The following is a 72,089-nucleotide window of genomic DNA, read 5'->3' as shown; positions in this document are numbered from 1 at the left end:
TGGGCAGACTGTTTTTCAACCGTTCAGCTTTAAACGTTGTATCAACGTTGTTTCAGCGTTAAAACAACAACTGACCTTATTTCAAACATATTTCAACGTTGAAGGTTGGTCATTTGCCGGCTGGGGACTTGAGTTTTTGCAACTTTACAGATCTTTTTTTATTCACTAAGAGCTTGTAACACTCCAAAGAGAAAGGAAAATTTTGAAATTGCATCATATGACCCCTTTAAACGGTCCTCTCTCTTTAACAATGGAAAGTCCAACTCATTCTAGTGAATCGGTTCGTTTAGATGGTTCTTGTAAATGGAACAGATTCAAGAAAGATTCAACATCTCTACATTGCATAGTAGATCTTTTTTTATAGCAAATATTTAATTCATCATCTTTGTCTCAGTTATATGAATTATAATTGTATTTAGAATAAATTGATCAGTTTTACAATATATTTCTACTTAGGCTTCAATTGATAAAAACGGTGTTGGGGAAGCTGACACATTTCTTATATATTTAATGCACTGACAATCAGACATTTTAAGAGTCCAAATACATTTCAGGCCACTGTACATATAATGCATTGTATGTAATCCAAAGTCACGTGTTTCTATTACTACTGTTTCCTTAATGGACATGATGTGTTTAGGATAGAGGACAGCATGCAGCATGTCCTCTAATCAGACAAATAAGTCTGCTGACAGACCGATTGAGGATAGAGTTCAGAGTTGTTGGATGAGCTCTTCAGAGGAGAATGCGATGATCTTGGCAGAGCGTAAATGTTTTGATTGTTCCAGTTTCTGATTCAAACTCAAAACATTGTAAAACCTGCACATATTTGTCTCTAAGCTTTCCACGGCTGCTTACTGTTCTTCTACTGAAAATCATTGTTCACATGCTCTCTCCAGGGAGCTGAATTCTGAAGTGAGACCCAGCGAAAACCTGGCGTTCTTTCCATGACTCAGCAAAAGTGAATAATGCATGCATGCATGCAAAAAAAAAAAAAGAGTTGACTGCAGTTCATGCCTTTTCTTGTCATCTGTTTCATTTCCTCCAGCAGCAGTACAGTATTCATAGGATTAGTGTGTTTTACACTCTCTGGGTGTGAAACTGATTCGTGTGGTGTGCTCATTCCAACACTGGATTAGATACTGTACAGTAAAAGAGGATGTTTTCCTTTTTTTGCCTGATTGAAATGGTCTTATCTAAGTGTAAATTTGCAACATTAGAAACTGTAATCTGTAACTTTCTAGAAATACGCTCTAACTTGGACAACAGTAAATGGGATATTGTTGGTTCAAAATGTGTATTATGTAGAGTCAGAATAGTTGATTTTTCTCAAAAAGCCCCATATGTTGGATAAAATGTACTTGTGAGATCTGATGAATGACACTCGCTTCATGTTGTGAAAACAGTCTTGGAAGAACAGATTGTCCAAAGCCTAGAGAACGATTTGTGGTTTCTGAAATGAAGCTGGGAAAAGCAATTGTTGCCACATAACAAACAGCTGTGCACACATGGCCGCCCTCCCCAGCACTTGTTCCATTGTTTTTCAGTTCTGCCGTCTCCAGAGACCTTCCTCGTGGGATTAGTCTGCTTCATTTCCAACATTCAATAGACCATGTCACGCAGGTATTTCAGTTGAATTATTTTGACCATGTTAAAGGATTTTCTTCTTCTTTTTTACTTTCTCTCTTTTGCTAAAAAAAATAGTTGGTTACAGTCATAATAATTAATATACATTCTTAAAAATAAAAGTGCTTCCAAGGGTTCTTCAAGCGATGCCATAGAAGAACCATTTTTGGTTCCACGAAGAACCGTTCAGTCAAAGGTTCTTTAAAGAACCATCTCTTTCTTATCTTTCTGTGATCTGCAGAACAAAAACAGTCAAACAGAAAGGTTCTTCAGATGTTAAAGGCTCTTTTTGAAACCAATTAGAAAAAAAAGGTTATTTTTTTGCCATCATGAATCACCTTTATTTTTAAGAGTGTACGACTAGATTAATACATTGGAAGAATAATTTGTTGCATTTGTTTGAACAATGACATCTTAAAAAGTATCATTATCACATAGATAGATAGATAGCTCATTCATTCATGGTTTTCCCTGCTTCATTCTCTTTCCTCTTTCATCTCTATGTTCTAGCTCTCAGAGCACAAGCCAGCGTTTCCATTCGCAACCACAACTAAACAGATGCGGCGAGTGGGACGCAAACACCTGGATCTCGTTTCTGATCATCAAAGAAGGATGCGAAGGGATGCTGCTATCCCAGCATGCTGAGCCGTGACCTCAATACAGGACTGCCAATGACCAAAAGTTGTCACAGAGCAGGGACATTCTCTGTTTTCAGTCTTTTGGAACGCTGTCTGGAGGGTTTAGGATGTTTTACAGGAACATCGTGTGCACCTGGTCTCATGAAATGTTTCTTTGACCATTATACAGCCTTGAAAAGCAATTAGCAGGAGTAATGATTCCCACGAGGAGACTGCTCAGATCATCACATAAAACATTGTTTTCTCCAAACATGAATACTTCTGAATGGTTGGACATCAGACCGCATTATTATTATTATTATTATTATTATTATTATTATTATTATTGTTATTTGTATTTATGCATTGTAACACGGTCGTGATTCAAGACATTTCAAGTTCCTAAAGTGACATGCTGTACTGCATTTAAAAGAAATGAGAGCCTTTTCGTTTCATAAATATTTATGCACGCTGTTGTTATGAATATTTAAAGATTTTAAAATCTTTGTAATGTCTCTTATGCTCACTGAGGCTGCATTCATTTAAGGAACAGTACACTGCAAAATGACAATTTAAATTCCCCGTTTTTTTTTTTTTTTTTTTAATACATCTTAAAATGTAATTTAAACATTAATTTGTCATCACATGAATAAATTATATTGTAAAATATGTTAATATAGAAATCAGTCATTTTAAATGGGGGAGGGGAGGGGCCATGATTCCAAAACTGTAAATTAAATACATAAATAAAAATGAAATTAACTTTATTTGGGTATAAATGAAATGTGTTTACACACAGTATATAAAACAGATTTAATTTATATTCTGGTACACAAGTCTGTTGCTTGTAAAGAGCAGGTTTTGGATGGACAGAAAGCGGGAAACACACGTCACTTTACATTCTCCGCTCAAGGGCATGTTGATAACGGCCCACAGCAATGTTTGCACGTGTGTGTGTGTGTGTGTGTGTGTGCGCAGATGAGTATTCCCTCACTGACAGTCTTAAACGAGAGTCTCGCTAAATCACGTATTAGCCGAATGGTTTTGATTCGCTTGTAAATGAGCGTCAGGCCCGCTGTAGTGTCAAACACACAGTGACAAGGTGAGACTGACAGGCCTATTAACACTTCGCATGGCTCTTAACAGCATCTTCTCTTAACGCATGATGTGTGTTATAAGGAGGTTTGATGTTTATACGGTGTGTGAGGAAGAGAGAGAATCGCTGATGCCATTAACCTGTACCTCTTCCTCATTAGTGCTGTATCTCTGTTGCCATGGTGGTCTATTAGAGAGCTCAGATTAAAGCATCATTTGCAAGCGACTGTGTGTGTGTGTGTGTGTGTGTGTGTGTCTGGGGGTGGCTATTTTCAAGGGTAGAATAGGGGCATGATAGCTTGCAGTCTCGATGTTGTTGTGTTAATAGAAAACAAATGACAGTGACGGCTTCTTTTGAAAGCACAAACCCTATAATTATGAGGAATAGGAATGTATTGTACACAGTGACCCCAAAGAAATGTCTGAATGTCATTTCAGTCAGTGACAAAACATTCAAAACAAGTGGCATCAAATGCTGCAGAAACTTACATTTTCTTCACTTTTGCTTTTATTGTTTTGGTCATTTTTAGTATGTATGAAGTTAGTTTTCCTCAAGATACATGTATGTTATTTTACAAGATACTGTATGTTATTTTAGTATCATTAAGATTCTTTTAATGTATTTTAATTTTAGGTAATTTCTGGGAAATATTATTGTGTATTTTGTCATTTTTATTAGTGATTGTTTTTTTTGGAGGGAGGGGGGGGGTTAGGTAGGTTTTATGAAAGTTTGTATATGTTTTAGTTTTTCTAGTGTAGTTAAACTAAATAAAAATGAGGAATGTTGCCTTTGCAACTAACTTAACTTTTGTATATTTTATTTCAGTTTACGATTATTAACATGTAACTAACATGTTTGTAGTTTTACTTAACTATAAAAACCCTCGAGTTCAAGTTGTCCCACAAGAGTAAAATAGCTATTTCTCCCTGATTTAACCCATACAAATATTTTTGGTTTAAATTATTCCACATCAGTTGGCTCAGTAACGTTAAATAATATTTTGGACTTGAACAAAACCAGTTAATATAGATTTGTACCTTTTTTTTTCTCAGTGTAACGTATTTGTAGTTAACCATATTAACTGTTCCACTACAAGAAACAAAGACTTTGCCTTCATTCTGAACAGTATTGGCTTATCGTCAAAACCCCAGCAATTATCTAACACATAGTTACAAGCCTAATCGAACACACCTGAACCAGCTGATCAAGCTCTTCAGGATCACGTAAAACTCAAAGACCAGGTGAGCTGAAACTAAAATTTGCAAGATCTAATAAAATCAGACATTTTCATGTGACAAGTGCTTTTGGTGGCCTCTGTATATATTGAAAGTGTTTTTATTTTCAGCTTTTGTCCTTGGTAGAGTGATGCACCTGTGGTTTGGATCCACCTCTGTGTGGACGGAGAGTTGTGTGGTGGACAGCTGACACCCTACATGCAGCTGTTTGGCAGCTGCCTTCCTCTTGCATTTGTTTCATATTAATGTATGTTTGTGTAAGAGAGTACGTGAGTGTGCTGGACATAATAACACCCTGGGAATAATAGCACAAACAGTCATTTCTTCAGTTAAAAACACGGACACATGCACTGGCTGTGTTTACACAGTCAATGTATTTAATATCAAGCTTAGATCACAAATTGTGATCTAATATATATATATATATATATATATATATATATGTGTGTGTGTATGTGTGTGTGTGTGTGTGTGTGTGTGTGTGTGTGTTCAACCATTGAATAAATAATCAAGCAAACAAATAAATAAATAGATATTTAAAATAAAACAAACTTTAACCCAAATTATATACATAACAAAAAAGTGTGAAACAACTGAAAATATGTCATATTCTAGGTTCTTCAAAGTAGCCACCTTTTGCTTTGATTACTGCTTTGCACACTCTTGGCATTCTCTTGATGAGCTTCAAGAGGTAGTCACCTGAAATGGTCTTCCAACAGTCTTGAAGGAGTTCCCCGAGAGATGCTTAGCACTTGTTGGCCCTTTTGCCTTCTGTCTGCGGTCCAGCTCACCCCTAAACCATCTCGATTGGGTTCAGGTCCGGTGACTGTGGAGGCCAGGTCATCTGGCGCAGCACCCCATCACTCTCCTTCTTGCTCAAATAGCCCTTGATGCCTTCAGTGTGACTCTACAATTTTCATAGTCATGAAAATAAAGAAAACTCTTTGAATGAGAAGGTGTGTCCAAACTTTTGGTCTGTACTGTATATATAAATATATATAATTTATAATTTAATAATATAATATATAATGTATTTTTTTCCTTAAAAAGAGATCAAATGACTTAAGTTAATATAATTCACTTACTTTGTCCAGTTACACAGACTTATTCTGGTTTATGAAAGACGTTTAGAATTCTGGCACTGCTAATGTTGTCTCCTTTATGATAATATGCATGTGTTTTTCCTCATTTGTAAGTCGGGGGAAAAAAAGCATCTGCAAAATGAATAAATGTAAATGAGCGTTCATCATCAACATGCAGAAGAAGGGCACAATTCTGCAGGGATGCCTCAAGTACCTCTTTCAAACATGTGTCGTCCTTTTGTTTGAAGTTTGGGAGGATTGTGCTGCTGATGTGAGCAGGATTAGAGGCTTCGGTGAGTCATGAGGTTCAGGAGTGTTTGTGACTCATCTCCCGAAGGATAGATAATGAACACCCATGACACCCCCAGCCCTCGAATTCCAGAGCCCACCCTCAGCTCACACAGCCAAATCTTCATAATCACAATATCCGCCACTCGCAGCGGGAAAAACATCATCAATGAATATTAATGACTCAGAGGTGCGGCTGAGCACATCAATGCTACATCAAAACCCTTTCCGGTGTGAAATGGAGAGAAGTGGATTATACGCAGCATCTTTCAGCAGCTTCCCAAATCTCATTTGCTCTTATGCATTTTAATAAGACGAGAACACGTGGCTGCTGAGAGAAGCTGCGAGAGCCACTGATTTCATCTTCGTGTGTGTTTTTCTTTCCATTGGGTGTGTGTTCAGACTTCTTAGTCATCAGCTGCACCTTGGTGACTTTTAAATTCACAGAAATGTCCAGGCGTTTCTTGCCGAATGCAGTTGTGACATTAAAAAAGTGGTTGAAAACTAATGATTAAAAGAAAAGCACATCTTAAAAGTGCAAAAATGCATTCACTTTCAAATTATACTGTAATTTTATATTGACTGCACATGGTTGCGGTGTCAAAATGAATCAACAAGAGGCCTGTTTTGCTCTTCTTGATCAATAGCAATATTTCTCTTTATCGAATACGGAGGACATTAATTCGACTTGCTTCAACAGTGCTGCATGCTAATTATGACTGCTCTGTTTTGCTTCATTTTCTGTCTAAACTATAAATGCAGTAGAAATAACAGATTGTACAAATCTGCATGCAGCTGAAAATGTCATGTATTTTAAATCCACAATAAATAACCTGTACTATTTATGCTTTCAAAAAATAGTATGCACACAATTGGTGTATTATACAGAATAAATATTTTCAGTGTTTATTCAGATAAAAGATAGATAGATAGATAGATAGATAGATAGATAGATAGATAGATAGATAGATAGATAGATAGATAGATAGATAGATAGAAAGAAAGAAATAAATAAAGACAGATGCAAATGTGTTCATTTACGGAAGGTTTCTGTAGTGTATTCCAGCACAGGTATCCTTCCTCTCATGGGGGAGCCTCAGCTCTGCAGTCCTGATTGTTGTTGTGTGGCAGAGATTTGTGAAACCCCAGCAGAGGAGCAGGAGAGGGCTGAAGGACTCCTGTGGCTGGATGCTATGACAGGCTATAGGGGATAGAGGTCAGAACAAAGCCTTTGTTTCAGCGCTCTGCATCCTACCTGCGTCAGTGCTGATCTGTTTGTGAGCATGTGTTATACTCCCAGCTCCAAGAAGAGCAAGACAAACTCATGTGTGAGGGTTTTATAAACATTGGCTTATTCTGCTTCACTATGTGTATCTTATACAACAGCAGCGAATTCACATGCCCCAAAACAGTGCCAAGGGGTAAGAACTACTGATAATACTGTATTGCAAATATATATATATATATATATATATATATATATATATATATATATATATATATATATATAGTCTTAGCATACCTCATTAATTATAAAAACAATAGCAACCATTGTATCAAAACAAACGCACCCTCAACAAGCACCTTCTTGAAAAACATGAAATCCACCAGAATCCATATATTTTGTTTGATACACAGAGAATAAAAGAAAACTGGAGAAGCAGAAGTGCAGCTCTCTGAATCTGATGTCAAAGGCCTGCCAGCAGAAGGAATTCATTGTAAGAACAAACACAGCAAACCAAAACACCATCCATGTTATCCAGTGGCATTCATGCTGTAATTGAGCTGTGCTTGTAAACAACTTCAGTCTCATATTGATTTATGGCCGGCAGCTATTGTAATGGTCATTGCAATTTAGCAAGTAACTCGCATACAGGAAATTTGTGCTGGATAATATTACATCACAACATCACAAGGTATCTATTTTACAGAAAATAAATATCTCTCCTGTTTTTACCTTTGTTTTCTTTTATACACCACACCCTCTGGATGATTTGAATACAAGCTTATTGATTTACCATTATCTTCAATGGGAATGAAAAATCCATGGCTTTCTCTTTAAATAACCATCAGATGTGTTCAGGCAAATCTATTAAATCTGCAGAGGGAATTACAGCCAATATAACATGTGATAGTGATATTTTTGGATGCTATAGTCTAATCAAAGAAGTGTTTAATTAATATGCATGTCAAGGTGTTCAGTAGTGTAACTGTTCATTAAAATTATGAATTTGAATTGCATATAAAATTGAATTAAATATAATTTAAAAACAAACTTAACAAACTTCATACATAAATGAAGCAGGGAAGATTTATTTGCAAATTTAATTTCATGTTAAAAGTCATTTTATTTTTATGCATTTAAAAAAAAATCTGTTCATTGTGAAAACACTTCAATTGCAATTCATTTATAAGATTAAAAGAGTGGATTTATTGATGATAAATATATACATCTAGTTATTGTGTATTTGAATCATTTCTATTTCTATTATAGAAATCTTATCTGCTTTATTTATGTACGAGTGACAAATATGCATCACATTTAAAGTAAAATGAAAATCTGTTAAAAATCTGATTTGTAGATATCTAACATCCTGCATTGTATCATAACAGATTTGAAGAAGCTTAACTTTACATCACTTGTTCATCAATAGATCCTCAGCAATGAATGGGTGCCGTCAGAATGAGATTCCATACAGCTGATAAAAACATCACAATAATCCACAAGTAAAACACAACTCCAATCCACCAGTTAACATCTTGTGAAGACAAAAGCTGCATGTTTGTAAGAAACAAATCCACTAACAAGATGTTTTTAACTTCAGTCCGTTGCTTCCAGCTAAAACACTACTTTTAGTGTTTTAGTCTAGTGTTTGGTGTTGCCAAGCAGCAAGCAACTTCACAGAGCTGGAGATATCTATTCTTTGTATTTGTGTGCAATTGTACTTTTTTTTTTTGCGCACATGTGAATGCCATTTTTAAAATTTAACCGTTTGTCATTTGTTTAAAAGGAGAACATTCTATTCTTGCCTGACAATTCCACTTCATTGTAATTCCATGTGATTGTATCTTTTAAATCACAATTTGAAACAACCCCCCCCCCTCCAATCACCAGTGTGGGCCGCTCGACATTCCCTGGCAGATTCTTGCATGCCTGCATTTCCATATAGATAGAGCACCACACTAAACTGCATTGCATTGTCCATTTATCCTATCACCGTTTGTTCAAGATATTCTTTTTTAATATGCTTCATCATCTTCCATTGCACATCCACGATTGTCATTTTATTATGTATGTGATTGGTTTCATCTGCCCAAGTGAATGCGCTATGCTGTAACACCAGCTCAATGGTTATCAGGCACCAAGACCTCAAGGTGGCTGCGTGAAATAGCTGCAGTGACCCTGAGACCAAGGCTGAGATGGATGGAGGATACGTTGAGCTCCGCTGCCAGGGAAATCCAAATTAAAATGCAAGGAAAACAGTCAGATTGTCTTTCCTGAGAGGGGTGGAAAAGAAGGGCAAAGCCAACTCCACACTTAAACACATGCACCAGTATAGATTTGCATGATACTGCCCAGGGGAACATTTTATTGCTCAGAGGTTGCATAAGACTTAATGGAGATCTCAGTTATGTTTTATTTATGTGTCAACTTTGCCTTTGAGCTTTCTCCAGAAATTCCTAAGGAGAATTCAGTGTGCAATGGAGACAATCATTGACATGCCGTAAGGGTGGAGAACTGTGAAATGAATGGATGGGTCTAGTGAGATCCTGATGACAGATGTTTGAGATCATATTGAGAGATCTCGACAAACCGGAGGAGTGTTTGAGAGGTTGTTCTTCTTCTGAAACAAACTGGTAACCTGAAAATTTATGGGGGAAGTCGTGGCCTAATGGTTAGAGAGTCGGACTCCCAATCGAAAGGTTGTGAGTTCGAGTCCCGGGCCGGCAGGAATTGTGGGTGGGGGGAGTGCATGTACAGTTCTCTCTCCACCCTCAATACCACGACTTAGGTGCCCTTGAGCAAGGCATCGAACCCCCAACTGCTCCCCGGGCGCCGCAGCATAAATGGCTGCCCACTGCTCCGGGTGTGTGCTCACAGTGTGTGTGTGTGTGTGTTCACTGCTCTGTGTGTGTGCATTTCGGATGGGTTAAATGCAGAGCACAAATTCTGAGTATGGGTCACCATACTTGGCTGAATGTCATGTCATGTCACTTTCACTTTCATGTTAGCTATTTCTAATAGATGAAAAATGGTTTTGATGCATGCATTTCATTATTTTCAGGACAAACATCTAAGGCAACGTGAATCCATGAAGAACACTTAATCTAGCATTGCACAAAAGTTCTTTATAGTGGAAAAAGGTTCTTCTGATTATTAAGGTGTTTTACATACTGGGGAAAAAAAATAATTTTTTCATTCAATGTTTGTTTGGATGGTTCTTCTTTTGCATCACCCTGGAAAAAAACCCTCTTTTGTAACCTTTATTTTTAAGAGTGTAGTTCAGCCCAAAATAAAAATTCTGTCATTATTTATTTACCTTCATGTCATTACAAACCTGCATTTCTTTCTTCTGTGAAACACAAGAGAAGATATTTTGAAGAACGTTTGGGTCCAAACAGCATTTGATCCGTTTTACATTCAGTGAACTATCAGTATCTATTTTAACCATTTGCTGAACAGAAGATACTTGAAATATTAATGGAACTCAAATGTGATTTTTTAATAAATTGCCAGCATTATTTTCCCATACATGACTTTACTCAGAATCAAATTGCCACTCAACAGCTTTGATGCCCACAATACCAGCACATATTCAGCTGTCCCACCGCTTTATATATCTTTACTGACAGTGTACAGTATTTTAGACCAAAGTGTAGATGGATGGAGGAGAAAGCATGGCTCATTGCGTGATATAGTATTGACAGGTCAGCCACCACAGTCCTGCCGGATCCCTCTGCACCCTGGGGGACTCCTCTGTCTGTTTTGGACCCCCTCCCCCTTCAGCCGACAATCCCATCCCCCTTCATTTGCTCTGGGGGTAGAGGAGCGGCGTGCCGTGGTGCTTTCTGATGAGCAGACACTCCTACCAGCGACATGCATGACAATGACATAGAGAGAGCGTCTCAATAAATGAAAAAAGACAGAAAATTAACAGAGACACTCTATTTTATCTGACCAATCTTGTAATAATTGAAAAATAATGGAAGTTGAAGCTCGCAGCGATGGGCGCAAATTACAACATTCTGACTGCATGCGAAGGGCTTTGCAGCTATGACGAATAAATTGGAAATGACTTTCTGCTGTAATCACATTTCTTTCTTAAGGCATGTTTTGCGGGAAATCTTGATAATCATTGAACATAGCGCCATTTTTAAGAGCTCTTCTAAATAAAGCTCATGTAACTTCTTTAGAAATGTATTTTCTGTCATATTGCATGCTGGTTTGATATCAGATCATTAGGATACTGGGGTTTAATGAGCTCCCTGAGCTGAGATGGACTGCCTGTAGGCCCCTCTTAACATTTTCTAATACCCTTCCAGTCCTCGACCAGTCCTCATCCATGACCCTTTATAGTGGGATAAATATGACGCTTGGTTGGGCAAAGGAGGCTACACTTATAGTCTGGCACACACTGCTCTCTCTCACTCTCGCTCTCTTTTTCAATCCCTTTCTTTCTTTAGCGCTTTGGTGCCTGGCACTCAATATGTGGAACCCCTATTTTGGGTGTTCGGTGAATGAGTTTCCATACATGGAAAAGCTCTGCAACAATCACAGTTTAAGATCTCCTAGAGAGGTTTCCACCCCAGTCAACCAGTGCCCACTTGAAATGGTTAAGGTCATTGTCATTATCATGAGCTGTGTCTGGAATTCCTTTGCACTTGGAGTATGTACTGAATCTGTTTAAGAATTTACTTTTCATTGTGCAGTATAAATATATTGCCAGGAATATTGCATCCACCTCATTGGTATTGTCCCTTTGCCTTTGGGTTCTTTGACGTGTGATGTATAAAAATAATTTACTTTTGTTAAACAAGAGCAGTTTAACCATGAGGAACAACTTTCTCGGTCCCTATACCTTGAAAAGCTCCACCTACGTACAATCTTAGAAATAAAGGTTCCAAAAGGGTGTTTTTCGAACAGGTTTCCAAAAGATGTTTTCAGTGCACAGTTCTTAAAAGTCATATTTGTTTTCTGGATATAAAGATCATTTTAATAAAATAAAGAAACCTTTGTCTAGTGGAAAAGGTTCTATGGATGTTAAAGGTTCTACATGGTACAGTAGACTCCAGTAAAACTCTTTTATTGTGTCTTATTTTTCAGCTTTTCAAATGTGGAAGTTCATGAGCACCTGTGGCTATATTGCAAAGTGTCTATTTATATAAGAACCACAATGGAATCGGTCATCTGGATATTGTTGGTGTACTTTTTCATAAATACTTCTTATCCAGATATGCAAATTTGTATCGTTTTTTGAATACTACACTTTACTGCAAATAATAAGCTATAACATATTCAGATGTGAGGACCATAACAACACAAAATAATTATGCCCCATCTTGAATGAAATTGAACATCAATAGGCCTATCTGAATCGATGTTTTCAGATTGAATCTGGCCAATAAAGTAGTGCTGAGCAGCACTGAATTGTTAGACAAAAGCGTGCAGCTCCTAAAGTGTTTCGGATTCTGCTGCAGTAGGCTGCTGGAAATGTTAATACTCATTTTAACTACTGCATGCTGTTGATTAAATGAATAGGCTATTGAATGTGCCATTGCAACGGAGGTTACTGATTTATTTTCTAATAGCCTTCATCTTGTACTGGGCTAAACACATGAGGTGAGGTGATTTTATATGGTTAAATTTTAACCTATAGGCTTTATTATGAAAATGTAAACTTCAACTACATTTCATAGATATTCATGTGAAAGCAGGTGTAGACCCACCAATCTCCGTCGTTAACATATTCAACCATTTTCTAGCCTACTATCTGTTTCTACTGCAGCAGGGTGTGTTGCTCTGAGGAAAAACGCAGCGCGACGATCATTTTCTCTTCATCAAAACACACTTTTCGTCCAAATAATGTGTGACACATTGTGTTTTTTGTGTGAACATTTAAGTGTGCATGTAATGAAAGCAATAAACCACAAGAACCAGATATATTTGCGCTTTCTTTTTCATGGCCATATATGGAGATTAGCCTGACTGTTGACGCGGCAACCTCGTTTTAACCCTCTAGCTGCTGAACTGTATTCGCTGGTGATAATCATAAAGATAAAGGTGTGATAATTAATGTATTGCGTTTTAGGAAATGCGAGTTAGAACTCACAGCTGTGCGAAAGTTTGCCTAATCTTTCTGCTTCACTTACAGTTGTAGGCTATAAAAGCGAAAACATTATAGTGCGCTCAGCTATGCAGGCGGTAAACGAGTGGTTAATTTAAATTCTGGAGTTAAACTGCGGTTAATAGAACAGCTCCTTTACATGATAGCTTTAGAGATGTACACAGATGTTTAATCTCTCTATGTGGTTCCTGTCAGCGATGTTAAAGCTTTAAGATCTTAATGTACGCTATGCTGGCGGTAATCGGGTGCTTAATTTAGGTACTGGTGCCTTTAATAGAACAACTCGTTTATATGTTTAGAGCTGTATATATAAATGTTTAGTCTCTATCCTGTGAGCGTTTTGCGTGGGAAAAAAATAAAGAGAATTTTGATGACCCGTTTTTTGTTGTTGTTGTCTTATTTTATTATTATTTTTTAATAGAATAGAATTGGTTTAAGAATGCTATATAGTGCATTGCAGATGGAGAGATAATCACAACCTGTTTCTAACACATAATAAATCTGGAAAAAAAATGCATTACAGCTAGATATATAGATAAATATGATATAACATGTTTTTTTAGTTGAGATTTCAAAGGAAAGGATGTGACTTGTGACGAAGTATAGTGGGAATTGTGCTCTGCATTTCACCCATCCAAGAGCACACAGTAGTGAACACACACCCGGAGCAATGCTGCGGCCCCACGGGAGCAGCTGGGGGTTCGGTGGCTTTCTCAAGGGTCTCACCTCAGTCGTGTTATTGAGGCTGGAGAGAGTGCTGGACATTCACCCCATACCCCCCCCCCCCCCACCTACAATCCCTGTCAGATCTAAAACTCGAACCCGCGACCTTCGGGTTACAAGTCTAACTCGCTAGGCCACGACTGCTCCATACCAAGCTGTATTCATGCACATTTATTTCCCACTTGTTCTTAATTACCGCAAGCAAACACCGTTTACACACACACACACACACACACACACTAGAGCTTTATATTCTGCATTTGGCAGAGTTCTAAGCCTCCCCCTCCTTGCGCGCCGACGTCACGCGCCTGCCTTGGCTCACTATTGCATGAACTATTTTGTGTAGTAGCAGCACCAGAGAGCTTTTCCAGTGCCCGCCGCTTAACGTGGAGACAAATACGAGAGAGAGAGGGAGAGGGAGGGAAAGAGGAGGGGTGAGGGGTGAGGGACAAATTAATCTCGGGCCACAGCGGTGGCACAGCGCGTCGCGGTGAAGCAGATCTTATTGGGCTCGTTGTGTTCAAACGGGCGGCGGAGCGGCATGGATCTACCTGCCGTCGGGGAGCACGTCTTCGCGGTGGAGGGCATCGAAAAGAAGCGCCTACGGAAGGTAAAACTGGTCAAAATAGAACCAACGTTACCGTAAATGGTACGGAGGATGTATTTGTTCCTGTACCCAATGCATTTTCTTCGTTTTTCAGGGCAGAATCGAGTATCTGGTGAAGTGGCGAGGATGGTCAGCCAAGTAAGTGTTTAATTGGTTTATATGCCTTATTTTTAGACGCATAGTTAACCGGAAGCCTAACGTATCCTACATCGGTCGCGCTGGGATGTTTTTTACGGATTCCATCACAAATGTTACGCGAGCGAATTTGTATTTGTACTTTATCTAATGAAATATGCTCATATATTTATTTGTTTACATTATCTGTATGCTATAAAAAGTGTTTTGTTTGCGGAGTAATCTGTAAAAACGCTACATTTTATTGCAACACGCGTTGCATTTACCATATGGTTAATTACATTTTCATATTCTCTCGTCAATTTTACAGATATAACACATGGGAACCCGAGGAAAACATTCTCGACCCGCGCCTTCTTGTGGCTTTCCAAAACAGGTGAGATGGAGGACATACAACTGAACTTGTGGTAATGACCAAATATGGTCACGGGAGGCGGGGCCAAGTCCTGCACAGTCTAGCTGAAGATTAATGGCAGCCCTACGGGTCAGGTCTGACTGCTACAAAGACTCTCTTGATGCTTGCCTTTTATCCAGTTTTGTAAACACCGCATTGTTATTACCCAGTGCTAGTCCTACAAAATGATTGTGCCATTGTATATTGACCTAAACAAGATTTAATTTTCTTCCTATCATTTCTAGGGCAGTGGTTCTCAAACCAGGGGTCCACAACCCTCTAGGGGCCCCATTACAGTTCCAAAGGGGCTGTGTGTGTGTGTGTGTGTGTGTATATATATATATATATATATACACACACACACACACACACACACACACACACACACACACACACTTTAATACACTGGCATTCCTCATTTCAGAAGAAAAAAGCATATATATTGACATAAGATAATATTGTCTTATGTCAAAAAATTTGAGAACCACTATTTTGGGCAGCACTGAAAATAACCATGCTTTGGAACAGCTTAGATCAAAGAAATTCATACATTCATATATGAAAAATACATAAGTAGCACTGCTCTCACAACTGGACTCTTCACCCCTCTACACTCAAGTCTATGATCTAATCTGCTTTGTCCATGGTCTTGTGATGTTCACACACCCCTCTCTGAGCCCACTGTTCTGTTCTGAAGATAAAAGTCGAATGAGTATCAAAGCATTCCAGAATCTCTAGAATAAAAATATGGTTAAATTTAGATTATTGCAGTTTTCGCAAGATGTTTCTTGAGTTCCTCTCACTGGTTTAATTGCACTAGAAGTGTGAGAGTGTCATTTTACCCACTGTTCTCTTGTTTTTGTGTTGTAACCTGCTGATCAAAAGGATCCACTGTGGCTTGTGATCTGAATGTTGCACTCTTAAAAAGAACAGTTTCAAAATGCCTTAGAAGAACCATTCTGGGTTCCCAAAGAACCTTTTGTTGAAAATTCTTAACCATTTTTCTTAGTGTAAAAAATATTTTTTATAAATCCTTTTATTAAAAAGGAAGCTTTTGTGCAATGCAAAAGTTATGTGGATGTTAAAGGTTCTTCATGGAACAGTACATGCTAATAAAGAACCTTTAATTCTAAGAGCAAATGAGAACATTGGCTCTGCTGCACATGAATAGATTAATGAGCTTTTTAACACAGTTAGCAGTTTTAGTTGTTCTTAAACCCAACAGTTTTGACAATATTCAGTGTGTTGTGTTGAAAATAGACAATTTATATCTATTTTATGCATCGTTTTCAGAGAAAGGCAGGAGCAAATGGTGGGATATCGCAAAAGAGGGCCTAAATCCAAACACCCCCTTGTTCAGGTATCTTGTTATTCCAATTACACTTTTTATCTTCCATTGGTACACAAGTTGGCAATATTTTTTGCAAAAGCATTGCTTATTTATAACCTACGTTATTCCTGTGCATGGTTGGGATAAAACTTCCATTTCATTATGAATCAATAATTGTACGCCAATGGCTCCTTACTGTCTGCGTGCATCTTAATGTACTTGATGATGACCATTATGGACTGCTTTAGTTGGTTTCATTGTTTTACCTATAAAAAATTCATTAGAATGGCTTATCTTTGCTCAAAACAAAGTAAGGCCCATACTAAAGCCCATTATTACCTTTAGAGTAAAGCTAAATGTGTTAGCTTTGATGAACTTTAAGTTCTTTTGAGAAGTCAATATATTCTCTCTCTTTGTTCCAGCTTCCTGCATTTGCTCGTAGATCAAGCATCCTGGGTGGTCTTGAGGACACATCATTGGATGAGGAGAACCAGCCCAAAGTGGAGCCCCTCCAGATCCAACACTCACGGCCGCAGCACTACCAGCTCAACAGCAAAAAACACCACCAGTACCAGCCCAGCTGCAGGGAGATCTCCCTCGAACAACACGTGAGCGGGAAAAAGAAGCACTTCTACCAGCTGAACAGCAAGAAACATCATCACTACCAGCCGGACCCCAAGATGTACGACACGCCACTCACGCGACCCAAAGAGGTCAAGGTTCAAGACCCTTCCAACAAAGGGTGGAACCTCCCTCCAGCCTTCCATCAGAAGTGGATTCGGAACAAAGACTCCGGCTGCCTGAGTAAAGTGAAAGATCTGTCCATCGAGCTCAAGAGCCTGCCGGATAATACGAACAAAGCGGAGCGGGCACTCAAGACGAGCGCCAAAGAGTTTGCACTTCCTAACGGCATCAGCAGCAAGATGAAAATAATCAAGAACAAAAACAAAAACGGACGAATTGTCATTGTAATGAGCAAATACATGGACAAAGGTGTGCATTCATCTAAAGTAAAAAACAAGGATGCTTCCAAAATGGAAGCGGAGCACAATGAGAAATCTACACTGAATAAAACAGACAAACTGTCTGATGGTGAAACTACAGCAGGCTGCGAGAACGGCTCTGTCGAGAACGCCAGCACATTTTCTTCGTCTAGCGAGTGCATTCACAAGACCTCCACCAAAAAGGCAGAACTTCCAAAAGATACGCCTTCAGAGACTGAACAAATGGTGATAGATTTATGTGACCAACCAAATGCAGAGAACGCTGCCCCAGCCCACATGGACACCAAACTCAATCACCGCAAGAGGAACCTCTCAGAACCCAAAGAGGATGTGAGAAACTGTAAGCAGTTCTTCAGCTCCAGGAGCATCAGTGCACCAAACACTGTGCTTTCTTCTCCTCAGAGAGAACCTATAAACCTGCATTACAGCCGCAGTCTCGCCAGCAGAGCCTACAGTTATGACTTTAGCGACACCATTCCTGAAGAGCCTATTGATTTAAGCTGTGGTCCAACCAAAACTCTTAAGCAGTTTCCCACAGCGGAGAAGGTTTCAGGAAGCTCAGGGCAAGTGAAGAAAACAAACAGCCATGTTAAACCATTTGTGGGTAACGTTATCATCACCGATATCACTACGAACTGCTTAACCGTGACCTTTAAGGAATACATTCAAGGATAATGACTACAACACATTGGACTGTCATTTGTTCAGCTGAACCAACTCAAAGTTGACTCGTGTCAGAGGCACTGATCATAACCATTCCTGATAACATATGGAGACATTTAAGCAAAGAAAGTCTATATATGGTTTGTTTGTTTAGATGCCTGCTGAATGGTTTCTAATGCATAAAATTGAGATGGTTGAGATTTTGCTGCTGTGGAAATTGAATTTAAAACCCCATAAGTGTATAGCGTGTAATATAGCTTCTAAAGCTTTTGAATTTGAATGCTGCCTGAGGAAACACAGCGGCCTATATTGGAGAAAGCACACTGGTTGAATTGAAGATGAAGTTTAAGTTTAATGCATTTATACTCACACCTTTCACATCTTGGACCACATGTTGAATTTTTCTTCCAATATTGGGGAATTCAGAATTTTAGATGTACATATAGTTGAGATCTATACATTTGTAGTCGCTTGGAAAGGTGTCATCATACATGTATGTGATTTTACCTTTAAAAAGGTTGTTTTTTTTTTTCTTCAGATTTTGTTTTGCTGAACTATTTTACTTGACTGGATTTCCAGATGCTGTTGGCCTGTGAGGTCTTCCTGTGCAATGCTAGATAAACAACTGGACTGTGTGGTGTTCCCTCTCTGTAAGAAGTTTATTTGCACTTTATCATCTCCTGGATCTCTTGTTAATAAATTCAGTTTAAAATAACTCAATAAAGGCTGTTTAATCTTGCAGAATAATTCTGTATCAGCAGTATGACTGTGGTCAGAGATCATCAGAACATGCAAACTGTTATATATGTCCGGAAAGTAAATGTAAGATTGATGCTTACAGTGTAATGCTATAAGTCTTGTATGAATTGGAATCAATTTACAGTTAATATAATGTACTGTAGGTACGCAATGAGATGTACAGTATCTAGTGTACAAATTACACAATAATGCCATTAGGGTTAAGGGCATTTATATGCATAATGTTTTATGCATAGCTAACTTTGAATTGTCAGTTTGAAAATGCTTCTCATATCAATATTAAACTTGAATAATAAACATGAATGATTTGTTTTATAATGTGTCATTCTTTTTTTCTTTTTTCATTTTGTCTGATTTAATGCTTCCAGAGATTTCAGCAGAAAAATATTTGACCAGTTTATAGTTTGCTTATATAATAGAGGCTCTTATAAATAAGTGAAATATAGCAATGCTGCCTCCTAGGTGCAGTGCATGTTCATAAAACGCTTCCACATCTGTGCCTTATATTGACCAGAAGCTACCCCTCATCATCCTGCTGCCCTGATTAGGTTCCTGTATAAAATAAATGGAAAGTTGATGTTTTACTGTAGCATTAGGTCATTACACATACCATCGTTCTGGGTGCCAGCTTAATCTGCATCTATGTCAAGAAGATCGTGTATTTGACATACTTTCTTATGATTTAAATGTGATATTAGGTAAAGTGGTAACCTTGGATCCATTTATTATAAAGAGCTCTTCCATTGTGAGATGTGTTATTATAATTCTGCCCCAAGTTATGTTCCAACAAGATATAGCAAAGCATTAGATACATGAGAGGATCATTATATTATATTATATTATATTATATTATATTATATTATATTATATTATATTATATTATATTATATTATATTATATTAGAATAGAATAGAATAGATTAGATTAGAATAGAATAGATTAGATTAGATTAGATTAGATTAGATTAGATTAGATTATAGGCTATTTTTGACCTGTTTCCATATAAACATGATATGTGGAAAAATAAAATCTGGTAACTATTCTAAATATTAAAATTGCATTAATAAATAAATGAAAATAATTTCCCTCCTAATCTCTATCTTTATTTAATTTAAGTTGTCAGAAGATAAAAATACCTGTAACTGTACTGGTTGAAAAAAACTATCGGGACTAATAACTAAGCAGTTTTGACCTCAGTTTGACTGTTTTATGAATCTGAGTATTTTGTATCTGTTGAAAATAATGTTGGATTATTTGATGGTACAAATCAAATGTATCATTTAATTTAGCTTTTTTTTTGCCTGAATTTCGGATTTTCGGAATTTCATTGTCTTGTTTCTTGTCTAAAAATAATAATAGAATAGACCTAGTTATTGTTTTTTTTTTCGATAAAAAACGAGTTAGAGAATTTTTTTCTTAGTAGTTATAATAGCCTAGTGAAAATGTATTTTGTATCTGTCGTAATAATAATAATAATAGGCTAATAATAATTAGTAATAAGAATTAAATAATAATAATAATTAGTCTATATGTTAATAATAATAATAATAATAATAATAATAATCGCAATAATAATAATAGCCCTAATAATATGTAATGAGGATTTTATTTTCGATAGCCTAATTTAAATCCATCGAATCGAACAAATAAACCAATAATCCAAAACATTACGTAAACTGAAAACGATGATGGATGATTGTTTGTTCTTATCCGTTCCATCGAACGATTCGGACAAAAATCGAATTAATCTTCAAATCAAATAAAAGATTAATCGCTGTGAATCAGATTGCAGATAATGTCCGTTTTATAGTCGAGGACAGTCTAGTATTAAACTTCCACATGTATTTTCATATAGAATAAGCATATTGGCATTTTTTATATATATATGACTTGACTGTCATATTTGAAACGACTTAGCCTACAAGAATTATTATTAGCTATTTTTTTTTGTTTTTTGTTTTTTGTTTTACTCGGCTTACTCGAGTTTTTGTTCTAAAATAATTATCATTATTAATTACATTTATTAAAGAAAGAAGGAAAGAAAGAAAGAAAGAAAGAAAGAAAGAAAGAAAGAAAGAAAGAAAGAAAGAAAGAAAGAAAGAAAGAAAGAAAGAAAGAAAGAAAGAAAGAAAATGATATATAATATTATAGGCTATAGGCATAAAGCCAATTTCGGATGTGGCTACTGATTTATAAATCATCTTTAAAATCTTAAAATCCTTTAAGAAAGCTATGAGAGTCTTTTGTAAGTTATAGCGAAAATGACCATGCAGCAGCTCGAATATATCGACACTTGAGCTCGTCGAACCAGTTTCATGTCTAAACAGAGAGATCTCGGAGCGCGCGAGTAAAATATCGAAACGCGTCCTATATAGCCTATAGAAATGTTGATTTATCAGTCTATGTAGGCTATAATGTGGATTTATGACCAGCCCTACAATTGTTATGTATTTATGAGTTTTATTATTTGTATAACTATTTATTTCGTTATTTGCATTTAATGTAAAAGTTTTTTTTTTACTTTAATTTGTCAAGGATGACATTGACTTGGAGAGGAATATGTAGGCACTCGGGCACATATTTGCGTTTCGTGCAGGTCTCCACTGCGTTTAAAATAAAGAAAGCGCTTGGGCGTCTGGATTTCAGTCCTATTAAATATAAACAAATAAATAAAACGCTGTTTTTCACAATATCTAGCCTGCTCGCAATGCATCGCCAACAAAAGAAACATGCCGTATCTCGACGCAATGAAGAGTGCCGTTAAATTTCCGTAAATATGCGACTAATAGGGGACTTGTCAAAAAGCCCTGACCGCAGTTACTCTGGACAAGAATGCGAAATAAACACGACGTATTTGTTTCCAAAACAGCGGTGATAAATGACATTTCTGGTTTGACTCCTCCCCCTCCTCGAGCGCAGCTCCACTCCACACTACCGCCGTCCTAGACTCGCGGTGCCATGGCAACAGTTTAGAACGTGATGACGTCTCCTCGGATAGAGTATTATGGGCTATCCAGCAGCAAGCATTATTGAGGCAGAGAGCTGAGGTTGAAGTAAACATGGAGCTCTCCGCCGTCGGGGAGCGCGTCTTCGCCGCCGAATCCATCATTAAACGGCGCATCAGGAGAGTAAGTGCTCACCCGGCTGCTCGTCGGGGCCTCGGCGCTGCTACAGAGTCGCCTGGTTATTTGTTTATGCTCGCTCAATTGACATTTTATATGCGATAGGTTAGCCTAGCAGCGTTAGCTTGCTAATTTGAGTCTCCCTGTGCTCATACCCGCAGGGACGGATGGAGTATCTGGTCAAGTGGAAAGGCTGGTCTCAGAAGTGAGTGGTAATGACACGTAATCGGCAGTAGTTGCGAGGGAAGGAGCGGTGTGGAGCTCCCCGAGCTCCTGAGTGTTAGCACGGCTGAATCGGGGACTGTGTAACGGGGCTCCTGCGAGCGTTGGCGGACAAGGCCAGTGAAGGGAGACAGTCAAGATAAATAATAATAATAAAAAAAAACATTTATGTTAACTTAAAATGTATACATTTAAATGTATAAATATTAACGTGTTTACATGTATCAATCGATATTATACATGCACGTACAACATCTCTTAAAATAAGTGATGAAAAAAATGCACGCATTATTAATAAATGTGTAAATTAACTGTGCTTTGAGATGATGTTGATCGTTATGATTGGCGAATAATTGAACATGCACTTATTGGTGCAGATACAGCACCTGGGAACCAGAGGAGAATATTCTGGACGAGCGTCTTTTCGCTGCATTTGAAGAAAGGTAAACGTTTCTTCGTTATTTCTGTAATTCCGGTAGAGAAATTACTTTTTCTTTTTTTTCTTTTGACGTTTAAAAATAGCTTTTCCAAGTCTTATTTTCTTCATTTTTTTATTACAGAGAGCGTGAGAGAGAGATGTATGGTCCAAAAAAGAGGGGACCTAAACCAGAAACATTTTTAATGAAGGTGATTTTTTTGTTCTATACATACTTGCATGTTTAATTTTTCTTTGCTATGAGCTTTTTCTTTGCTTTTATTTTTAATGCATTTATTATCATTTTTAATTCTGTTGCACTATAATGCATTGGAACCATTTGTTTCATGTGTTTAAATTGTTTAATTCTATTTTACTTTTTTCATAGGCTAAAGCAAAAGGCAAAAACTATGAGTTCAGACGGGAAATGTCTCGAGACTTACACGTGTCATTCCCAGTAGCTGAACCGATTGTGACGCCCAGAGCCCGTGAGGGACTGCGGACAGTCGTGCCAACGATTTTCCCACCGAGCACCATCAACAGAGGCGAAAGTGTTCGTGTGCGTCCACTGGACCTTGAGCGAGACCCACTGACTCATGGAACACCGGGACAACGGCCGCTGGATTTTGCCAGCTCACCAAAAAAGCGAGGACCAAAGCCAAAGTTGCGTCCGGGAGGTTCATCCACTGAAGGTGTTAAAAGAAAGGCAGATGAACCGTTATCTTATCGTCCTTCCAAATCCGAGAGATCAGGAGAGTCCTCGAACTGTGATGTCTTCCATTTAACCCAAAAGTTTCCAGCAGAATCCAGCCTCGTTCAGAAGCCAAGTGATGTCAAATTCAGACATGGTGGCACCATCTTAAAACCTGGGCTTGGTGTTGTGGGACATCGACGGAAGGACAGCTCAAGTGGTGCCATTAACCAATCCAAGATGAAACATCCTCCCCAAAACAGTCTATTTCGATCCACCGCTCAAACCAGAGAGCAACTGTCTCTGAGTTTTGTAGACCAAAAAACCGATCAGTCCTGGTTGCCTTGTTTGAAGAACATGGAGAAAATTATTGTTACTGACGTAACCAGTAACTCTTTGACTGTCACCATAAAAGAGAGTTCAACGGACAAAGGTTTCTTCAAAGAAAACAGATGATGTGATTTTTAGTTTATGTATGTATGTGTGTCTATGAAACATTGTAATCAAATTAGAAACGACATATCTATATCATTTATAGTCTATAAATGTCAAGTCTTGCAATCATGTACGTAATGCAAAAAAAAAAAAATATATATAGTTTATGTTTAGCTTCCATTTCCATTCACATTTTCTATGAAAATGAAGTTTATTTTTGTATTTCTCAGATTCTATGTAACCTGTTGGTTCCTTCTTTTGGTTGCCTTCTTCAGCTTTATTATGAATGTAGGTATAGATGCTGTTAACACATTAGCTATTGACGTTTCAACTTAATGCACCTTTTTAAGGGACATATTGTTTAGTACCTCTTTTATGAGTGTATGGTATTTTTCTGGTTAGATTTTGTATATATTTGAAGGTCCAAACAGTAGTCTGTATTAAAGCACGCCCTTTAAAAAGAGTGATGGGAAATAAGCTACACATGTAATCAAACCCGGTTTAGGCTCATTTTAGGCCTAAATGGATAAGGCACAAGCATTTAGGGTTTAGATTCGTATTTCGTTTTTCTGATGAACATATGTGGATTTAAACATTTTAATATGAAGCTGCTTTACGATCCTTTTGCCCCCTTTGAAAAAACGAAAGCGTGTTTGATTGGTACAAATAGTGATAAAATTAAACGTTATAGCCAATTAAGTTGAAATGATGTTAACCTGTTTAAGAGTTAAGTATTTTTGCAGAGAGACCAATGTGTATCACATCGAAAATAAAAGTGTAATTTAGGCTAGCTATGTAGAATGTATTCAAAACCTATTTTTAACCCATCATTTTTAAAATAATTTAATTTACGCGTTCTTTAAAACCCGAGTCATATAAATCGGGTTTTTATTACAGACAGTGCTTGTAAAAAGACTAAAATAAACCGATGTATAATATTTTAAACAACATGTCGGCCTATTTTGAAAGATTTGATAATCGTCTGAAAGACTTGTAGGCCTACGCTGTTGTAATTACATTCAAAAATTGTAAAAAGTGGAAACAAGCTGGCCAAAAACAATCATTCGTCGTAACTCAAATGTTCACTCCTTTTTAATCTCGTTTCTATTATATAATATATTATACACATAAAAGTATATAATATTATTAGATTACAATTGTTTAATTTTATAAACGGTGTAATTAAGAATAAAAAGCCACCGCACTGCCAGAAGTGTCGTATAGCGAACAATTAGTCATTTCTGTATTTCGTTTTTTAAAGGATCTCTAAAGAAAGAAATTATTTCATACGGCGCTTAATGTCTTTCAACAAACCCCACTGTCAGTCATTCTCAATATCTTTCAATAATTGCAGAAATACAAAGGATAAATGTGGTGCCATGAACTTGATGCAACAGATCCGTGTTCTTTAATTAATTAATCAATCGTTTTGATCCCGTTTGTCACTGAAAAACTGTGATTTTTGCTTCAAATGAGATGTTCAGACTGCTCAGTGTGTCAAATGTCCCAGTGTTTGTACTGCATATTTCCATTGGTATAATTTTTGAACTATCTGTGTCTTGTTTTATAATTCTAATGTAAAAATAAACATCTGAAACATAAAGAATTCAATACTTTACACTAAAATAAATTGGAAATGGCTGATATTGTTTTGAGTATTTACATGAACTTTTGTGTTTTGTATCATAGCAATGAATATCTTTTAAATCCGAACTATTTTAGCGCATTATATGTCACACGGTTTGATTTTTATCCCGACAGTTTAAATGTCCAACTATTTGACACCTATATTACTGAGAACTCGCTATTAAAAGTTATCATATGTTATAGGCTAGTTGGTCAGCGCTCTTGCAGGATTCAAGCACGGACACATCAGCGCTGAAACCCACAGAAGACAGGATTTCTCAGATCATTGCCTGAAAGCAAGCATCAAAAACATGTCAAATCTATTGAATTGAATGTTTCATAACTGCATGTAGCCTATCTTACTCGCGTTGGTCATCCAGTCAGCTGGAGATCAGGTTCATTTACAACACCGTTCCTCCACACAGGCGGTGAATCCTGGATTGAAATGTGAACCACTATGTCAGAATGGGGGGAAAAATCATTGCATTATTTATCAATAAGATGCTTTTTATTCAAGGCAACTTCTAGGGCTTAGGACTGGGACAAAACCAGACCAGATCAAGCAAGCCACATCTTGTTGAAACTGCAGGGGTCAGTGGACACTGTATTTACAGGAAGAAAAAATAAGAGGTTAACAGATATATATAATAGATATATATGAATTTGTATAACATGATAACTTTATTATTCAATTAATTTATTTATTGAAAATCGAATATAATACAATAAAAAAGAAATAGAATATAATTAGCTATATTAATAAATAAATACATCTAAAATATATAATTAATATATAAAATTAAAATTATCTGAAAAATATAAAAAACATTATTCAATAAATTGTACTATATATATAATCAAATATAAAATATAAGTCATAACATTTCTTATAACTATATATATATTATAATAATAATATATATAATAATTATAGATATTTAGGATAATTATAGATAATTATATACATATGTAATTATATATGTAGTTTTAAAATGTATTGAATTTTATTATATAGCGATATATTTTAATATAATGTAACAACATAAAAAAAAATATATATATATATATATATATATATATATATATATATATATATATATATATATATATATATATATATATATATACAGTACAGACCAAAAATTTGGAAACATTACTATTTTTAATGTTTTTGAAAGAAGTTTCTTCAGCTCATCAAGCCTGCATTTATTTGATCAAAAATACAGAAAAAAATGTAATATTGTGATATATTATTACAATAATAAATTAAATTATTAAAATAATTGTTTTTAAATGTATTATACTTTAAATTATCATTTATTTCTGTTATGCAAAGCTGCATTTGAAAAGCCACTTGACACTCCAAACTGCTATTATTGTATTTTACCTCATTATAATCATATCACACTGATTTGTCGCGTAAATGTTTTGCACTGTGGTATTCCTCGTTGCTTAATGAAACGGAAATCTGGCAGATTCAAAGAAATTTGCTCACTTTGCTCAAGCGTTGCAAAATGTGTAGACTACCCTATTCTTGTCGCATTTATTCAAGTACACCGGCTGCAGCCTGCAGATCGAGGCGCACCTAACCTGATTGGTTCTATCGTCTTTCAAAGACATAAATAGGAAATGTGTGCGTAGTCGGTGTAGGATGGAGAATGCTGTTTAAAAAGCTAAAAACGTTGTACAGTTTTACAAAGCCTTTACTATAATGCAGATTTTTTTATTGTTGACTCACTATGTCTGATTTATTGAATCAAGAGATGTTAGCTGCTGCAAGTTTACTCTTCTTGACCAGATTAACGCTTAACGTGAAAGTACGTGGCTTTATGCTTTAAAACAGTGTTTTAAAAAGACCAAACTCAGTAAACAAATGATTAATAAAGCATTATATTCACAGGCAAGCAGATATGAGCAAAGAATACGAACACAAAGCGTTTAATTTCCACCTATAACCTGCTTTTCTGTAAATAAAATGTGTTATTAAAAATGTTTACTGAGTTTGGTCTTTTTTAAAACACGTTTTAATGCATTACGCCACGTTACGCGTTTTCCTTTTAGTCTAATGGTTTTCAATGGGAGGAAAACGCTTAACACGTAATTAAACACATTGTATTCTTATTCTGGACTCATCTGCCTGTCAGTGAATAGAATGCTTTATTATTAATTTGTTTACTGAGTTTGGTCTTTTAAAAACACTGTTTTAATGCATTAAACCACATTAAGGCCTATATGTCCCAAATCATTCCTGCTGATTGAAAAGAATCGGCTCAATGGTCACAAAATGGATATCGGAGAAGATACCAATGTAATACAAATAGATGATACTTTATAAAGTTTATCTCAATATTTGACAGTGGCTGTGAGACTGCACTAAAATAAGAGCACAATTATCATGAAATTGTGTTTGTTACTATAGCAACGGTTTACAGGTATGTCCTTTCAGAATCATCACTGGCCAATAGAAATAAAAGTTTATCGATTTCTTCACTTTCAAATAACGAGGAGCAGCATATTTTCCTGAAATAAAGGGGAGAAAAAGTCTGTTTTGCAATGTAGTAAAGAAAATTAAAAGTTTCATAAAAATTGAATTGGCAGACACATTAGACTATTGCAGTGTCATTTATCAACTGCATGACGGATAATTATATGTAACATTAATTGTCTTGTCATGCTACATAAATTAAAACAGTAATGATACACCCCTTTCATTTTCCTTTCTCATAGCTACTCTGATGATATGAAATAATCAAATTTTCTAAAATTATTTAATTCATAATTCATTCTTCTATCTGAAGACCTGATCGTCTTACTGTGGATAATCAACCCAATTAATTTACTATATTCGTATGTTAGCCTAAAGATCAGCTTAATTTAACAAAACAATCATTTCTTTTGTGCATTATGAAGGCTTTATAAAACTGTACAGCGTTTTTAGCTTTTTAAACAGCATTCTCCGTCCTACACCAACTACGCACACATTTCCTATCATGTAAGTCTATGAAAGACGATTGAACCAATCAGAGTAGGTGTGCACGTGCAACCCCGCCCCAGGTGCAGCCCCGCCTCGATCTGCAGGCTGCAGCCGGGTGCTTCTCCATTTATTTGTAATTAGCCTATAAATGAACATTATTCTGCAACAAGAGGTAAAAAGACAACACTGATCACAAAAACAAATATGAAAGTCTCGTCCTTTACTGAGAAGGCCAAAGCTCAATCTCGGCGCTTGGAAATGGAGGATTTTTGTCCACTAGGTGGCAGCAGACAACTTTCATCAAAGTCTAATCGGGGAAATAAAACATAGGCTACCGATATTTCAGTAGGAACGCGTATCAGTTCGATATAAATACATAAATGTGGTTTAAATGTGCAATGATTATTTTGACATGCTAGATGTCAAATTGCTTACAGTTTACAGTTTATAGTCATCTTTTAACTATAGTACTTGATTATCCATAGGCTAAAACATTTTCAGATGTGATACATCAGGCTTTCGATGGACGTTTATTTGTTAATCTCTCAGTCATCGTTGTATTGAATTGCATTATATGTGAATTAATTATAACTAGAGCTTTGTTCATACAACGGAGCTTTTAAATATCATATTCATTATATGCGTTTTTAATAAGTCTAGTTTGTTCTACTGTTATGAAGATCTCATTCATTTACAACTTACATTACAAACAATCAGAATTTCATCTTAAAATTTGCCATATAAATATAAACAACTGAAATTAATTCCAAATTTTAGCTTATTTTGGTCCTGATTAAAAAAAAAGTATTAGTTCCATGATATCCTAAATCATACTATATCTCATAGAAGCAAGAATCAAATATATACAACCATTTTTTATTATTTGTGTAAAAGCTTTTTATTCCCAAAGTCATGCTTATCAGGGTTAGTTCAAGAGCCTTTTATATGGCAGATAATTCCCTAATTTGTGTTAGTCTATTTGTCTTATGCATAAGCGTGTATTTCCATATTAGCACAAATTTTGTTACATTTTTATTTTTTTTTAGCGCTTTTGGAAGGAAGATGGCGCTATTACAGAGAAAACTAAATAGGCCTGGATCTGTAACTTTATAACACACAATGAATGGCGTTAAATGTAATGAATTGTTATTTAGAAAATGTTGCAACAAAAAAAACGTCTGTTACCATAAATCTGAGCCTAAAACAGATAGTGTTAGCCATCTGATTACATAAAGCAGAGTGTTAACCATCCAGTTTAATCAGAATCCTTCAGTCAAGGTGTCATGTGTCACAACCCACTGCGCTCCACAACAGGGAAGTGAACTGCACTTCCTATTTCCTCAGCGTTACTGCTGTTTACTGACTTAACCAGAAATCGAGAGGATGACAAAGGAAAGGACCACGTTTGACGCACGGTTTATAAATGAATATGAGCAGTAAATAAAACAGATCGCCCGGTTCGGATCCAGTTCTGCGCGCGTAATGGGAGCGTCGCGTGCGCGGGCGGCACTTTGATAAAACAAGCGACTAATGTTTCCAAGTTTTATATGTTAGTGGCTGAAGACGATTCAAGATGAAGAAACAGTTCAACCGCATGAAACAGCTCGCCAACCAGACCGTCGGCAGGTTAGTGTGTTATATACTGATTATTTTTCATTGTTTCTACCGTGGGTCGTGTAAAAACGTCCACACTAAAGTTGGGAGTGTCACGCGCAAGCACGCTGGACTGAATTGTGATAAAACTAAAGTGCACAAGCGCTTCAAAAGCAAGGTCTGAGGTGGTCAAAGTTAAAAACTACACATGCTATTATTCCACGACACGTTGTTTTATTAATGAGACCACTATGTAAAGGTATGTGTTTGATAATGCGTGTAGAAAGAGTCTCCTACTGTAAGTACATTACTGAACTGGACTGATAGAATGAGATTTGCATTCATTTTGAGTTTTTGGTATTCTCTATTTTATATTAACACCTATTTGACTGAAATAATAAATACAACATAAGAACTGTATAAAAATACCAAATTCATATTGGCTGATTGATAAGTGAATTTTGCTAAGATGATAGCGAGTATTCAGTTATGTGAACTTCGAATTTAACAATAATTAGGAAGGCACCAACAGTGAAAAATTGACTGATATATGGATCCAGTGATATTTATTTTCAAGTTGTGGACAAAAAAAAAAAACTTACTGCAAACTAGGACATCGTTAGTTTTAGTTAATCTCTGCAGATCTCAACAAACTTGCTCAGAAAAACAGTAAGAGGAAATCTGAGTTGTCTTGACTGGTTTCCCTGCAGAGATATTTCAAGGGCCTGTCAAAGAATGGTTGCCTTGCTTTGCATATTTGTTAGGGTGAAAGGGTTAAGTAAGGTCAGGATATCTTAGATGCTTTTCACATCGAGCTTGAATTTAGCATTTTGTTTTTCGCCAAGAAATTGCCTTTATTTACATTCACTGGTCTTTTGCTGTGAGTTAAGCGTCTCAGGCAGCTGCTAGATTCATCACTCTCTTCTCTCAGTCTTTTAAGAGCGTCTGATGCAGAATGCAGATCTGGGCTAATCCAGAGTCGGAGGTATAATAGTCAGGCCAGCTCTCATGGCGGCTTTCCAGGCCAGAGAGACGCCATGTTTTGATACAGTCGGTTAAGTTACGGCCCCAGTTAGTATTGCCTCTGCTGCAAAAGGAAACACTGTCAGAGATTGAACAGTGATGAACTACACAGGACATTGTTTGGTATTCATTTGAACTTGGGTCACTTTTAGTCATTGATTAAAAATTAGAAATGTTGTAGGTGGTGCAGCATACTTTAGTCAAGTATTGAACTTGGAAAATGTAAAAATCTAGCAGGAAATGGAATTGATTATGTATCAGATGCACATCAGAAATGGCATAACTGCACCAAAAATACACTGTTGAATCCAAAACATCGCTCTGCGGTTGCAATTTCTAAAACTGGGTAATTTCTTGCTTATTTTGTGTTTCTGTATGTATAAATCACACAATAATTTTGGTGCAGAAAGCAGGGCTGTCCATAGATTCAGGGTGAACATAGAATTTCCTTCTTTTCCTGAAACCAAAACCAGATGTTCAGCGAGCTGGTCAAAAGAAAATCGTAGCGAGAGGCACTCTTGTCTACATGCTTTATTATGAGTCATTGATCTTAGTAGTTGATCTAGCATCAGGGAACATTCTTAGAACTCTGGCTGATGTTCTGGAAAGGTTCTCTCAAAAGTTCTTTTAGTAACATTAATAGAATGTTTAAAGTTATCTATAATGTTCTCAAAATGTTAACACAAAAATAGTATGTAAACATCGTTCAGGGAATGTTTTTTGTGCATCGTTTTATCTCACTACTTTTGAATGTTCAGAGAGACATTACCAAAGGGTCTGCAAAATGATAAAATGGAATGTTTTTAAGATTTGATGACATTCAGAACATTCGGAAATAATGTTTTCGTTACTTAATCAGCAAAACGTTCTTTGAGTATGTTTTGTTAGCTAACAGTGTTTCCTCTGAGAGCCGGAGTTGGAATTGGAGCAAGCGGGTTTGTAGATTTGTTGCAAAAATGTAGTCATCAGAAATAAAAAGGAGGTGACAATATCTCTGTTGTTGAATGACCAAATGCCAACAAACATAATCGGGAGAGATGAATCTTTTCCAGTAAACATACCGCTTGTTTTGTAGGGTCAAATGTGTTTACTGAACTGAAAAGGCCTGCAAAGCTCTGATGCGATGCGAGTTCCAGTACTGTTGATCAGATCTTGTGTTTACATTCAAGGCTACCAGTCGGATTCTGCTTGAATTTGGCTAAAATATTATTTTATTTGTTAAAATATATTTTATTTTATTATTTGTTATATTATATTTGGCCTTCATGTTAGTGCAAACTAAAAGGAAAAAGCAAAGTTGGACACCGACACCGAAGTAGGCATTCAATAATTATGCATCCATGTCAGTAATATGCAGCAAATAGAATTCACGTTTTTGTATACCAATTAACTTCTGCTTCCATATGGTTTTGAATTATGCATTTTTATGTGTGATTTCAAATTTAAAGAAAGCTTGACTACATCAAGTTATCTTGTGCTAAATAATGCATACTCATGACGCAGTATGTTTTGTATTCAGAATCCGATTACTCTGAGGTTTTAATGGATTTAAGTGAGCTATCTTGTTCCATTTAGATGGATCTTTAGAATAGCATGTATGTGTTTTCTCAACATTGAATGTGTGTGATATGTTAGCTGAGGTGACACATAACCCGATATGCATTTGCTGAACACAGGATCAATGCTAATTCAGTATTGATGCAAATCTAAAAATTCCCTCCTGCCAAGCGTGAGGTCATTCTCAAGCCTGTGTAACGGGATCTTTTCTCTTGTTACATGACCAGTTTTGTGGCTTTTCTCAAAGTTTTCTCTACTGCATGTGGATGGAGTCTCTCTGGTTATTTCTCTTGGGTTCTCTCTTTTAGAAAAATGGTTGTACATGGCATTTAACAAAACGTGTAATATCTGTCAAGAACTTTAATATTGATCTAATCAACCAGAATAATCACCATGGTGCTTGACCTTGACAAAGGTCCCTTTGCCCTGAGGGATCGCTGTGTGTCAGCTCATCACATGAAAGTTGTAGACATAAATAGCAGATGCACTGGTTGTGTGTTGATAGAAGTTCTTTGCTATAAAACTCGACTAGAATTTAACTAGACTGCTGGTTCAGCAGTTTTACCACATGAAAAAAAAAAACACACTCAGCCAGTTTCCTACAACAATATATAAATGAATATGCTGAAATGATCACCAATGCCATATTGATGTTCTGACTGTACAATGTCCCCATAGTATGATTTGTGATAGTTTTATGGCCTCTGGTCAAAGGGAGTCTCTGCTCATTAGTTATGAAGCCCCACCCCTTTTGCAGACAAGAGTGGAGTGTAAAGCATCAATAGCCCCGCCCCCTTTACTGCTGTTGCCATAACAAACAATGTGGATTGCAGGAAGTGGACATGTGTGCCAAAATGACAGTTTGTTGACACAGTTGGAAAATAAGTGCTGTTTAGATATTAAGAAAAAGTGAAGTGCAGTGGATGTTTTGAATGGATGATGCTAAAGATGATGAAATCCAGTGATTTTTTTTTTCATACTGTGATACTGTGAAGTGAAGACTTTACCCAAAGCTATGTTCTTGCATGTTTGTTTGGCTTTTTCAAAGTGATACTGGCCTAACCTGCTTGAGGAACAGCAGCAGTCACATGAAGCGTTTAGTCTGTCTATATAACCAAACATTGTTTTTCCTTTTTTTGTCCACAGAGCAGAGAAGACCGAAGTACTGAGTGATGACCTTCTTATGGTGAATATTTTGTCTTTCCATGACTTGATCATGACTATCACAACTATTAATGACTGCACAAATCACCCAGCATCCCAGTTTGGAGTCACCAGTGTTATTTTAGTGTTATGTCTAACATTTTTAAAAGCAATTAATTAGCTCTTTTAAATTACCATTTTTTTGTTGGTCAGTTTTTATTTATTTATGTTTTTGTTTTTACTTTAATATTTAGTAAAAAAAATTATATTTAGTTCAGTTTTAATTTTTTATTTTTTTTTTGCAAACTTATTGCAGTTAGTTGCCAAGTTAACATTTCTAAATTTCTCATTGTTTCAGATTTTCATCTAATATGTATACTTTGTCAGGTTCATTTAAATTAAGTTACATTTCTTTAATAGTTTTATAGTTATAGTTAACCATTATAACCCTAAAAGTCATTAAAATTATTATTTTATTAGCAAAATATATATTTTTGATAATTCTAGGCAGAATTAAGAATGACTTATTCCACCTTTTAATAATATGATTATTTGATTATTATTTGCATAATAATTTAAAAATATAATTAACCACTGTCAAATGATTTCTTAAATATGTAAGACATTTCATTTCTCCCCACAGCCTTTTCCCCTTACATATCATTTATGCATCAATATTTTCATATTTACATTTATTTATTTGTTTGTTTGTTTGTTTAATAGTTGTGCAAACTGGTCAAAAAAGACTATATTTAGCAGACTAGCTGATTGTAGATGATCCTTTACATATCTTCTGTATGTATTCATATTAATCTCAATATTGAACATGTATGAATGAATATTAAGGCATAACAAAGCAGATGTTGGGCTCTAGTATGACTTTAGCTCTTATTTATGAGTATCTCTAACCGTCTCTTTTGCGTATCTCGGTTGACATTTGGTCCTTTACATTCATCTTCTTCTTTCTCACAATCTCTCATCTTTCGCACTCCTCCCTGTTCCTTTTTATTTATTTATTTTTGGCTGGTTGCAGATAACTGGAAAGCAAGGCCGGACTGTTAAAAACGAACTGATTTTAATATTTCTACCGCCAGACTGCCCATGTTTTCACAAAGGAAAGCCTACAATAGCTCAAAAAGCACCAAGCCCTAGTAGCTTTATTGTGGTGTATGTAGACGCTGGTAATTATGCATATAAATCTAAATACGTGCATTTTACTGCATGACACCCAGAGTCTTCCGATGCAAAAATTCACTCTAAAAACAAAACAAATCCATCTAATCTATCACTGCCTCATTGTTTAAAAAGCAGCTCATGTTGAAACATGCCCGTTTAAAACAGTGCACAGCTAAAGGGAAATCATTGAAGCTAGACAGATTCTCGCCAGAGCTTTATATGCTGCTCCTTCACCTTCATTCATGCATTCCATGTCCCAGGGTTAAAGTTTAACTGCCTGATTGCTCTGTGCCTTGCGCCGCCTCGGGTTTGCAGGAGTGAAAAGAAACATGATAATGGGCCATAAGCTCCCTCTTGAAATGAGTCAGAAGGTCTTGAAGGTCTGCCAGGTTAAAAGGCAGCGGTGTTGGCAGATGGCCTCTGTTAGAGCTGCCCTGCCGCTGGTTTCTATGATCGTGCTTGATGTTTTTGTAAACCAGCGTTGGGGAGTTACACTGCCAGTGTAACAAAACAATGTAGCTTTTTTCTAGTAATGAGACCCTTTTTCCAACCAACAAATCGTCACTAAATACTGTTATTTAAGTCACATTGCATTGCGTAGAACTGCAGCAATAATCATTTACTCTCTTAAAATAGATTTGTGTATGTATATAGTATCGGAAAGTCCCAAGCATTTTAGTACGGATGATTCATGTAAATAAAAAAAATAAAAAAAGAGAAGAGTCACAGATAAATTTAATTGTAGAGGGTTTCTATAAACCTACAACAAAAAAAGTTACTTGAAATACAGTAAATGTTAACTCGTAGTGCTGTCAAATGATTAATCATGATTAATCGCATTCAAAATAAGTTTTTTATATATATATATATATATATATATATATATATATATATATATATATATATATATATATATATATATGTATGTGTGTGTGTGTGTGTGTGTTTATGTATATATAAATACAAACACAAAATATTTACGTGTATATATTTATATTTGTATCATTTTTATGATATAAAAATATATTTAATATATAAACAGCATATTTTTCTAAAATATATACACGTGTGTGTGTGTGTGTGTATATATATATATATATATATATATATACACACACACACGCACAGTACATGCACGTATAGTATGTGAACAAAAACGTTTATTTTGGATGCGGTTAATCGTTTGACAGCACTAGATAAAATCAGTGGCGGCTCGTGGGTTTCTACAGATTATTATTATTTGCTTAGCCACTTTAAAATGACTTTTTGGTTGCATTTGGTCAGAATACGTAAAGAAAACAACACAGATAACAACAGATAACCTAGCTTAACTTACTTAGTTTGTCACTTGAAGCAAACATCCAATCCAAAAGTCTGTGTTATAAGAGAGCTGCCTCTTGTGCTATTTAATTACAACGACTACTGTAGCCTGTATCCAGCGTAGGGGTGTTCTCCCATTATTTTTAATTTGTATATATACTGTTTGAAGGACAGGTTGGTAAATCTGTTGGTGATCAAATATTAAATATCGCTTCTCATCATAAATACTTGGTTCATTATCAACGCAGCGGGAGACGTTCAAACTAATATCATGTCATTTACGTCTCTATGATGATTGGTTGTTATACCAGAAGGGAGAAGGGAGTCTAACCTCCCCTACAAGGTTTCTTTTCTCAACACTCCTCAGCGCTGAAAATGAACACTCAGTGCTCATTGGCCAATTTTTATGTTTTTTAATTTTTCTTTTTACCAACCGAGGCACGATAGCTCCTCTCTCTCCCTTGGCCTCCCTCTCCCCTTCTCTAATATCAGTGGTTGTAAATACAGTAGCAGATTCGGCACATTCATGATAGAAAAGAGCTTACCAACTTCAGTAACACGCTATGGTATTACAGCTGTGAAAAGTCAAATAAAAAATGCACATTCTGAGACATGAACTGAAATTAATTGTGAATTTTATTAACATTAAATCATCCTCCCATTTTTTTCTCAAAATTTTGGGGAAGCTGTGCCTTCCCCTACAAGCCGGCACTGAATAAAACACAAAATAAAACTAATAAATAAAAATGTATACAAGCTATATAGATATATTAAACTAATTAAAATGACAAAAACACAATATTTTAAGTCTTGTTTCATATAAAATACTGCTGTTGCAATTTATTTAACTGGGTGTATGTAGTCTAGTTTTATTAGTTGTTTATTGTATATATCTGATTCAAGTTTCCAAACATTTCCTAATATACTTTTTTCCCCTAATTCTTCTTCTTATTTTCTTTTTTTTGTGTGAATGCAAATAATAACTGAGATCATGGGATATATTAGCTGTAATGCCATATATAACCATCATATATATATATATATGTGATTGTTACATATATACATACACGTGTGTGTATATATATATATATATATATATATATATATATGTATATGTATGTGTATATATATGTGTGTGTGTGTGTGTATATATATACATATATTTATATATATATATATATATATATATATATATATATATATATATATATATATATATATATATATATATAAGGTATGTAACGGTACGCAAAAATCAGGGTTTGGTATGTACCTCAGTTTTAAAGTCACGGTTCGGTTCATTTTCGGTACAGTAAGGGAAAGAAATGCAAACATTAAACTGCAGGTTGTTTATTACTATACACTTTTTTTTTTTTACAATTTTTTTACACTTTTTAAATACTTTTTAATAAAATATATATTAAATAAAAAAGAATATGAAATAAAATACTGCTGCAAAGTTCTCCACTAAATAAAATACTCTAAGTCTCAAACCAATATCATATAATAAAATATAATGAAAAATATAAATAAATAACTATGATTACAGTGCAGCATTACCAATCCCGGCTTGTAGGCCTGCTCATATTTAAAAAATATAACTTTTCCAAAGTGTAAACTGCAGCAAAACAGTTTCAGTTTTTAGACCTGCTCAGATTTCGTTATTGCGTTGGACTGATCGGAATTAAGAGCAAAGGTCTGTTTAAATGCCGACGGGAGCTGAGTTTGAATTACAATCGTTTTTTTCCCTAGTTGTAGTGATGTTAGCGCAGGGTTTCCACACTCAGGGCCTGAAGCTTCGCTGCTCGTCACTAAAACACGCCCTTTACACGCCTCTCAGAACAATGTCATGCAACCTTATCATTTCACCAACAAAAAGAAGTTATCTGAAAACTAAGAAGTCACTGGAACATGCGCAATCACAAAACGAACATGATAAAAGAGACTGTTTGTTTGCATGCTTTGGTAAATATTCAAATTCAAAAGCATCAATGTTTTAACTATAGAATAAGTGATACATTGATCATATTGATTTAATGTTTTAGGCCGCAAAATTAATCACACATAAATACACTTATTTCTATTTTATTTATTTATTTTTAACTCTTATGAAAATAGCCTGCTTATTCAGTTGAGTCTGTTTCTGTTTATTTGAGCTTGACTTATTTAAAAAAAGTGTTTAATGCTGGTGTTAGCTCCCGAACAAAAACATTATTATATTTTTATGATAGGCAACATGAGCTATAACTCTCGAGACGAGGCTTGTGACAGATAATATAAGTTACTAAATAAATACACGATTGTGATAGAGAATAAGAAGCTGACGTCTGATTTCTTCAAGCGGTCATATTTACCATGTTTACTATGGTAATGTTAATGTTTAGCGTGCATAGTCTTTTAAATCGCTTATAAATATCTCTGCCTTGTTTATTAATTATAATCCACATCAGATCAAGTTATTTCAAACACTTGCTGCTAACTAAGAGTGAGTTTTGAGCTCAACTTATTTAAAAAAGTCTTTAATACCGGTGTTAAAGCTGTTATCTTTCTGAAATGATCCGCGGCGCAGACGCTCTCCAGACGCGGAGAAACTCCTTTGTTCATAACCCCTCCTCTAGCCCCAGCTGGCCCGCTTTGGCCCAAGGTTTACGTCGGGCCAAAAAAACCCTGGTCGTTGGCCCCGAGGAAGCCCTGGCGAGGCACGATCAAGCCCCGAAAGTGACAGTGGAAACGCGACTGGCCCTGGCATGCACTAGCACGCCCAGTTTAGGCTCGATAGTGGAAACGCGGCTATTGTGTAAATGGCTCCAGTGGGAGATTTGACCCCTGCAGTGTGAGTGCTGCGACAGGCCGGTGACACCTTGTCATCATTTCTTGTTTGTCTTGAATTATTGCTTTGCTAGGAAGCAGAACATCTTTAATGCAGCTCTTTTCCTCGTCATTTTTCCCTTTTCCTCCTTCCATTAACAAACCTAGATCTGAAATCTGATCGCTGGTTTATAGAAAAAGAGTGGGAAGGTCAGAAACCCTTTTTCTAAGATGTGCATCTGAGTATGTGTGTGTGTGTGTTTGTGTGTGTGTGTATATACACATACACCAATGCTGTGAAAAGTTTTTATTCCCCCTCTTCCTTTTTTTTTATTTTTTGCATATTTGTCACTTAAAAGATTAAGATCATCAAACCAATTTTTATATTACACTCAGATAATGCAAGCAAATACAAAATGCCGTTTTTTTTAATTTATTTAAAAAACTGTCCAAACCTACCAGGCTTTATGTGAAAAATGAATTACCCCCTCCTGTAAATCATGAAAGAAGGTGATTAACCATTTGATGATATGAATCTAGATTTTTGGCAGTGCTGTAAACTACCAAACTGTGACAAGACGAACTGCTCTAATTCAGTGGCCATGTTTGCAGCATTATTTGATCTGCATGATTTCTTTAGGCTCTGAAGCAACACAGGCCGTGAGACAGTGTGTGCAAAAATAAACAGCGCAGAGTGTAGGTTTCATACATCGGTTACATTTCTCCTGTGTCTTTGTGGTGAGCTTTTATTGAAATGTGTTTGAGTTGCAGACAAAAGCATGACTCTGAGATGCTGAGAACCTCACGCGGAGAGTTTCAGTTCCACTGCGACTGTCTGAAGCTATTTATGGGACTGTCAGGCACACTTTGAGGATTCGCCTCTTGCGCATACATGTGAGGACAAAAGAAATCAGTCAGAAAACAGTCAGCCAGTTTGGCAGCTTTCAGTGCCAGCTGTAACAGAACAGACACGGTTCTGCCATTACTGCTGAAGTGGATGGTGTACAAACTCGAAACAAATCTTGATACTGGCCTAATTTTCTTCCGAAAGTACCGTAAAAATATTTAGCATTCCTGAAGGTGTTAAAGTTGAAGGGGGTTTAGTTTAACATTAATTTAAGAAATGCATCAAAATCTACACACTGAGGCCAGGGTTTGAGGAAGAAAAGAATCAGATGGGAGGTGCGAACTACAAATACTGTACATTTGAATCTTAAGATGTAGGTGAACAGCTAGCTGTCTCTAAATTTAGGCTGTTTGTATGGGCTAAAGTGCAGCAAGTGTGCCATCCACTTTTTACTGGAACAGTGCAGAAATGTAGCCACAGTGCAGCATTGCCCAGATGGTTCCTCACATTCACTGTAGTTTTAATTCTTTAACCATATTGTCCACTTTAAAAGCCTTTCCAATCCAGTCTCCTCTGCAGCACCTGTGTTTATGACTGCTCAATGGAGAAACAACTGGAAAGCTCAATTTTTCTGCTTTTCCCAGAAAAGGTAATTTTGTAAGATAAGATTTCAAAATAACACAATATTTGACATTAAAGACATTTATAATTTCACAAAAGATTTATATTTCTAATAAATTTAGAACTTTCTGATCATCAAAGAATCCTGAAAAAAAAAGTTGTGCTTCGGGTGTCCCGAGTTCGAGTCCCGCCTTGTGGACCTTTCCCAATCTCATCCCCCCTCTCCACTTCCACTCGCTTCCTGTCATTTCTCCACTGTCCGGTCAAGAAAAATGCCAAAAAAAACCAAACTCTTTTCAATACTCCCATGCTCGATGAGCACTGTCTTCACATGCATGCACCTCTCAGAAACAGATGAGAGTTCTCTTTCACTGCTGATTGCATTTCAGCGGCTTAACATTACTTATTTTTTAAACGCAACACCTAAAAACATGTGCAACCAATAGACTTTCATGACAGTAGCACAGCAACGTGAAGTGAGCATGTAACCGTGATCGAGATGATAGTCCAAAATCTGTCAGCTGACAAATTTCTACTCGTTAGTCATATCTACCAGTGTATCGCCCACCCCTACGAAAGAATTAGCATTAAGCAATGGTTTTTAACATGCGTTTGTAGGAAATGCAGAACAGGTGTACATGTGACCATGATTATTAGTCTACTATTGGTTCCATTCCTTTTGGAATCCTTGTGAATTTTAAATTTGAATCAAATGTGCGCATTATATTACAGATTGAGCGGCGCCTTGAAAATATGCGATTGGTCTCCCATAATGTACACAAGAAGATGATCATGTGTCTGCAGAGCAACGTGGGCTCAGATATGGACAAGAGACATGTAAGTAACTGCTGCCTTTACATTTCCAGTTCCCTCCAAAGTGCACACTTCTAAATAGTTTTTTTCCTCTTAGAAAAAGCTTCCTATCACAGCCCTTTCACAATCCATGCTGGATGGAGGAAGTCAGCTCGGAGACGAGTCCCTCATCGGGTGAGTTTATGAACTCTCTGACCCTTTGACAGACATACGTATCCTCGAAAACGATTCCATAATCTGGTCCATCTGACCTGTGATTCATACCAATAATGAGGGAACTTTGAACATTCACTCTTCTCTGAGTCAAACAGAGACAGCGCTTTCAGGGACGGTTTCTGTTCTCATTAGACATGTGACCAAACATCCCTGAGTCATCTGTTTTGTCAGGCAGGCAGTGTATTTACGAGCCTGATCTGTGAAAATATAGAGTGGAAGCATCATTATTACCCAACAACATTTGGTAGTCCAGTGAAATTCATAATAGAGTGATGGGACATTCAATTATTATTGTTCATGATGGAAAATGTGACCTCATGCTGCTTGATGATGATTGGTTGGTTGATAATGTTAGATTAGCAAGAGTGTTTGATATTATTATTATTATTTTTTAACCATGTTTACATTTATACAATATACAAGTTCGGTTGTGCAGCACCTTTTGACAAAAAAGTTTTGTTGTGAATAGATTTCAGTTTAATCACCTTTTAAAAGACTGGTCAAATTGTTAAAAGTCTTATAAATAAATGCAATTAGGCTTATTTAAAAATATATTTTTTGCATTGTTAAATCATAAACACAGGCCCTAAATTAATGGTAGCTTATTAAATGCATATTTTATTTATTGTAAACATTTGTGCATTGTGAAATACTAATAAATCATAAACACAGAATCAGTGGAGATTCTGTGGAGTATACTTATCATTCATTCTCAAGATCTAACATACACGTGGATTGCATTTCCTTCATTAATTGTTCAAAATCAATATTGTGATAGGAATCAATATCGAATGATATGGAAAACGATACTGTGAAAATAATTTTGCCCATGATGCCCGGCTCTATTATTAGAATCGGTTTAGTATTCAAGAATCACAAACGCGACCAGGCAGCGTGATGTTAACTGTTACTGGTATTGTATCTACAGGAAGATGATGGAAGTCTGTGGAGATGCTGAAAACAAACTGGCCATGGAGCAGAGCCAACATGAAGTTCAGCTGGAGAGAGATTTTCTGGAGCCTCTCAACCAGCTGACGGAGGTACGTTAAGCCAAAGACATACAAATAACCTGCTTTTAAACATACGCTGTAGGTTTCTTATCTTGTTTTTGTGCTTAAAGGTGGATATTCCTAACATCCTGAAGCAGAGGAAACATTTAGCCAAGCTTGTGTTGGATTTTGATTCTGCAAAAGCCAGGTGTGTATAGTTTGCTATGGTATATATACTATATAGTATTTTAGCCAGGATGCATTAAATTGATCAGAAGTGACCGTAAAAGATGTTTGTAATGTTGCAAACATGTGACGCTGAAGACTGCAGTAATTTCAGCTTTGCATCACATGAATAAATTATATTTTAACATGTATCCAAATAGAAAACGGTTAATATAAATTGAAATAATACTTCAAAATATTACACGTTTTACTGAATTTAAATAAATTCGGCTTTGGTGAGCATAAATGTCTTTGCTAAGAACTATAGCGAAAATACTTTAAATTATACAGGTATCAGCAGGCCACGAAGGCGTTTCCGACAGCTGCAAATGCTCAAGCAATGGCTGCCAAAGTTGACATACTTAAGGAGGAGATGGATGAAGCTCAGAACAAAATGGAAATATGCAAGGTATGGGTATGAGTCAGACTGTATTGAGGTTTCTAGGTGACCTTGGGTAGCACATTCAGTCTAGTCTGATCTCTTTTTATCTTTAGGATCAAGTGGCTGCAGATATGTACAGCTTTTCCTCCAAGGAAGGAGAATATGCTCGCTATTATGTGTTGGTAAGTCGTTTCTAAAGGCTTTAACCACATAAGACAAATAATGTTCGATTTATACTGGATTAATGAATTTAACTTGCAAATAAGGCGTCAGAATGATGCAGGAAGTATTACACTGGTTATCAGTAAGAAACCGGTCAAAGGTCAGTGGTATTCATAGGTCTTCCTGCTCTACTGTACATTAGTAGTTATCATATCCAGTCAGTGGAATTCATTTGAATGAATAAAGCTGTTGCCTATATACTGTATTGTACAAACTGTATAGGAAATTAGTAGATAATTGAGTCATCGGCTTTTCCTCTTCTCAGACAAAAATTGAAAAAGAGTGAAGTTTCTTTGTATTTGTCTTGACAGTTGTTAGAAGCTCAAGCTGAATATCACAGAAGAGCTTTGGCATCCATCGAGAGCGTCCTGCCCACCATACAGTCACAGCAAGGTGTGATATTTACTCTTCACACTTCTGAAACTATGACCTTATTAATAGCAATTAAACACGCAGAATATTATGGGGAATGTGCTTTGTGATTTTTTGATTAGATATGACCCAAACATGTTTTTTGACAGGTTTTATGAGATTCACCCAAAGATCCATTTTATTTTTTTATTTTTTTTATGAGATATGTTTTTATGAGATTCACCCAAAGATCTGGCTAGTCATCAAGCTATGAATCATTCTTTCTCTTTCAAGGCTTCCTGGTGGCCAGCACTGTAATGTATCCTGTTTCACACTGTAAATCATCCTGACTTACAGAATCTGTGCTCCACACATCCACCTAGTGATGATTCTTAAATGTTTCCTGCCATAACACAAATCATTCTCACTTCATCTCATCATCTGACAGATAAATGGACAGAGAAGCCAGCGTTTGGCACGGCTCTGGAAGAACATCTGAAACGCGCTAGCAGAGAGATCGCTCTGCCCATAGAGGCCTGCATTATGATGCTGCTGGAAACCGGCATGCAGGAAGAGGTATCTGACGCTGTGAAACAACTCATGAGAACCCACAGATAAAAAGACAAGATGGTTTTCATTCAGAGGGGAAGTTGATACAATTTGTTACTGCACACACAATGGCAGACAGTTCTGATCTTCAGGGAAGTGGTCAATATTTTTGCCTTTTGCAAAGGGCACTTTTGTACAGGACCCATTTTAAATGGATGACACTTTTTTTTTTTTATGTGGATTTCAAAACTGAAGTTGCATAAGTGTCAAATTCCAAATAAAAGAGGGGTGCAAGTTAACATTTTATGTTTGCATAAATTCACAGGTGTGTTGATTTAGCAGGCAAGATCTTCTTAATATTTGGTCTTTATTCCTTGTCTCATGATGGATGGATAGATGAATGGATGTAGAGATAGAAATAGATGATGGATGGATGGATGGATGGATGGATGGATGGATGGATGGATGGATGGATAGATAGATAGATAGATAGATAGATAGATGGGTGGATGGATGATGGATAGATGCAAAGATGATGGATGGGTGGAGGGGTGGGTGGATGATAAAGAGATGATAGATGGATGGATGGGGATAGATAGATGATGGATTGGTGGATGGATAGATAGGTGGATGGATGGATGGATAGATGGATGATAGGTGGATGGTTGGATGAATGGATGATAGATAGATGGATGGATGGATGGATGGAGGGGTGGGTGAGTGTCTAGATGATGGATGGATTGATAGATGATAAAAAGATAATAGATGGATTTATGTATGGACTGATGGACAGATGAGCAAATGTTTGAATACATAAATGGATGGATGGGCAGATGGATGATAGATGATGGATGGTTTGACAGATGGATGGATAAACGGATGATGGTGGGTGGGTGGATAAATTATTAGATGGATGAATGGTCAGATGGTTGATAGATGATAAATGGATGGGTGGGTAGAAAGATAGATAGATGGATGGATAGATAGATAGATAGATAGATAGATAGATGGATGATAGATAGATGGATGATGGATGGATGATAGATAGATAGATAGATAGATAGATAGATAGATAGATAGATAGATAGATAGATAGATAGATAGATAGATAGATAGATAGATAGATAGATAGATAGATAGATAGATAGATGGATGGATGGATGGATGGATGGATGGATAGGTCTGGATGACCTTGATGATTTGTGAGAGCGACGCTGTTGGCAGTGTATCTGTGTTAGAGACGTCTACTGATTCACTTCTGCTTCTTGGCTGAAGACAGACTAATAATAGCAGTGAAACAAGACAATCATTTCCCTGTGAAACCATCACTGACACATATGAAAACAGCCTTTCCAGTCATTTTTTAAACATGAGCATCTCAGTTTAGATTGCACTGCACGTTGCAAAGGCCTTGTGTGTTTACAACATTTCCTTTCGTGCCAGGGTTTGTTCCGTATCGCTGCCGGAGCCTCAAAACTGAAGAAGTTAAAGGCGGCACTGGACTGTTCCACTTCCCAACTGGAGGAGTTTTACTCTGACCCTCACGCTGTAGCCGGTACCAGACATTTTTTTCATAAATAACACTGTAAAGGGACATAGTCTGTTTGCAGCTAGTTACAGAGATCTTTAGCATCTCTGTATTTAGAATGACTCCCAAAATTTCAAACGAGACTGGATTTGTTTGATTTTAAAACATGTGGTTGTGGAATTCTGGCGTTGATCTATTTTGAAACCTGGAACTTTTCAGTTCTGTTCACCAGAGTGAAGAGTACCACCTCTATAGCCAAATAATTGAGTCTAAATCCACTTTGCATTTCATGTTGCAACAGAATTAAGGGGTTTGCAAATCCATTTGGATTTGCTTTTGTTTTCCCATGATTATTTAGGAGCCCTGAAATCTTACCTGAGGGAGCTGCCTGAACCTCTGATGACCTACCAGCTGTATGAAGAGTGGATCCAAGCCTCGAGGTAAAGCACATTCACATATAATACATCAAAGTCCATCACTTCAGTGCTTTTGTATCATCAAACCTTGCACATTAATTTGCATAACTAACAAAATCTTGCATGACTAATTTAGGTATGAGCATAAAACCATATTAGCAAACAAACAATAAATAGCAGGGAGGGGTGAGAAGTGAGAAACTTGAGGTTTTATTTTAGCCCAGCCTGACCAAATGACTTCATTTTGTAGAGCAACTAATTTAGTAATTCTGTCTCAGTCATATTTTATCGAAACCAACAACCAGTCATTTAAATGCTTTAATTCAAGATATACCACCATTCAAAAATAATATTTTTGTGTAAACTATTATACATTTCGTCTTTCAGGACACTTTGATTAATAGGAAGCTCTGAAGAGCAGCATTTATTTATTTTGTAACATTGTAAAAGTCTTCACTGTCACTTTTGAGCAGTTTTGCTAAATAAAAATGCATTAATAAAAAAAAAATAGATAAAGATTTCACTCGGTTTAATGCAAGATACAACCCAAAATAAAAAATATATATATATTCACATAAAATTCTTGCTTTGTCGTCAGATTTGATCCCTGCTGTAAATATTCCAGTGTTTTGATTTCTACAACAAAATATGTGACACACGCTCTTGACAGCACTAGTATAAATACACTGAAGTTTCTGTAATAGCTTAGAGTTTCATTGTGGTCCTCTTACATTAAAATAACTCAGAAGGGTTTACATTATATCAGTTGGATATTTTGTGAGGACTGCCATATTTCATATCTTCGACATCTTGACCACTGAACTAAAATGCTGCCTGAGGAAACGTCTCAGTATTACATTCTAAATAGGTGATGACACATCCATTTGTGATTGTATCCCATATAATGAGTCATCTCTGAAGCTGTGATCATGTGTAACAGTCATTTAGGGTGGAGCGTCGAAAGAGCTGATGTCAGTGGTCATAAGCTCATGTGTTGAGCTCTCCTTTACTCTGATTTGTGTGTGTGTGTAGATACAGCAGAAGTTTTTACTCTCTGTTTTCCTCTTGTTTTCTGTGGTCTGCAGCGTCTCTGATCCTGATAAGAGGCTTCAGGCGCTGTGGGTGGTGTGTGACATGTTACCAAAAGCGCACAAGAACAACTTTAGGTCAGCTTGTTACTACACTAAGCTTTCAGCATTGACTCGGAATGACTGTTGTGATCGTAACAAGCTAATCTGCGTCTGTGAAGGTACCTGGTGAAGTTTCTTGCAAAGCTTGCTCTGGAAAGTGACGTAAATAAGATGACCGCGAGCAACATCGCCATCGTACTGGGACCCAATTTACTGTGGGCCAAGACAGAGGGGTGAGACTCAAACCCAAGAGCAATCCACTCACATTACAATTTACATTCTGATTGTACTAGTTTCTGTTTCTTTTGAAATGGTTTGATATGTTACAGTTTTGTTGTTCTTCTAGAAGCCTTGCTGAGATGGCAGCTACTACCTCCGTCCATGTGGTGTCTATAATAGAGCTGATAATCAACCATGCTAGCTGGTTCTTCCCTGAAGGTAAGACTACCTTGCAGAAAACCTAGTGAGCTTTAACTGTCTAGATAGGCAGACAGACGCCTAATATCCTAAATGTGATGCTTAGGAGAAGTGCACTGGAGATTTGACTAATGCTCATAGCTGAATATGCTGCTTGCTGTTTCTGCCTTTTACAGCTCGGAAATTTCAAGCATGGAATTTCCAGCTCCCTCCTTGGAAAAGAAGTCAGACTTGAAAATGCAGTTGTAAATAACTGTTTATAATCATATGCCTGCACAACAGATGCAGCGAAGTACAATTTTACATTCATGAGCATTGAACAGTTGCAAAGCTAAGAACTTGTTAATAAATATTACATTTAGTTTGAACTATTTTTATCAATACTTTTCAGAACGGTATAAAATCTATTGATATTCAACCAAAGCTTCACTTCATCTTCCATCTAGATTTTTTTTAGTATTTATAGTATTTATTTTTAGTATTTTAACTTTTATTTTTGGTTTCATTTTAAATTTATTTTAAGTTTTTTTATTTTATTTTTTTTACATGCATGTATTTAGCAAACACTTTTATCCAAAACGACTTTGGATATATGTGTTTATATGTCTGTTTATATTTGTCTGTATAATAAAACATGGAATAGCAATATTTGTACAAAATTCAGTACCAGGTTTATTACCAAAAATGTTTGTGCTTTTGTCATTTTTATTAATTTTTAATGTTATTCTCATATAGCTTCGTTATTATTATCTTTTTTCAGTTGTAATTTAGTCATTTTATTACTTTCAGTACATAAACTTATTTCAGTTTGTTGCCAGCATTTTTTTTTTAAGCTTTTGGGGTTAAATTTGTTTAAAGTTGTTTGAGCTTTTTAATTTTATTTAATATTTTTTTTATTACATTTTATTTTATTTTATCAGCTTTATTCCAGTTGCACGCAAATAATTAGCAATAGTTTCAGAATTAATTTTAGTTAACTGTAACAACACTGCATGGAATTGCATTATCCATAAAAGATGCAAGCAGTGCTTCAGATTGGAGCAAAGAGAAGAAGCAGCATCATTTATGATGTCATATTTGTGCTGGAAATATGTCTGTAAATGTTGGATTGTTTAGAATTTGGAACGAAGCTTGTCTTTTTTTAAGATCAGTTTGCTTTTACTCAGTCATGGCTGATCTTAATATCCTCTGCTCTTTGGCTCTTCAGATGTGGACTTCAATGTCTCAGGCATGTTTGCTATGCCTGGGTGCCCGGGGACCCCTGACTTAGAAGCCGGGACCATAGACAGGAGGCGCCCTAGCAGCCAGGGGTCGCTCGATTCTGACACAGCCCGCAAAGACAGGTACAAGTCTCATCCCCGCGTTTACAGACATGACTCCAACTCCACAGTAGTGTCTGCGTCCTATGTAGTGGCCAGTGAGTCGGTCACAGTCAAAGCAGACAGTCTGAGACCAGAGCTGGGGGCTGTTTAGATTTGTATTCATTTCATGAGACAACATGCAATTTTCTCAGCCATGTTTGTTTGTGGTTTTGCTTCATTTTTCTTTAGATTTTCTGTTTGGCTTTTTTTTTTTTTTTTGCTTTTTGTTTTACTTTGTTTTTTGTCAACCGTTGCTTATTGTATGCTTTCTGAAATAAATAAACTTTATGCTCATAGCTATGTACAAACGCATTATTGCTATATTTCATGATTATGAAATGGGTGCCAAATTCAGGTTATTGACTTGCATTTCAAAAGCGCTAATGCAGCATTAAAGGGAATGAAAGGTTCAAATGTAATTATTTGTATTCTAGTAAATGCAGTTCTAGTTTCTATAACTCCAGTTCTAGTGTTTCAGGGAGTAAAAGCAGGAAGTGTTCAGTCCCGTCGTGTTGGTTTGGTATGTTCAGAATGAGTCACTCCTGCAGGCCATCATACCAAACACTCAGAGCTTGAAAAGGTGAATGTTTCTGTGCCTCAGGTACAGGAGAGTCCTTCAGCTGAATGTTTCTAAGAGATTTGACTGCTTCATTAATAAACAGCTGAAGTAATGCCGGTGTTATTTTACTAGTATTTATATCAGTGCTGTCAAACGATTAATCGCATCCAAAATAAAAATTGTTTACATAATATATATGTGTATACTGTGTGTATATATATAAAAGATCTATAAAAAATACAAACACATGTATATATTTAAGAAAATGTTTATATATGAAATATATTTATATATAATATAAAATAAGAATATAAATATATAAATGTCAATACATGTAAATATTTTCAAAATATATACTGTATGTGTGTATTTATGTATACATAATAAATATACACAGTACACACTCACATATTATGTAAACATGACTTTTATAAATATCTGTATAGTAGTTTTTATTAATATTTTAATTCGCTTTTATTTTGTACATTTTCATTTAAATTTTAGTTGACGTTTTAGCAATTTTTTCAGATATGTATTTTGGTAACGCTGTTATCCAAAGCGACCAAGCAATTTGTCAAAGAGCTGATAGCATTTATAATATACAATACCAACTTGAAAAAAAGTGAAATATTTTAAAATAATAACTGAAACTTTTTTTATGTTTAAGATTTACACCTATATATTATTGTACACGTTATACATGTATATATTATACTTATGAATGATAGATAGACAGACAGACAGACAGATAGATAGCTTTATTTAAATTAATTCAACATTAATGAATGAATACTTAAGTTTTTTTACTATGGTACAATGCTTAGCATACATAAAAAATGTTCAAGGTTTTGCACTTACATTTAGTGGCAAAATATAAAATATCAAAGTCTGTTGTCCTTTACTGGTGTAAATTCATAGTATAAATATCTTTTAATTTGGTGATGCAACATTCAGTTGTATAGTGTGCACTATATTGAAATTTACTGCCTATTATTAATAGCAGCCATCATGGGTCTCAGAGCAGCACACAGTAGGGGCGATCCTTAATAAATTAGCATTTTTTAAAGAAATGGTTGAGTGAATAATAAGTATGAATTTTGTTTCTGTGGCGTAACTATATAACTTGTCACACACACACACACACACACACACACATATATATATATATATATATATATATATATATATATATATATATATACTATAAATATACTATAAATATACTATAAATAATAATTTAATACTATATATATATATATATATATATATATATATATATATATATACAACCCGAATTCCGGAAAAGTTGGGACGTTTTTTAAATTTTAATAAAATGAAAACTAAAGGAATTTCAAATCACATGAGCCAATATTTTATTCACAATAGAACATAGATAACGTAGCAAATGTTTAAACTGAGAAATTTTACACTTTTATCCACTTAATTAGCTCATTTAAAATTTAATGCCTGCTACAGGTCTCAAAAAAGTTGGCATGGGCGCAACAAATGGCTAAAAAAGCAAGCAGTTTTGAAAAGATTCAGCTGGGAGAACATCTAGTGATTAATTAAGTTAATTGATATCAGGTCTGTAACATGATTAGCTATAAAAGCTTTGTCTTAGAGAAGCAGAGTCTCTCAGAAGTAAAGATGGGCAGAGGCTCTCCAATCTGTGAAAGACTGCGTAAAAAAATTGTGGAAAACTTAAAAAACAATGTTCCTCAACGTCAAATTGCAAAGGCTTTGCAAATCTCATCATCTACAGTGCATAACATCATCAAAAGATTCAGAGAAACTGGAGAAATCTCTGTGCGTAAGGGACAAGGCCGGAGACCTTTATTGGATGCCCGTGGTCTTCGGGCTCTCAGACGACACTGCATCACTCATCGGCATGATTGTGTCAATGACATTACTAAATGGGCCCAGGAATACTTTCAGAAACCACTGTCGGTAAACACAATCCGCCGTGCCATCAGCAGATGCCAACTAAAGCTCTATCATGCAAAAAGGAAGCCATATGTGAACATGGTCCAGAAGCGCCGTCGTGTCCTGTGGGCCAAGGCTCATTTAAAATGGACTATTTCAAAGTGGAATAGTTTTTTATGGTCAGACGAGTCCAAATTTGACATTCTTGTTGGAAATCACGGACGCCGTGTCCTCCGGGCTAAAGAGGAGGGAGACCTTCCAGCATGTTATCAGCGTTCAGTTCAAAAGCCAGCATCTCTGATGGTATGGGGGTGCATAAGTGCATACGGTATGGGCAGCTTGCATGTTTTGGAAGGCTCTGTGAATGCTGAAAGGTATATAAAGGTTTTAGAGCAACATATGCTTCCCTCCAAACAACGTCTATTTCAGGGAAGGCCTTGTTTATTTCAGCAGGACAATGCAAAACCACATACTGCAGCTATAACAACAGCATGGCTTCGTCGTAGAAGAGTCCGGGTGCTAACCTGGCCTGCCTGCAGTCCAGATCTTTCACCTATAGAGAACATTTGGCGCATCATTAAACGAAAAATACGTCAAAGACGACCACGAACTCTTCAGCAGCTGGAAATCTATATAAGGCAAGAATGGGACCAAATTCCAACAGCAAAACTCCAGCAACTCATAGCCTCAATGCCCAGACGTCTTCAAACTGTTTTGAAAAGAAAAGGAGATGCTACACCATGGTAAACATGCCCCGTCCCAACTATTTTGAGACCTGTAGCAGAAATCAAAATTTAAATGAGCTCATTTTGTGCATAAAATTGTAAACTTTCTCAGTTTAAACATTTGCTACGTTATCTATGTTCTATTGTGAATAAAATGTTGGCTCATGTGATTTGAAAGTCTTTTAGTTTTCATTTTATTAAAATTTAAAAAACGTCCCAACTTTTCCGGAATTCAGGTTGTATATATATATATATATATATATATATATATATATATATATATATATATATATATATACATATATACATACATACATAATTTTTAATATGTTGAAAATGTTTTTATGCTGAATTCTTAAATTCCCATTTGAAATCTCATCCGTTCCCAACACATCCCTCTGGTTGCTGTCCCAGTGGTCAGGTGGTGGTCCTGTCCTTCTCCTCCTTCCCTTCTGTGGAGACTAATACCCCACTGTCACTCTCTGGTGTGAGTGTTTCATGCTGTCTCCCCTCTTCCTTGTAGCCCTTCTAACAAACAGCCGGAAATCGTCCCTCGTAGAGCTGGCACAGTAAATAAAAAGCAGCACTCCACGCCTACCTTCCAGCCCCCTCTGCCTCCCATTGACGACGGGGGGGTTCCTGTGTTTGAGCCCTCCCCTCGGTCGCCCACCGGCAGGGGTCTGGAGGCTGGGCAGGCGGGAGCTGCGCTTCCTCAGACCCTTCAGCCTTTAGTTCAGCAGACTGTGGAGAACAGGTAAGGATTGGTGCGACCGCAAAAACCTCACCTCGCCGACCGCTGCCAGATATCAGGAGTCGGCCGCTGAAATCTGTGTTGTGTGCACATCGTTTTGTGCCATTCTCTTGATTATTGCTTCAAAGCACTGCTTTAAAATCAGTCGAATGGTTAACAATTGGGTACAATCGCAGAGTAAGGCTATAAACCTTTCAGGAGAACCTTGTATGGCAAAAATCAAATGCCGCCATTTGTTGCTGTGTTATGTACCTCGTCGTCTCGTGCCATTCTCATGTTGTTTTTGCTTCAAAAAACTTTTGAAATCAGAAAATGATCACCACAAAGATATAAGCAATTACCATTGTACCCTTGATCTAGACATGCTCATTGCTAAAATCCACAGTTTCCGGGACAAATTTAAAATGAGTAAACCCCCCTTCTCTCTATACTGCCCTACAAAGCAAAAAGGCAGTAACTGCATTTTTGGTCAAAAATTAGTTATTGTCATTTTCATGACATTCAAGGCATCCTTTATGTGACAAAACATCTTATCTGAAATGTGTGTCGTTTTGGAGAAAAATGGTAGTTGTTTGTACAGTAACTACTTAGGCTGGGTGACAGGATAACTTTTAAGTCATTTTTCTCAGTTCTGTACTCTGCGTAGTTACTGCCTTTTTGCTTTGTAGGGCAGTATATATGTAGGATTAATTCAGGATAATGTAGATAATAAAAAAAAATTGTGTTGTTGTTTTTGCTGTTGTTATAATGGCAATAAAAAAATTCAGTTCTTATATATACATAATATATGTATACATAAAAATTTAACTGTGAAAATGTAGGACAAAAAAAAAAAAAGTAAATTATGAAAAGTTTTAAACATTGATGAATACAATTTTATTTTGAGTTTTTGCATGCTGGTATAGTGTGTAGGATTTAAATAATTTCTTTTGTCTTTTACACATCTTTTTTTTTTTAGGGAGGCCATTGCAAAACGCTTTTGATAAAAAAAAAAATTAAAAACCTTGGCCAATATGATAAAGAAAAGTCTCCCAACCTGTTTTCCCTGTTTTTGATTTATTCAATTGGGAAGATTGAAGCAAACGCCACTCAAATCTCAAGTTAAGGATAGTTTGTCAAATTACTATCAAATTACTAAAAATTACTAAAAATGTATTTATCCCAATCAGGGCCAAAGTCCTTCTAGTGTCTCTGTTCTGTAGAATATTCTCTGATGCTTAAATTTGTGTGTCCTGCCTTGTCTTTCTCTATTGCTTGTTCTTTCTTTAGTGGAGAAGATGCACTGCATGCAGAATAAAAAACTGCTAACTGTTTTTCCTTAAAGGGCTAGTTCAACCAAAAATTAAAATTAGGCTGTGTTTTACTTCTCCCCCGAGGCATCCTAGGTGTTTTAAGGAAAGTCGTGCCACTCGGCCGCAATCTTGGCAACACCTCCGGGCAGCTATTTCAGACTAACAAGACCAGCTCCTATCTAAATGAATGGGCAGAGTCAGAACTGCACTTTCACAGGTCACCGGGACATAAACTGCATGTATAGAAACAGCAGTGAAATATGAAAAAAATCGCTGAAAAAATTTGATGACTTTGCCCCAAAATAAGGTTTAAAACGCCTTTTTCCCCAGAGGTTATACTTCTACAACACATGCACAAGGGTTCCTCAACTGAGCGCATACGTCAGTGGAACCAGACGATAGGCTTAAATGTTTCCCGGCTTGACTGTTAAAAGCAGATGATTGGCTTTCCAGCGGGAGAGGCGGGACATGTGCATACAACCGCTATCTTTGCCGTTACAGGTTTTCCTTATATAGTTGTATTGAGGATTGAGGAAGTGGCATGTCTCTTATAAATTGTCTCTGATTAAAGTGATTAATACGTCTTGAATATGGATATGTTTCTTACAAAAATGCATCGAGTCACTACAGGAGGACTTTGTTTGAGTCATGTGAGACACTTTTTGTTATGGAAGGGTGCTTTTTATTTAACTTCTTTCAGATTGAAGCAATGCAACACCCACTCACTTCAACAATATAGCTTGAAACATCAAAGACAATTTTTAATATAACTCCGACTGGATTTGTTTGAAAAATGAAAGTAAAATACACCTGGGATGCCTCGGGGGTGAGTAAAACACGGTCTAATTTTCATTTTTGGGTGAAAAATGAAAGGCATGTACTACATATCTGTATTAACTTTTCAGTGCAAGTCATTAACTCAACTTGGACCACTACATTTTAACGTCCCTGCATGTGAACTGACCTGTGTGTACATCCTGCAGTGTGATCCCATGAAAGAAGTTGCCTGCTCTCCTTCTCTCCCCAGTAACATCGCCCGAGATCCTGCATCCACACCCCCTGCCATGAGGAACGGCCCGGGAGCTGTGACTGGGACGCCCGCTCCGCTGAATGTAGGGACCCCTACCTCAGGTCCTAAGGGCCCCAGTCCATTCTTGGGCCGCAGAGGTCAGAACTTATTATCTTTCCTCATATCTTTATTCAGATCTATTAGGGATGTGCAATATATTGGTTATCATATTAAAGTTTTTTTTTTTTTTTTAATAGTTATCTATCAATGTAGAGTATACTTCCATTTAAAAGTAAAATACATTAACAGTTTATTTCAGCAAGGATGGTTTACACTGATCATTATGTATAAAATGAATATTTAATAAAATAAATATGAAATTTAGAAAACCGCAATATTAAGCAGCACATAATAAGAAAAGTTTCTTGAGCATCAAATAGAGAGTGTCTTCTGAAGATCATGTGACACTGAAGACTGGAGTAATGATGCTGAAAATTCAGCTTTGCATCACAGGAAGAAAGTACACTTTATATTATATTCAAATAGAAAACAGTTAATTTAAAGTGTAATAATAGTAAACAATATTACAGTTTTCACTCTATTTTCGATATAACAAATTGAGCCTTGGTGAGCATAAGAGATCTTTATCAGAAAAATAAAAAATGATCTTGAACAGTACTGTGTATATTTGTGTATATATTGTGTATATATTATATATTTTTTTATGTATATATTCAATTTTGCATGCTTATTTCCTAAATTTGTACATATACTTTAACTAACTTAATCTTTAAAATAAAGCCCCTTGAAGCCATGGTGTACAGTGAATTTATAACAGCTAATGGGCGTTGTAAGGCATGACACGAAGTGAAGAGACTAAAACCCCCTTACCTGTTATAAATTCACTGTAAATCACAGCTTCACGGGGCTTATTGCTTTTATTAAACGGTTATTCCATATACGTAGTAAGGTTACACAAAATAAAACCGGGCAAATAAAGTGTAATGATATTAATAAAAACAGTATTCTTCCGCCAAACAATGTTGTTCCTCGAAAACAGTTGTGGTTCCAACAAAGTGGATGCTGAGTAACACACAAATGTAAACAAAGGTGTCGAATGCGGCTCAACCAATCAGAATTAAGGACTGGAACTATCCATTTTATAATAATATATAGAAAAACTGCTACATTTAATCATTAACAAGTCTCAAAATTAATATCCATTTTTATACTCTAGCTATACATTTCGATGTTGTGATGCCTTAGTTCACTTGTAGCATTTAAAATGACAGATTTTTATGTTTGTATTTTGTTTTTAATCAAAATTAGTCAATTAAAATTAAATTAAATCAAAATAATTTCTGACAAAAAGCTATTTTTTATTTAGACATTTTTCAGCTATAATTAATTAGAGGCAAATTATTTAAAATGTCATAATCAGTGCATCCTTAAAGGGAAAATACACCCCAAAATTTGAATTCTGTAATTAGTTACTCACTTTTATGTTGTTCCGAACCCATAAGACCTTCGTTCATCTTCTGAACACAAATTAAGATGTTTTAGACGAAATCTAAGAGCTTTCTGACAGCAACACAACTGACATGCTCAAGACCCAGAAACATAGTTATGACATCGTTAAAATAGTCCGTGTGACATCAGTGCTTCAACAAATAAAACATCTTAATTTGTGTTCTGAAGATGAATGAAGGTCTTACATGTTTGGAACGACATGAAGGTGAGGAATTTATGACAGAACTTTTATTTTGAGGTGAACTAACCCTTGTTATCAGTTAGCCAGTAGAATCATGTCTGGACCGTTTGGTTTCAGGTACAAAGAAACAAGCGCCAGCACCTCCCAAACAGAGCGTAAAAGCGGCTCCTAACCAGGCCACACCAAACCAGCCGTCAGCCCTGAGCAGCCCACAGTCTCTCATTGCACCCCGCCGCAGCATTCAGACCCCCATCCAGGCCCCCAGCCACCCTCCTCCTCAGCCTCCTTCCCAGCCTCCCCCTCAGAGCACAGAAGAAGTCGAACCGTCCCTAACCCGAACACCCACCCCTCCCGGTACACCTCCTCATGACAGCTCCCAGCTGCGCCCCAGGCCCACCCCTCGAGCACGACCCAAACCCGCTGGCCCGCCACCACCACAACCAACGAGCGACGGCTCCAACGGTGTCTGTGTTTCTGGATCCAAGATTATCTCCGGTAAGACCAATCATGAAAAAACTCCCAACAACATGCTGACTTTTTCACACACAAAAAGAATAAATATTTGTGTTCTTTTAGAAATAAATTATACAATTGTTTAGAATTATAATTATGTAATGTTATTTCATTTTCTTTGTAAAAATACAACATATGAGCAAAACATTGCACATTGTGTAGCCAATATAATTATTAAAAAATCATAATGGAAATAATTAAATACTTATTTTATATATATATTATTATATAAAATATATATTATTATCAATCTGAAATTATATTTCTAGAAAATACAAATATAGCATATGACCAGATTGCAAGCTGTATGACATTGTGTGTGTCTTTTTGTCTTTATTAATACAAATAATAGAAACATAATATAGAAATTCAAAAGAAAATAGCACATTTAACTTTTCCTGAGGGCAAATGCACGCAACTACAGAAATGGAGTTGTCTGTACAAACCTGATGGGAACGTCAAGCACTCAATGGATGTCATTTGCACTCTCTTTGATTGTTTGATTATGATGCATTTCTACAGCTCAATCAGCTCTAATATGGAAACACACTCATCTAAAGTCTGTGTAAACGGCAGGTGTTCAGTGTCAGTCCATTGTGTACCTCATTAATAGCTCATTATTGGGACGAAAGCCCAGCACTCGCCCCTGTCAAACAACTCTCCTGAGGGAGGGTTTGAATCCATTAAGCTTGTAGACAGAATCCATGGCATGTAGAAAATACCTATGAATTATAAAATGAAAAAGATTTTTAATACAAAACTAATAATATTTTAATTTCTATTTATAATAATAAAAACAACAATAAATATGAAAAGAAACGTTCCAGGTTAAATAGGAACGATAAAAAAACAGTAAAAAGCCTGTTTACTGAAATGCACTTACAAAGAAAGTCTCTAAAGTAAGCATAATAAATGTATAACTAAACAATGTTTTAGTTTTTGCAAATTAAGAAATGAGTTAAAGGGATAGAAATTATGTAATTAATAACTCACCCTCATGTCGTTCCAAACCCGTAAGACCTCGGTTTATCTTGGGAACACAGTTTAAGATATTTTAGATTTAGTCCGAGAGCTCTCAGTCCCTCCATTGAAGCTGTGTGTACGGTCTACTGTCCATGTCCAGAAAGGTAAGAAAAACATCTTCAAAGTAGTCCATGTGACATCAGAGGGTCAGTTAGAATTTTTTGAAGCATCGATAATACATCTTGGTCCAAAAATAGCAAACACTACGACTTTATTCAGCATTGTCTTCTCTTCCGTGTCTGTTGTGAGAGAGAGTTCAAAACAAAGCAGTTAGTCATATCTGGTTCGCGAACGAATCATTCGATGTAACCGGATCTTTTTGAACCAGTTCACCAAATCAAACTGAATCATTTTAAACGGTTCGCATCTCCAATACGCATTAATCCACAAATGATTTAAGCTGTTTTAACTTTTTTAATGTGGCTGACACTCCCTCTGAGTTAAAACAAACCAATATCCCGGAGTAATGCATGCACTCAAACAGTACACTGACTGAACTGCTGTGAAGAGAGAGATGAAGATGAACACCGAGCCATGCCAGATAATGACTTGTTCACGAGTCAAGAAACATTTCTGTCAGACGTGTCCGATTCGTGAACCGAGGAGCTGATGATACTGCGCATGTGTGATTCAGCATGAAGCAGACTGACACACAGAGTGCCTGAACCGAACTGATTCTTTTGGTGATTGATTCTGAACTGATTCTGTGCTAATGTTATGAGGCCAGGTAAATCGAAGGCTTGAATCAAGGGCAATCATCGCCAATGACGCCATTACGTCGAGCGCAAAAGAACCGGTGAACCGTTTTCTTCAACCGGTTTATTGAATCGAACTGTCCGAAAGAACTACTGGTGATCTGAAAACCGATGCAACCGATTCTCGTGAACGAGTCATTATCTTGCTCGGCTCGGTGTTCATCTCTCTCTTCACAGCAGTTCAGTCAGTGTACTGTTTGAGTAAATGAATTACTCCGGGATATTGGTTTGTTTTAACTCAGAGGGAGTGTCAGCCACATTAAAAAAGTTAACAGCTTAAGTCATTTGTGGATTAATGCGTATTGGAGACGTGAACCGTTTTAAATGATTCAGTTCGATTTGGTGAAGACAATGCTGAATAAAGTCGTAGTTTTTGCTATTTTTGGACCAAAATGTATTTTCGATGCTTCAAAAAATTCTAACTGACCCTCTGATGTCACATGGACTACTTTGATGATGTTTTTCTTACCTTTCTTGACATGGACAGTAGACCGTACACACAGCTTCAATGGAGGGACTGAGAGCTCTCGGACTAAATCTAAAATATCTTAAACTGTGTTCCCAAGATAAACGGAGGTCTCACTGGTTTGGAACAACGAGAGGGTGAGTTATTAATGACATAATTTTGATTTTTGGGTGAACTAACCCTTTAACATAATTTTTTTGTGATTGTCACAGATGTTGTCAGTTGAGCTTAACTCGCACTGACCCTGAAACATTCCTTCCTTGAATGTCATGTAATGGATATAATATTAATGTTTAAATTTGTATGTTTTATTTGGCTTAAAATATTTTGCATAAAAATCTCAGATGATTAATTCTTCTGTTTGTCTTCCTGAAACACACTCTCAGAAAAAAAAGATACAAATGCTGTCACTGGGTCGGTAACTTTTCAAAAGGCACACCTTTGTACCCAACGTGTACATATTGGTACCTTAAAGGAACACTCCACCATTTTTTGAAATAGGGTTTATTCACATTATTTCCTATGTTTAGATAGGTGGGCAAATGCATTTTTGTGTCAGTGCATGCATTGTTTTAGTTTGACTGGGTCGGCGTTAGCTTAGCTTAGCACAATGAATAAAATCCTTTGTTGCCAGCTAGCATGGCCTGAGTAAAAGTGATCCAAAAAAAAAAAAAAAACACCTAATTACTTCTTGTGGCCTACGTATTCACAACGAGTACAAATAGCGATCCAGATTAACACTAGGCGATTTTCTAGGCAGATATTGACTTGGGACTATATTATGGGGAAGCACAGGTGAAGCACTGCTGCTTAGGCGAAGCACTGCTACTTCGGCGCAGAGATATCACGCAACACATGAAATCCCACGAATTCCGTCAACATACCGGCGTGCAACGCGTAAAAAAAACAGAAGAAGAAGAACATACCGGCGTGACCTGCACCGAGTGTCTTCGCTTTTGGATGATTTATTTTGAGAAGTTACAGCAAACATGGTTATTACCTGCATAGCAAAAGGTTGTGAGAACAAGCAAAGGACATACACGAATGTAATGTTTCACAGAATTCCATCTAATGTGGAACTGAGAAATAAATGGCTAGCAGCTCTGGAGATCTGTAGTTCAACGCCTCTCAACAAAATAAAGCAGTATCGTGTTTGCGAAGAACATTTTGCACCAGAGGACTACTTTGAAAAAATGGAATATGGGTCCAGAAAGACGGTACTAAGTCTGAAAGATACGGCCGTCCCATCTATTTTCAAAGCACAGGAAGAACAAAGTGCACATGTAAGTTGTCTTTTATTTCTCTTTCTATATAACCTATATTGCCTGTGAAAACATCAACTCTATGTGAATACAGGTATAATATGGGTCGATCTATACATGCGTCATGATTAAAATAATCACTTACTCTGTGGACAGCTGTCCATTCGGCGTGGGGCGTTTTTTCCAGTTCACTTTGTCACACCGGAAAAAAATTGAGTACTGCAGAATGGATCAGCGCCGTGAAATCCTCTGTAGATGTGACACAACTTCGGGCACGCTCATCTTGATCTGACGTGTTGAGCCTGGTCATCAATGGCAAAAACATGTCCCACTCTCTACAGCACAGACACTCTATTTCCGTCGGCATAGATTGGCATATTCCCCCACGTTCAAACCACCAGTTCATGTTGGCTCTCATCCTCACGTCCTCGGGCTGTTGAGCGATCGCAACCTCCTCCTCCTGTCGTTCTATTTCCAAAGCACGCAGCTCGTCTTCTGTAAACTCTGGTTCAAATAGGTATGGTTCTGGTTCTTGACTGTCTGAGAAGTCACCCTCTTCGTCTCTCTCAAAATCAGGCATGTTCATCGCCATTCGTGTACTGTAAGGAAAATAGCCAGGCAGCTACTATTCACGCCGGTATGTTGACGGAAGTCGTGGGATTTCATGTGTTGCGTGATATCTCTGCTCCGAAGTAGCAGTGCTTCGCCTAAGCAGCAGTGTTTCGCCTGTGCTTCCCCATAATATAGTCCCAAGTCAATATCTGCCTAGAAAATCGCCTAGTGTTAATCTGGATCGCTATTTGTACTCGTTGTGAATACGCAGGCCACAAGAAGTAATTAGGTGGGGTTTTTTTTTATTTTTTTTATCACTTTTACTCAGGCCATGCTAGCTGGCAACAAAGGATTCCATTCATTGTGCTAAGCTAAGCTAACGCCGACCCAGTCAAACTAAAACAATGCATGCACTGACACAAAAATGCATTTGCCCACCTATCTAAATGTAGGAAATAATGTGAATAAGCCCTATTTCAAAAAACGGTGGAGTGTTCCTTTAAAGACACAAAAATGTACCTTTTGAAAAGGTACTGCCCCAGTGACAGCATTTGTACCTTTTTATCTGAGAGTGCGGAACATTGTTGAAGTTGAACAGAAACGTATCCAAAGAAGAAACATTGTGATCACTGAGAAAGAATAAAGTCTTTGAATTCTATTCTTGGAAAACGGAATCTTCCGTGTTAATTTATTATTATTCATCATGCCTTTAAGCAACTTTGTGATGTTTATTTGACCCTGGCATCCATATTTTCAACTCCGAACTGAACATAGGTCTTCTGTTTAGTGTTTAATACCGAAATTGACTTTCATCCACACACACACATATACACACCTTTATGTCTGGATTTCACATTTCTCCCTCATAACACGAATTGTCATCATTGGCCTGGCTGTAGGATGCGTCGTGTGTAATAATCTTAGTGAAACCACATGCTGCAATAGACAGATCTGTTTCCAGCGGTTGTGGAAACATCAGCAGCTGCCAGGAGTCCTTCAGTGTTTGGCCCGAGGTTCAGACGCTCTCCTGCTTCACTGCACACCGCATCTGCATGAGAGAGAGCTGCGATGCTGCCACGTTTAATGACACTACCACCACCGTGATTAATGCCCCTAGCATTGTTTAACGAAATCACCACTTTCAATGTTTAATGGCACTCTTTTTGGTGGTTCATTGCCATCAGAACTTCATCCGAAAAGCCAACATGAAATCAAAACTCACCCTGTTTACTTTCCTAACACACATTCCTGAATCCTGATACTATTGTGCACAGTTCATTAGCACACATGTTAATCTGAAGAAAAATACACTTCATGCATCGCTTGAAGTGGAAGATGTTCACCATTTATTAGATTTTTTTTTTAAATACAGTAATATTGTGAAATTAAACTGTAATAATATTTAGCAATTTTACTGTATTTCTAATCAAAGAAAATGTCTAACTTCAAACATTCAACCACTGGTGGTTGTAATTCGTATAATCCAGTTAATTTTGATATATTATGGAAGTAAAATGGGTTGCAGACAATGCTTCATGTTGACTTTAAAAGGCTGAGATGTGATTAGATTGGCTTTCTGTAAGTTCACGGCCGTCTGAATTGTGATTGGCTTCACTTTGCTGGAGGTTCGTCGTCATCAGTGTTTGATCTTTTGAACATGTTGTGACGTTATTGCACTGTTACAGATGTGTGATCTTCTGCCTGTGAGATGTGGTGTGAGTGGCAGGCGATGGTAAGAACTCTGGGCGTATCAGTCGCTGTGTGTCTGAATGCTTTCTCTGCCTGTTTAATCCGACTAACAGCAACTTAACCTGCATGACAAGCTGCCTAACCAGTGTCTTTGTGGCATGTCTTAGGAGAAAATACCAGCACATGCTTTATGCAACTAAACATACAGTAACTCTTTACCCATGAACCTCAGCTGCTTCCGCAGGGTGAATGTTAGCTGTGCCACAGATACTGTACAGTCGTGGCCAAAAGTTTTGAGAATTACAAAAATATTAGTTTTCAAAAAGTTTGCTAAACTGCTTTTAATGAAATATAATTACAAGCACTTCATATGTTTCAAAGGCTTTTATCGACAATTACATGACATTTATGCAAAGAGTCAGTATTTGCAGTGTTGGCCCTTCTTTTTCAGGACCTCTGCAATTCGACTGGGCATGCTCTCAATCAACTTCTGGGCCAAATCCTGACTGATAGCAACCCATTCTTTCATAATCACTTCTTGGAGTTTGTCAGAATTAGTGGGTTTTTGTTTGTCCACCCGCCTCTTGAGGATTGACCATAAGTTCTCAATGGGATTAAGATCTGGGGAGTTTCCAGGCCATGGACCCAAAATTTCAACATTCTGGTCCCCGAGCCACTTAGTTATCACTTTTGCCTTATGGCACGGTGCTCCATCGTGCTGGAAAATGCATTGTTCTTCACCAAACTGTTGTTGGATTGTTGGAAGAAGTTGCTGTTGGAGGGTGTTTTGGTACCATTCTTTATTCATGGCTGTGTTTTGGGGCAGAATTGTGAGTGAGCCCACTCCCTTGGATGAGAAGCAACCCCACACATGAATGGTGTCAGGATGCTTTACTGTTGGCATGACACAGGACTGATGGTAGCGCTCACCTTTTCTTCTCCGGACAAGCCTTTTTCCAGATGCCCCAAACAATCTGAAAGGGGCTTCATCGGAGAATATGACTTTGCCCCAGTCCTCAGCAGTCCATTCACTATACTTTCTGCAGAAGATCAATCTGCCCCTGATGTTTTTTTTGGAGAAAAGTGGCTTCTTTGCTGCCCTTCTTGACACCAGGCCATCTTCCAAAAGTCTTGGCCTCACTGTGCATGCAGATGCGCTCACACCTGCCTGCTGCCATTCCTGAGCAAGCTCTGCACTGGTGGCACTCCGATCCCGCAGCTGAATCCTCTTTAGGAGACGATCCTGGCGCTTGCTGGACTTTCTTGGACGCCCTAAAGCCTTCTTTACAAGAATTGAACCTCTTTCCTTGAAGTTCTTGATGATCCTATAAATTGTTGATTTAGGTGCAATCTTAGTAGCCACAATATCCTTGCCTGTGAAGCCATTTTTATGCAACGCAATGATGGCTGCACGCGTTTCTTTGCAGGTCACCATGGTTAACAATGGAAGAACAATGATTTTAAGCATCACCCTCCTTTTAACATGTCAAGTCTGCCATTCTAACCCAATCAGCCTGACATAATGATCTTCAGCCTTGTGCTCATCAACATTCTCACCTGAGTTAAAAAGACGATTACTGAAATGATCTCAGCAGGTCCTTTAATGACAGCAATGAAATGCAGTGGAAAGGTTTTTGGGGGATTAAGTTAATTTTCATGGCAAAGAAGGTCACTCTTCATAACATTCTGGAGTATATGCAAATTGCTATTATAAAAACTTAAGCATCATTTTTTCAATTTCCAATATTTATGTAATTCTCAAAACTTTTGGCCACGACTGTATTATTTAACATTATTGATTATTTTACATTTAAATATGCTACAGTTTTAAAAGTTTGGGGTCAGATTTATTTTCTTTTTTCTTTTCTTTTTTAAATAATTTTATTTAGCAAGGATGCAATAAATTGATCTTTTATAATGTTACCAATATATATATATATATATATATATATATATATATATATATATAATTTTTTTATATATATATATATAATTTATATTTATATATAATATAATTAATATAATTTTTTTTTCTCTTTGAGTAAACGCTGTTCCTTTATACTTTCTATTCCTCAAACAATCCTGGAAAAAATAATAATAATTAAGCAGCACAATTGTTTTCAAGAATGATTCTTGAGCAGCAAATCATATCAGAATGATTTCTGAAGACTGGAGTAATGATGCTGAAAATTCATAGGAATAAATTACATTTAAAATAGAAAATAGTTATTTTAAATTGTAGTAATATTTCACAATATTACTGTTTTTATTGTATTTTTGAACAAATAAATGCAGCCTTGGTGAGCATGAGAGACATCATTCAAAAACATTAAAAACCTTACTGACCCCAAACTTTTGAACAACTCTGTACATTTTATCATGTTTAGATATTGATATCATATTAGTATTGTTGTTGGTTTATATGTGTCACAACTGAACTAATATTATTGGATTGGATATCATCCAAGTGCATCTTTTTTAAATGATTTGTCAAGGTCAGTTTTTTGGGAGGTTTAATTTCGGTGGAAATATGATCAAATGTTTTCTTTGAAATATCCTGACTGTGCATTCTGATTGCACAGATGAAGATAGAGATGGAGAGGAGAGATCTTTGACGGGACCAGGGCTGGATCTTGTCCCGGAGCTTGAGGAGGATGAAACCACAGAAACGCTCCCAGAAGATGAACACCAATCAGAAAGCACCGCCCTGTGAGGTGGGCGGAGTCCAGTCGTCACACAGACAATGGAAAGCTATGTTCGTAATCGAATACTAGCATACTTACTGCACAGTGTATTCTTACTATTGTTATCGAGGATGACATCAGTTACCTTATGAATAAATATACATATTAAGCATTCAGATTTAAGTTAAAAAAAAAAATATATAAATATGATCAAATGAGTCATCACAGTTGCTTCAAACGTCACACTGGAGATGGAAGATCAAGTCAATGCATTGCCTTGTGGGATATGGTACCCCGCACAGTGTGCAGTTATAGTAGGTCATCTGGGTATTCAAAGCATACAGAAAATAGTACATACATAGTACACACAGCACAAACAGTCTGATAGTATGCTATTCTGAACATAGCTATTCACTTTGACCCCTATAGAGAACTTCCACTGTCCTCACAATGCTGGCACATTGTAACTACATACCAGGAAAACAAAACAAAAAACAGTATGCACATTAACATGCTATACATTCTTGACTTCATCCAAAAATAGCATAAAGTTAGTTTGGGTTTTAATCAAGTATGAATGTCTTTCAATTTAGTGATGTTTTGCATAACAAGGGTTATATATGTGCCTTGAAAAAACTGATGTCTCACACACTTTGCTTCATGTTTTTGTTGGTTATCATGGTGAATGTTTTTTCTTTTTCACATTTATTTTTATCATTCCTTTTCTCTTTCAATACTTCGTTTTTGAAGATTTCACAAAAATTGTATTAAAAAAAAAACAAAAAAAAAACCTTAAGAAACATAATGGTTATACAGGTACAGTTGATTTAATAAAGCATATGATTTGTATTTTTAAGTATTTTTCCTGGGGTGCAATACTGACTGCAATGTAGTGTTATGACATGACAGTCATTTTTGTATTAGCTTAGTAGTTTTTAACAATTGTAACTGTTTTACAGGGTTTACTTTAGTGGTGTATATACTAAATAAACCCTGCATGTACTATTATGAAATACTTTATTCTCCAAAATGACCAAAGATGCTTTTTTATATATATATATAAAAAAGCGTATGATCCTGTGACAGAGCTTTAGGGGGGGTTATTTCATGTTGTATGCAATGCAAAAACAGCACTGACAACATAAATGTGAATGAAAGGGTTAATGGATCAGTCAAGCTCAGGAACTGTCAGCTAGAAAGCCATTTAGTCTTTTCAAGAGTGAGTATGTGTCTTTATTTCTGTGGATATGTTATCTTTAATTGGCTTTTAATTGTACATATTGATTTTTCTTTTTCTTTTTTCGGTTTCATCCCCTTTTGTACATGTGTGTGCACATTCCCTCCATCTGAATTCTGGTTCATGTTCTCCAGTGCCTCCAGTGAATAAATGTTGGTACAAATTCAGTTTTTCAACACGGCAACTGTTTTCTGATTATATATCTAATAAAATGCTTACAGAAATCAAAACCAGTTGTTTTTTGAAATACGGTTTAAGTTACAGAAACAACAAGGACAAATTGGTGAAGTGTTGGTTGCAAAAAAAGTAAAAACTGATTTATGATCTATTATAAATAAGAATATTGGTTTATTATTAAGTACATACTGCGTGGAGATTTGCTTTCACTGCAGTCACAATAAAGAATACATTATAAAGGACAAGTGACTGTGCGCAGTAAGTGAAGAGAAACACGGCCACTGATATACAGACAGACAGTGAGGTTGGTGTTTACCAGGGGTCTTATACAGGGGTCTTCCTCAACTTGGGTTTATCTCCTGTCTGCTTCTCCATTCCACAGATCCAGAACAGATTTAAGTTTAGAGGAACCCGCATTGCTGGACGCAGAACTACTGGAGTATTGACAAATAATGCATTCAGAATTACATGAAAACAAGTATTATCTACATGAATATAACTAGGAGATTTAGTGCATTTTATAAATAATTTGTTTGCAGATTGCAATTTTTATGTAAAGCAACGATGTTCAGATATTAATTGTGATGTAGATATTTAAGTCTTTAACCTCATTTAAAAACATTGAAAAATATGAAATGACTTTGTCTCCCTCTGCTGGAAAACTGGACTATCAAAGAAATAGAGCGGGATAAATGATACAATTTACAACATCATTTATCTGTGCCTGCATATGGATTGGACAAAGTACCCTCTTTTGTAGGATATGCATCATTTTCCATGTCTTCTGAGAACTGTGTGTCATCCTTGATCATCTGGAAATCTGAAACCACATCCTCTTTGCTTTCTGTCACAGGATCGTGTGTGTACCACGTCAAACGACTGATCTGGAAAATAACAAACCATTTATATGAGTTTATTTCACAAATTAAATGGATAATTCACCCAGTAATTGTAATTCTGAAAAATGTCGGTAACCAAACAGTTTACGGTAGCCATTGATTTCTATGATACTTTTTCTCCTTATAATGGAAGCCAGAAATGTTTGGCTTGGAACAACATGAGGGCAAATAAATGATTTTATTTTGGGGTAAACTATCCCTTTAAGGTTTATGAAAAGGCATTCCTGAATGCAAAGGTTTTTTTTTTTTTTTTTTTTGAAATTGCAAACTGGGATAGAGTTGGTATTTTGTGTGTGTGTGTGTGTGTGTGTGTGTGTGTGTGTGTGTGTGTGTGTGTGTTTTCTAACCTAGGGTGCGTTTCCCAAAAGCATAGTGGCTAACCTGTTAGCAACTTGGTTGGTTGGCAATGGGAAATGGTATTGCAACCAACAAAGTTGCTAACTTAACCAGAATGCACCCTACACCAACACAACAGAAAAATTTATGAGAATGATCGATTCCCAGGTGTCATAAATCGCATTCTTATGCACTATTCTGTGCTATTTTGTAGTATAAGTAGTGTGTTCAAACTAAAATTTCCAACAAAAGGTCACTTCAAATACTCTGATGATGATAGATTGGATGTAGATGAAGAGCTGCCAACCCTGGCTGGCCTGAACCAGAGGAATCGACAGCACTGACACCAACACAAACACTCTTTGACATGGCAACACACACAGTAGCTGAAACAGTCCAGCTTTACAAGAGCACAACAATTTAGCATTTGCAGTCGTAGAATGACAAAACTAGGTTGATTAACCAGAAACAAACGCTCTCCAACAAAAGAAGGATTTTATTTGTTCTAGCCACCCAACATTGTAAGATGTTGATATTTAGTTGAATATAAGTTCTGACATCCAACCAAATCAACATCTGTCCAACGTTATAGCATTTCTGGGTACTTTTAAATGCAAACAGCCATTCTGTGTCAGGACGATGTCTAATGCCAGTGTCAATTTGATGGAGAACATTGACAAATACTGTTTATGTTGATATTTTTGTTACCAAAATTCCAAGTTTTTTCAAACATCACATTGACATTAAACACTGACAGTTAATCGTGAGGTAGCCTATGGCAATCAAAAACCAACATGCTAAAACATCGTAATGTTAATATCCACACAACATTAGATTAAAACGTCATTAGACACTGATATTTCATTGGTTTTAATTAACCAATAGTCTGTCCAATGCAAGTTGATCTAAGTAGGGTTGCAAAGGGATCAAAAACTTTCAGACACTTTCTAAGAAAACGTCAAGATTTTCTGAAAGTTTCCAAAAAATACTGTAAAGTTTCGAGAAACACTGAAATGTTTCCAGAAATGGACCACCTCTTTGCAAGCTTAGATGCAAGCCAACATAAAATTGAATGTCAACCCGATTTTAATTTCCAACCAAAATGTAACATCTATCCATTGATGGAGGTTGACGTCAACCCATCTATAATTTCCAAGTAAACGGTCCAATGTTTAAGTCTTTCTGGTTACATTTAAATGCAAATAGCCATTTACAGGATGGAGAAAAAGAAGAACTGTCCTTTAAAATCGAACGTGATAACAACTTGTTGATGGCATACCTTCCCACAATCATGAGTTCCCACTCGGAGGCAGTGCGGCAGATGTTTCTCCAAAGGTCCATGGATGAAAATAGTGCTAGAACTGTCAAATATGGAAGTCAGAGAGGACATGAGAGCAGCCAACACCACAGCCATCATTAAACCCCTCAGACCTCGACAAACACACAAGAAGAAAACGATTCATCACGGCCACCTGTTCTAGAAACTGAAAACTAAAGAAAAACAACCTACATATGAGTAAATAATCTAGGAATCTCACTGATACCTGCAGGAGAAGCCCCATTACCAGTCTGGTGTAAGCAATGTCCCAAGAAGCCCACCGGATTCCCAAAAACTTGTTTACACACATCTGGGTCTCCACAGCCTACCTCGTCTACAATTCACAAACACATTCACATACATTTTAAGATAACAAATCGTGCTTTTAGATGTTCAGAGGTCTTAAACTTTGGTGTATTTCAGACACAGTAAAGCATCCTGCTAATCACGCCTGGAATCACCATCATGAAGAAGGGCAGAACTTTGAGGTAAGCAGGGAGTAAAGAGCCTCCTTTAGCATGCACAAACCACCTTAACAAAAAAAATGTAGATGTAGATCACTGCTGTCAGACCATCATCATCAGTCAAGAGATGCTTTAGCAGATTATGAGACTTCCTCATATCTGGTTTCATGAGAACAGAGAAGTCCACACTTATCCTACTTGCTGAGAACAGACCTCAGGTATAACTATAAAGTTTTAGTAATCATTCAAATTCTGTGGATGAGAATGTCACAAATATATCACTGTCGTAAAGCAATTGTTTTTCATAGAATTTCTTTGTTACCATCAGAATGATTCTGAAGCTGATATTTCAAGGGGGGAAAAATGATATATGCTATTTCAGTACACACATTATCCCACTGGTCTCAATTGTGACCGAACATAAAACACAATTTTTCACACACTTTTCCGCCCAAAAAAGTAAAAAATAATTATTGATTATTTTAAAGGGTTACTAATGACACATCATTTGGATATTTCCATGCCTGGGAAAAAATGGGATTAAACGGGTTAAGCGTGCCAAAATTGTAAATGATAATAAGGTGTTGGCCCATTAAGCCTAAACCTGTAAATCACAACATTATTAACCGTGTCATTCTAATTAATACCCAAGTATGTAATACTAAACAACAACAGATGTACATATTTCACTTGAAATAGGTAAGTAAAAATGCAACAGCAGCAACCTACACTAAATCTGAACATAATTTGTTAATAGTATCCCATTGTTCATTATTAATTCTTCTTACTGATACTAATTAATATTCAGTACTGTTCACACATGCACATTAAATATCATTCAAACCCATCAAAAACAAACAAGCACACTAGCACTGAAAAGTTATCTTTCTCATCCAGCATAATTGAACAAAGCTGAATGAAAAATCTCAAGAGGAGCAAAATTGAAGACAGGCTAGAAACAGACAGGGGTCTTTAACTTAGTAAAAGTTCATTTAAAGAGGGTCTCCAGTGAATGAACCCAGAAGTTTCTCTCAGTAGTGTAGAGATATGACCCCTCTCCAATCAAAGGGATCAAACTCCACTCACTTTCATGCAACACTTCACTCTGGTTAAAATGTAAGGGTGTTTTATTACCAAAACCATAATGACAACAGAACAATGTTGCAACATCACTTATACAGAGTAGAAGCAGCAACATTCACTATGCATGATACATTACAAAAAAAAAAGGAAAACATACTAACAAAAATAAAATGAACAATAGTAAAAGTCCTGTACTGCCCTGTAAGAGTTTATAACTTTAGTAGTTTGTGTATTTTTTGCATTTACAATATCACCACCAGATATGAATTCACCTTAATATGGCACTTTAAGTTCAAGTCGTTCAATTTTTTATTTGGGCTATCATCCCATCCATGATGAGAGCATGAAATCAGCTTTTAACATTGTGAAGCACTTTGCTTTACTTTACTGACATTGAAATAATGACCCATAGATTAATATAAATAATAATGCATGCTATGATCACATGCATGCATTTTCAGTTTTCATATTAAAAGCCCCCTGCTTCTTTACATTCGGTGGTGATTAAAAAAAGATGAGTTCGCATGATGCATATTACTATATAAATATAAAAAGTTTTACACCTGCAAAAGCAGCCAAAACTT

General features: G+C 36.4%; 3 protein-coding genes across 4 annotated transcripts; all 3 read left to right on the top strand.

The window, feature by feature from the left end:
• Positions 1-14,314: 14,314 nt before the first annotated feature.
• Positions 14,315-18,660, top strand: cbx4 (chromobox homolog 4 (Pc class homolog, Drosophila)). Its single transcript, XM_059551343.1, has 5 exons — positions 14,315-14,623; positions 14,715-14,758; positions 15,066-15,131; positions 16,443-16,509; positions 16,902-18,660. The coding sequence occupies exons 1-5, from the start codon at positions 14,555-14,557 to the stop codon at positions 18,156-18,158; spliced, it is 1,503 nt and encodes a 500-aa protein (XP_059407326.1). The 5' UTR covers positions 14,315-14,554; the 3' UTR covers positions 18,159-18,660.
• Positions 18,661-21,877: 3,217 nt separating this feature from the next.
• LOC132141678 (chromobox protein homolog 8-like) lies at positions 21,878-24,017 on the top strand. The gene is made up of 5 exons (XM_059551350.1): positions 21,878-22,033; positions 22,189-22,232; positions 22,627-22,692; positions 22,810-22,876; positions 23,053-24,017. The coding sequence occupies exons 1-5, from the start codon at positions 21,965-21,967 to the stop codon at positions 23,809-23,811; spliced, it is 1,005 nt and encodes a 334-aa protein (XP_059407333.1). The 5' UTR covers positions 21,878-21,964; the 3' UTR covers positions 23,812-24,017.
• A 5,648-nt stretch (positions 24,018-29,665) lies between these two features.
• Positions 29,666-63,576, top strand: LOC132141634 (rho GTPase-activating protein 17-like). Of its 2 annotated transcripts, XM_059551328.1 has the most exons (20): positions 29,666-30,016; positions 33,710-33,749; positions 41,211-41,315; positions 41,389-41,465; positions 42,436-42,547; positions 42,628-42,704; positions 43,013-43,130; positions 43,217-43,285; positions 43,637-43,718; positions 44,125-44,252; positions 45,669-45,780; positions 46,112-46,193; positions 47,255-47,335; positions 47,419-47,532; positions 47,646-47,737; positions 48,924-49,059; positions 52,808-53,038; positions 55,355-55,494; positions 57,165-57,542; positions 63,304-63,576. In XM_059551328.1, the coding sequence occupies exons 1-20, from the start codon at positions 29,964-29,966 to the stop codon at positions 63,309-63,311; spliced, it is 2,235 nt and encodes a 744-aa protein (XP_059407311.1). In that variant the 5' UTR covers positions 29,666-29,963; the 3' UTR covers positions 63,312-63,576. The 2 variants fall into 2 exon arrangements, with proteins under 2 accessions (XP_059407311.1, XP_059407320.1); XM_059551337.1 differs by lacking the exon at positions 52,808-53,038 and having other exon boundaries at positions 29,669-30,016.
• Positions 63,577-72,089: the final 8,513 nt, after the last annotated feature.

This window comes from Carassius carassius, chromosome 1 (assembly GCF_963082965.1).
Source record: "Carassius carassius chromosome 1, fCarCar2.1, whole genome shotgun sequence".
In the NCBI taxonomy this organism is placed as follows: Eukaryota; Metazoa; Chordata; class Actinopteri; order Cypriniformes; family Cyprinidae; genus Carassius; species Carassius carassius.
Note: the sequence above shows the minus strand (reverse complement) of the source record. Positions and strands in the feature narration are given on the sequence as shown.

Coding starts and splice junctions, on each gene's coding strand:
- cbx4 (XM_059551343.1), top strand. CDS start 14,555: ATGGATCTACCTGCCGTCGGGGAGCACGTCTTCGCGGTGGAGGGCATC. Junction 14,759..15,065: donor TGGCGAGGATGGTCAGCCAA/GTAAGTGTTTAA, acceptor TCAATTTTACAG/ATATAACACATGGGAACCCG. Junction 16,510..16,901: donor CCAAACACCCCCTTGTTCAG/GTATCTTGTTAT, acceptor TCTTTGTTCCAG/CTTCCTGCATTTGCTCGTAG.
- LOC132141678 (XM_059551350.1), top strand. CDS start 21,965: ATGGAGCTCTCCGCCGTCGGGGAGCGCGTCTTCGCCGCCGAATCCATC. Junction 22,034..22,188: donor TTAAACGGCGCATCAGGAGA/GTAAGTGCTCAC, acceptor TCATACCCGCAG/GGACGGATGGAGTATCTGGT. Junction 22,877..23,052: donor CAGAAACATTTTTAATGAAG/GTGATTTTTTTG, acceptor CTTTTTTCATAG/GCTAAAGCAAAAGGCAAAAA.
- LOC132141634 (XM_059551328.1), top strand. CDS start 29,964: ATGAAGAAACAGTTCAACCGCATGAAACAGCTCGCCAACCAGACCGTC. Junction 42,705..43,012: donor TTTGATTCTGCAAAAGCCAG/GTGTGTATAGTT, acceptor TAAATTATACAG/GTATCAGCAGGCCACGAAGG. Junction 43,719..44,124: donor CACCATACAGTCACAGCAAG/GTGTGATATTTA, acceptor ATCATCTGACAG/ATAAATGGACAGAGAAGCCA.